At 40.7% G+C, this 72,089-nt stretch overlaps 2 protein-coding genes and 2 pseudogenes across 3 annotated transcripts; all 4 read right to left on the bottom strand.

Annotated features, from left to right (window-relative positions):
* Nucleotides 1-2,811: 2,811 nt before the first annotated feature.
* On the bottom strand, nt 2,812-6,787 carry LOC104590128 (receptor-like kinase TMK4). Its single transcript, XM_010248665.2, has 2 exons — nt 4,265-6,787; nt 2,812-3,655 (listed from the first exon to the last, which is right to left on the bottom strand). The coding sequence occupies exons 1-2, from the start codon at nt 6,435-6,437 to the stop codon at nt 3,249-3,251; spliced, it is 2,580 nt and encodes an 859-aa protein (XP_010246967.1). The 5' UTR covers nt 6,438-6,787; the 3' UTR covers nt 2,812-3,248.
* Nucleotides 6,788-10,882: 4,095 nt separating this feature from the next.
* LOC148803212 (cation/calcium exchanger 4 pseudogene) lies at nt 10,883-12,796 on the bottom strand (annotated as a pseudogene).
* Nucleotides 12,797-16,970: 4,174 nt separating this feature from the next.
* On the bottom strand, nt 16,971-59,180 carry LOC104590132 (phospholipase D delta-like). The gene is made up of 7 exons (XM_088894572.1): nt 59,118-59,180; nt 58,991-59,023; nt 29,731-29,925; nt 18,464-18,475; nt 18,283-18,328; nt 17,984-18,192; nt 16,971-17,027 (listed from the first exon to the last, which is right to left on the bottom strand). The coding sequence occupies exons 1-7, from the start codon at nt 59,178-59,180 to the stop codon at nt 16,971-16,973; spliced, it is 615 nt and encodes a 204-aa protein (XP_088750698.1).
* LOC104590127 (receptor-like kinase TMK4 pseudogene) lies at nt 58,848-61,475 on the bottom strand (annotated as a pseudogene). The gene has a single exon (XR_016081418.1). The product of XR_016081418.1 is annotated as a receptor-like kinase TMK4 pseudogene (transcript).
* Between the last annotated feature and the right edge of the window lie 10,614 nt (nt 61,476-72,089).

The following is a 72,089-nucleotide window of genomic DNA, read 5'->3' as shown; positions in this document are numbered from 1 at the left end:
TCATCCTTCAAATTTCTGCAACTCTCGGTGTTGTGGCCAATGTCACGGTGAAAGTGATAGTATTTGTTAGGGTTACGGTTGGCGAGGTTGCCTCTCATCCTAGGCGGTCATATCACATACTCAACCGTCTTGATTTGCATCAGGATCTCACCCCTTTTTGCATTTAGGGCGGTGTAGTTACGACTTTGGACTGGTGGAGTTCTAGATTGTCGGCCTAACTTGGAACTCCAATGTGGGGACCTGCGCCTTTGTGGCGATATGTTTCACCTGCTATAGGGGGACTGGCTTCTCTTTGGCGACTTACTCTTTCACCGCTACTTACTCCTCCCCGCCTCTTCTTCTACTCGCTTCCTCTTCCTATGCAAATTTAACCGGGATCCCAGTGCCTCCTCCGCCTTACTAAACTTGTTAGCTTAGGTGAGGAACTCCTCCGTAGAGGTTGGAGGGTTTAACTTGACCTCCCAGTGCAAATCAGGGTGGCGGATGCCATTCACCATTGTAGTGAGTTGTAGTGCTGGGTCAAGATTAGGAATTTGGAGATGCTCTAGGTTGAACCTCTTTATGTAATCGTGAAGCGTCTCTTTCAGCCGCTGGACGATGTTTAACAAGCAAGTCACGGCTACTGAGGTTGTTGTTGTTGTGGCTACTGCATCATGATTGCGGACCTCTCCTCCCATGTTTGCATTTGCAAATTCATGTCGCGGATGTACTACACCAGCTTGTGAAACTGGTGAACATCGATCCCCATGGGAACCATAGAGGGCTCTACTAGAGGGAGAGGCACGTTCACTTGTGGCAGTAGGAAGGCCGGGTTCGACAATGTTGGGATGCCAGGTAGAGCTAGGGGCACTATAAACTGCCCAATGGTCATAGACGCGACTTCAGGGTTTACCGTGGGCCTGGTTGTTGCTTGAGTAAGCCATTGATCAGTAAAAGTGAGAAAGCTAGGTGATGAGAACGAACTAGGCTTTTTGTTGCATTCCCACAGACGACACCAATTGATGTAGCGTGATCTGGTCGCTCCCTGCTGGAAGGCAGATCAAACGTCGGTCTGTTACATGGCCAGGTTGAACTGCAAGACAAGTAGATCAGAGGTCCCGGGGTACTTTACCCGGTGTGGGCAATCCAATGCTTAAGTTAGCGTAGGAGGTTTTTGAGAGTGTTGATAGCTTAGAATGCTAGTAAGAGAGCTAAATTGTGCATACCTTGTGAGGCTGGAGGAGATGCCCTTATATAGGCATGTTGCCGTGGGCCTCATGAAATGTGTCCGAGATCACTGGCCCACGTAACCCGGAGTCCGTTCCGCACCCAAAGGTGGGGGCTCCATGTAAGCTGATAAGGATTATCCAAGTCCGTCCAATTCGAGTAGGACATGATCCCGAAGAGATCGGAGACAGCTGGCTCGCTTCTAGAAAAAGGCTACGTGGCACCTCGACAGGTCAGTGTGTGTGACGAGCTTCTTGGGCCTCGGTCTTACCTAAGTGACCCGAGGTGCCTTGGACTGCTAAGGTGTCCGAGGATGCTGAGATGTCACGAGATCAACGGGTCACTCCATGTGTCATTATATTACAGGTCAGGCGAAATTATCCCTCACCAGTTATACAAGATTAGACCCAAAGCAGAACTAATTATTAATAATTGGGATAGTTGGGTCTGATCCAATTAACCCAATTATACTTGACATCTATAGTTATCTATGATAATAATAATTTAAACTTCGTTTTTGGTAATATATCCTTAACAAAAATAAGTAAAATAGTAAACTATCTAAGGGTTTGATTATGATACCGGGAAGACATGATACTATAAAAACTTAAAGTGAATCAATCGGTTCACAAAAGAGGCCATTTAGGTGGTATTCATCCAAAATTCACGGGGGTGCTTTGATTGGTCAAAGCTAAGCTTCCATTAACATGCCTTTCTAGTATCATAGATTTTTTCAAATGTTTATATGTTGAACTAAAATTATCTTATATACCATGAAATCTACCCTTTAAAAAATAAACTATAACAAAAATTACAACAAAAGACCAGAAAACTTCTATATATTGCTAGGGGTGCAATTTGGGTGGGTTTGAGTTGAAGATTTGTTAGAATTTAAATGGGCCGGCCAGAATGCCCGGGCCGGAAGGTTGACATAATTCATGTGTAAAGGTTGCCCCAAACAAATAACTACTGCATGGATGTATACCCTTGCTAGGGCCATATGGTATTGGGGGAAGTTCTTACCCATGTTATTTTATCTGGCAGATAAATAAGAAAATGACTGTATTAGTCATAAAAAGCTATTATTAAAGGGGTAATTTTGTTCGATTCAGTGTTGGTAATTTTTCTCGAGGTGAGAAAGTTATTTATCCACCTAGAAGATGGGTATCACTTACGGTATCAAGAAAAATAAATTTCCCATAAACCCCACATAAGTCTAAAAAAACATGAATATCTTGGTCAATAGTAACTAAAATCCCATTGACCAATTTTTCCCTATCAAAATCCAAAAAAAGGTTGAGCCCTAAGGCTGAATCAAATTCTATCTATTTATAATTGGATCGAGTATCTCCCTATACTTAGAAATTATAATATTATATCTATCGGTGAAATTGATTTGAATATTATGCTTATATTAAATTTTCATAGGATAAAGATTAAAATAATTGATTTTAAATTAATTTTGTTCATAAAATATAATATCAAATTAGTTTGTATAATCTTAGACGGCCTGCAAAACGAATGAGAAGGGATCAAAGCTAATAAATTCTATCCTACCTATATCACCACATAATTTAAGAACAGAAAAGAAAAATGTCTCATAACTTGGGAACAAATAAGTACTTTTCATGATCAACATTCATTTATCAACCATGGACAAGTGTTCACTAAAATCCCTCTTCCATAACATGGAAATCCACCCTCTTAACCATTAAACCATCATTTCCTCCACCACCATGTGCACCACCAAATCAATTTGTTGACTTTACATCAAAGAATCTAAACCAAAGAAACATGAACGTAGTTCTTCTAAGGAATTAACAAAATAAAGATCACCAGAAGAACTAATTAACGAGAGGACATATAAACATCATAAGAGAAAAGCAATAAAAAAATGTCGAGTTTCTCAATGGTCAAAATAGCATGAAAACCTGTATATATATTCCTCATACTTTACAGAATTTTGTCATCAATTCTCTTCGTCGGCGATCTGTTGCATTGAATGAGTCTGCATGTCTTGTAGAGTCGGTCATTGATGTGTCTTAATCGTCGTCCCATTTCTGTATGGTTTCCATGTGAAAATTAATGTCGCCTTCATCATCATCATCATCATCATCAGGGGAAGAAGAGGGCTTCCACTGCTCTACAAGAGGACACAGAACATTAACTGCATGTCCCATATCTGGCCTCTGAAATGGCTCACGAGCTGTGCAATGACCTGCAAGGTCTGCCACCTTGCAGATGCTAGCAAAGGTCTCATCATCAGGATCAAGGGTGGAATCAATAGCACTTCTGATGTCCTTGTTGATCAGGATTCTACGGAACCAGGAGACCAGATGACAGCTCTCTGCTGGCATGGTTTCATCTAACGCTTTTCTCCCAGTGATTATTTCCATTAAGACCACACCAAATGCATAAACATCAACTTTTGTGGTCACCCGTCCGGTAGCTGCAAGAAAACAAAAACAAAGAGAACAAGAGTTCAACACGTATAGAACTAACTCCCTGTATTCATTTGTATATACTGTTGAGGATTTAGAAACTTAATTGGGAGAAGAAGTTTTGACACAATCATAACACCTTAGAAAAATTTCCACCCCCCAGAAAATTTGGAAGCCAGTGTTTTATTTAGAACTAGCTTGCTTCACAAAATTCACTAAGAGCAAAGAGAATGCCGAAAATTAAAAGAATATTTTAGATCATATAAATAAGTCTTTTGATATCACTGGCCTAATTAAGATGATAGCTTTCCAAAGAGCATGTAAATAAGTCTTTCGATCGATAACAAAGCAAAACCAAACCTTAGATACTAATTCAAATCAAAATGACGCAACAAACTTGTACTGTTTTCAGATGACAGCTCTATGAAGACTAAACCGAAAGTGCAAACATGGACAAGGTATTGAAAATTCTCATCTACTGAGGTTGGTTTTTATAGATGGAGAAAAGACTCATCACTGGGTTATACATCATGCCCAAGACTAGATATTTCTTTTCCAAGAAAGAAGGTGATCAACAATCTATGCTATGGACTGATGAATAGAATTTGATGCCTTACCAGCATACTCAGGTGCAAGATATCCAAATGTTCCAGCCAACCTTGTCTCGATAGAAAAATTCCCATCAGGGGCATTCTTTACCAAACCAAAATCAGCAACCTTAGCCCTCATGTCATCCCCAAGAAGAATGTTTGTAGGTTTCAAATCCCTGTGAATGAAACTTTGCTGTGCCAAGGTGTGTAGATACTCCACACCCCTGGCCATATCTAATGCTATTGCGACCCTCTGTTTCCATGTCAGAGGAGGGTATCTTCTCGTTTTCCATTCAAACAAATGTTCCCCCAATGTCCCCTGAGGCATATACTCGTAGACCAAAAGCCTCTCATTGCCATTGATACAGTGACCCAAAAGGGCGACCAAACTCCTGTGCCTAAGCTTTGAAAGAACTGCAATTTCTGATTGAAACTCATTCATCCCCTTTGTACCCATTAATGATGATTCCATCCTCTTAACAGCAACCTGCGTTCCATCCTTCATTTCGCCTTTGTAAACAATCCCAAATCCTCCTCTACCCAATTCTTTTTCCTCACTGAAATTGTTAGTAATCTGTCTAAGGACCTCGATTGGAATAACGACACTCCCACCTTCAAAGAACCGGATATCACTGGAGGCATCTTCATTACTGTAATGTTCGCTTCCACCTCCAAATCCACTCGTAGCAAACATCCCACTTTTCCCTTCCTCGTTCGCATTTGCATGACTGCTTTCGACCGGCTCAATTTTCTGTGATCTTTTATTGACGTAATATTTGTAATAGACAAAAAACGCAATAGCTAAGAAAACCAAACTAACAATAACTATACCAGCAATTAGACCAGGCGAAGTACCCCTATGGGCTCCAAGTAAAGGATTCCCCGACATTTTCAGCAATACACCTGCCGGAAAAACTGGGATCTTTCCGGTGAGATTGTTGTTGGTGACATCAAGAGTCTGAAGCTTAGGCAAAGTTGTCAATGATTCCGGAATTGGGCCCGTGAGATTATTGTCGTTCAGGAACAACATCCTCAATGAAGTAAGGTTGCTAATGGCAGGCGAAATCGTCCCCGATAATTGCTGCTTCCCCAGGCTGATCACAGTAACATTTTTCTGTGAATCGCAAGTAATAAAGGCCCAACCATGACATGCGTTATTACCAACCCAAGCTTCCGCCAAGCTCATGGGGTAGCCGAAGCCGCCGGCCATAGCGAGCAATACCGTTACCTGAGGATCACAAGGACCGGGCGTTTTGCTACAGAAACGATTGCCCGAGCCAAGAATAACCTCCACATTGGACTTGAACTGGGGCAATGGACCCTGAAACATATTGCTCGATAATGACACGTGAAGCAAGCTGGGCAACGACATCAATGTCTCGGGCACGACTCCAGTGAATCGATTGTCACGGAGCTGAAGATCGAAGAGTGCCGTGCACTTGGAAAGATCTGGGATCGGACCCGTGAACTTGTTTGTTTGGAGCCACACCTGGGAGATCTGCGTCATTGTTCCGAGAACCTCAATAGTCCCAGCTAACCCAGATGCCTGATGGTCCAGCCACAGGTTCTGGATCTTAGTACCGCCTAAAGAAGGAGGCAGAGGACCCGTCAGGCTATTGTAAGATAGCCTGAGAGACAGCAAATTCGGAAACGAGCCAAAAATGTCTGGTATCATACCCATTATGTTGGCCCTGCTCGCGTAAAACGTGACCAAGGTCGTGGATTGCGCCAGATCAACAGGTATAGACCATGGTGCGAGATCAGTGTTGTTGCTGATGCTCAGCAACTGCAAACTCGTGAGCCCCGTGAGAAATGTGTCCGGAACGGAGGTGAATTTATTAGAATTAAGATTAATTTCAATGAGATTTGTGAGGTTGGCTAGAGAAGGCAAATCACCGGAGATTGCGTTGTTTTGGAGATAGAGGAGTCTGAGTTGGGTGAGTTGATTAAGATCTGGAGGGAGAGAACCGCCGAGAGATTTCTTGGGAAGGTTGATGCCGGTGACTCGATTGGTGTTGTCGCAGGTAATGCCAGTCCATATGCAGGGGTCGTTGCCTGACCAGTCTGGAGGGTGCCCAGAAAGCGAGGCGGCCAGCTTTCCCATGATCGCAGCATCGTCGGAGATGGCTATAGAGACGAGATTGAAGACGGAGAAGAGAAAAAAGAGAAGATGCGAAATGAATTTCCTCCGTCCTCTCATTTGGGAGAGTTGGGAGAGAGAAAGAATGAGACAGGACGGTGAGAAAGGAGAAAAGAAGGTGGTGGTTGGGTGTCTTGGCTTGATTTGGGTTTGGGGATGTCGTAAAGGGATGCGATGGGGACGGACGAGGTTTCTCGCTCCAGAAACGCGAGGTTCCGGCTGCTACCAAAATGGAGTTTACGTCTTCCTTTCCATATTTTCCATGCAATCAGATGAGACGCTTATAGGTAGGTTATCAGTTATCAGTTATCAAGATTCAAGGGGATGACCGTTTTTTATTTTGCTTTGCTGAAACCCCCTAAGTTTGCTAAATTTTCTGATCACATAGTTGCAAGTAGACGTTTTCTAATCCAAAATACCCATATATTTATTTATTAGAGTATCATTTTTACATAAAAAATAAATATAAATGTCATGAACAACAATAAAAAAAGAATTTAAAATTGTAACAGGACAAATTTAGAAGAATAAATTAATTTTAGAAAAAAGATCGAAAGTATTTAATTGGACTATATAGGAAAATTTTTCAAAAATAAACATTTCGGTCTGAAGCGACTGTATGCATACTTTGGACATTTTCATATCTCTTATTAAAAGATGCCAACGGAGGGCTTTATTTCTAATTGCAATTTGCAATTACCAACTTTTCATCACTAATCAAAATTTGATGGGAGATTTTAGTAATTTGCTCTTTTTGTAAAGGAGCATAACCAATCTTATGTATATAAAATATTTTTCATTGAAAAATAAGGTTCGATTGTCCGGTTCAAATGAACGGATTCTTCTGATAATAAAAATTATAAGCACAAAATTATGGAATCGTTCTGACCACTGGTTTTTGGGTCGATGGTTTGATCATCCGATTCGAACGGGCGGCCCGTTCTAACAACAAAAATTACAGGCAAAAAATTAAGTGTGTGGGGTCCATTAAGCAGTATCATACGTGTTATGTCATTTGGGAGTATGACTCATATGACCCAAAAATGGAACCGTTATGGCCACCAGTTTTTGGGTCGATAGTTCGCCCGTCCATTTCGAACTGATGGCACGTTCTGATAACAAAAAATTATAAGCAAAAAATTATGGAACCACTCTGGCCACCGGTTTTTGGGTCAATGGTTCGACCATCCAGTTTGAACGAACGACCCGTTCTGACAACAAAAATTACATGCGAAAAATTGAATACGTGAGGTCCATTAAGCAGTATCATACGTGTTATGTCATTCGAGCGTGTGGCTCATACGACCCGAAAACGGAACCGTTCTGGCCACTGGTTTTCGGGTTGATGGTTCGATCGTCCGGTTCGAACGGACGACCTATTTTGACAATGAAAAATTAAAAAAATTAAAAAAATGATCAAAAACCATTGAACGGGTCAACAGGTTGATTGTTGGACCACTCAGGTCAATCGGTCATTGACCAATTCAACGATTTTTGGCCAGGGACCGAGATTCGGGTAAAACGGAACTAATTACCTGGACGGTTTCCAATTAAAAAAATAAAAAAACAGACGGTCTGTTCTGACAACAAAAACTACAAGCAAAAAATTGAGTGTGTGAGGTTCATTAAGCAGTATCATATGTGTTATGTCGTTCGAGCATGTGACTCATACAACCTGAAAATAGAACCATTCTGGCCACTGGTTTTTGGGTTGACGGTTTGACCATCCGGTTCGAACGGATGACCCGTTTTGACAACAAAAATTAAAAAATAAAAGAACGACCAAAAACCATTGAACTGGTCAACGGTTTGACCACCTAGGTCAATGGGGCATTGACCGGTTCAACGGTTTTTTACTAGGGACTGGGATTGGGGTAAAACGGTACCGATTGCCTGGAGGGTTCCCAGGCCAAAATGTTCATTCGTCCGAGTCAATGACGGTTCAAAAACCATGGTTTTATGCTTTTTGGATTTTCACTATTCAAATGTTTCTTCTACTGTGGGCTTTATTCGAGTGTGTGCGTTATGTTCATTTTTTCTCATTTTCTGCTTTTATTTTATTTTATTTTTTTTATGTTTGGTCTTCTTCTTCAAGATCCTCCAAAACGGTCTAGGGTTTACCACCATTTTATTTATTCCCCTTTGTTTCTTCTTTGGGTTTTCTTGTGCAATGTTTTTTTTTTTTTAATTTTCTTACAAGACAATATGCTTTGTCTTTTTCTTTGATTGCATGTATGTTTAGCTTCGTCTCAAAGCAGAACTTTGGACTCGATTTTTTGATTTTTTTTCCTTGGTTTTTCCAATTTGGTGGATTTACCACCAATTTTTTTTGTATTAAAGGTAACTTTGGAATTATCTTTCAAGGTTTTGGAATCCCTTGCAATGTCCACCCTTCCTATGACTATGACTACAAAGTCATTTCGTTTAATTATTGACATCTAGAGAAAACGACTCGAAAACAGAACCATTATGGCCACCGGTTTCCAGGTCGATGATTTAACCGTCCGGTTCGAACGGATGGCCCACTCTGACAACAAAAGTTAAAAAATAAAAAAATAACTAAAAATAAAAATGGCTAAAAACCGTTGAATGGGTCGACGGTTCGACCGCCCGGGTCAATAGGTCGTTGACTGATTCAATGATTTTTAGCCAAGGACCGGGTTTGGGGTAAAACGGAACTGGTTGCCTGGACAGTTCCCAAGCCAAACGGTCCTACTGTCTAGATCAACTAGGAGTTCTCGATGTGAAACAAAGGACAGATATGAAGTAGAACTCATAACTATCACTGTATGATCGTGTTTTTTTATATTAGATGTTTTACTGAATCAATATTTAAAAAATAAGTACATGATTATCTCTTTTAAGTCTTTATATGAATTTTAAGATTTGAGTATTTATAATTACAAGTTTCTTATTAAGAAACCATTATCTTTTTTAATATAGCAAATAACAATATTACAATTCCACTCTAGCCCGTATGAAGATGGGGCCCCTCCGCTAGTTAATGATTAATGAAAAAGCTCTTGAATTATCAAGAGAACTAATAAATTGAAAAGGGCATTTCAAGTGTTGAAGATTGTTGGGACGGAGCCATGGAGGTCGGTCCTGTCTGTTTGGGAGTTGTATTAGGCGAGACTGCATTTGGCATTTTTTATTTTAAGGATTAATCTCATTTTTACAGTTAAAAATTCAGTTTTTTATAAAACATTTTAACTGCAAAAAAAAAATAAAAAAATAAGTCTTTAAAATAAAGAATGACAAATGCAGCCTTATACCCGTTGATGTTAATTGGATTTTGGTGTTTACATTTGGATCCCACCTGTTTGAAATGGGAAGATTGTGAGGACTACATGAATGTGGATTTGGCCCCGTTGAGAACTTGGCAATGACTAAAGGACAAAGATGAAGTTGCAACTTGGGCCATGCATCGAATCTAAGGCTCAGTTTGGAAGGAGTATAAATGCAAATATGTATAGTGCAAAACCTTATATTTTGTATGTATTTATACTGTATATATTTATATTTGTACTCTATTCAAACTGAGCCTAAGAAAAAAATTTTGGGCTTATGGGTTGGAGTAAAATTTGAGATCATATCAGCTCCCCACAACATCCCACAACACATCCTTGCCGTGTATTAGGAACATTTTCCAATGATGATATCATCCTTTCTGATATATAATCAGGAGATGTTTTCAATTCACGGCGAGAATGTGCTGTGGGACATTGTGGGGGGCAATCTTGTGGGGGGCTGATTTCAATTCATAAAATTTGGGCCAGAATTCAGTGTAGGATTGAGTTATATAGATTTTGGTTCTGCTCAACTTGAAATCCTGTATATTTGTATCAGGAACCGAGTTGTCCTAATTTGGTGAAGTAGGGATTTCTGGCCTATATTATCTACCTTTCATTTGCCACCTCAAATACAGTTTGAATGATTCAAACCATCATTTTGCACTTTCATCTAATGAAAGATCAATTAAGTAAACAGATTGCAAATTAAAGATGTTTTAGTAAGGTGGTGTTTGATAAATCTGAAAATTCATATATAAAAAGTTAAAAAGATATTAAATGTGTCTGAAATCTGAAAAGAGGCATAGATGCTTTTCTACTTTTTAGAGGATCTGAATCTATAAGTTTGTTCGTCTTGGATCAACCATTTACCATCTGAAATTTACTGATTTTACTATTTTACCTCTAAAACATACTATTTGGAAATGTTGAATTCAATTTACATTATCTCATAAAAAATAATTTTCAACCTCAAAATAATATTGAAACAATATAAATAAAAAATAAAAAATTAATTATTACTAATTAATAAATGAAACAATGAAAATTAAAAAAAATAATTAATGAATATAAAAATATTAAAATAATTAATAATTTACACAAATAAGCATTAAAATAATTTTTAAAAAATAATAAAATAATTAAAAATTACTAGTTAATAGGAATAATTAATAATTAATAAATAACACAACTAAATTTAATAAAAAATAATTATTATTTAATAAGAACCCATGGAAATAAGAACTTGTAAGGTGGCTGATCAGTTCGGGTGAAGAGAAAGGCAATAACACCAAGTGTACCACCCACCAAAACACCTGCAACATATGCAACGTTTCTGCTTTGAGAATCCACATTATCTTGAGTATTCCACAGAAATGCAAGAAGCATGGGAGCCAATGAGGCATTGGAGACTGCATACACTTTGGACCATCGTTGCTCCTCAACTATTGGAATTGTCTAACTCCAATAGTGAAAATATTTTAGAACAGGAAATGAGTGAACGGTCATCAATATCAGTTACCTCATCAGTCCATCCCCACAAACGCCTTGAGCTATCTAACCCATTAATCCTCAATGTCTGATTTGAATAAATTGCCACATTTTGAAGCCCACATCCACAAGGTGTGGTGGATCACTCTCAGATTCTATGTCCAGTGGTGAGCTGTAAATAGATTCATCTTCCTCACTTCCTATGAAAAAGATACTCCCTCTGACTGGAAGCAATGGCGCCACAGTATCCAGCTTTAACCTACGGGCATGTTTCCTCAACATCTCACTTGCAGCAACAGAAAAAGCATAAACAATATAGACCGAGACGAAGGCAGCTGCTCCACCAACACTCACTATACCAATTATCAAAATTAGTAAAAGTGACGCAAGGGTGAGGAGGAAAAAACAAATATCTCTAATAAAGCATCTCCTATCAATTTGAACCCTCTTCTCTGCAACACAAAGCGAGACAGTCCCAACAACAAAAGTAACAAAAACAGCTCCACCAAGAACACTATTGAGACCCACCTCACCTGCATCCGTGTCCACAAAAGCGGCAATGCTAGCAAACACATCAGGAGCTCCATTTCCAAGAGGGATTAGAGAAACACCAGCAACCGTTGGGGGGAAGCTTCAAGAGACTTGAAAGGTTCTCCAAGGAACAACAAAAGTAGTCAGCTGCAGTATTACCCAACATATATGTAAGAAAATGGGGTCATTGTAACTTTGGATGAGAAGTTCTGAGGCGCGTCTGAAAACACTGTATTTAGAATGTTATTTGACCCCACTCAGTTTTATTGAGTTTGCTGTTGAGTTACAGGCAAATCCGTTCCCAGGATACAACAGGGCATTGGGCGAGAATCTGCAACCAGCAAAGTTGAAGAATCTCCGAAGAAACCTTATGTGAGACTGTAGCAGACCAGACTGAGAGAGAGAGAGAGAAAGTGGATTTCGAAAATGTGTGTTTTTGAAGTCTGATTCATGCTCCTTAAATAGTTTATGAAGAGGTATAAAGAAAAGGTAGGTACTGGTTCAGAGAAGGCACCTTGAACAGTCACAATTTCAAACATTGTGACTGTTTAAAAAGTAATTAACAATTAATGATTATTAACTTTGAATTGTGCTTCTTGATCACACCCGATTGAATCGTGACTGTTGATCTCATCAACGGTGATCAACGGTCAGTATCGTACCAAAACCAAAGCCACCTTTCACGAGCCACGCGAAGTGCGAGCAAAGTGCACCTCATTGCACCGCACACACGTGCACACACGCGTTGCGCGACATTAAACCTCCATACTCTCCTCTACTATTTCTAAGGAGTGTAAATCAGCTCCTATTAAAATACTGAAAACAAAGCTTATAATTTTCCAATATGGGACAAGTTCAAAACTGAGTTTTGTAAGAGAAAAGCTAATTTTTCAATCAAGTGTGCAGGTGCAATTTCTCATGTAATTGACCAATCAAACCCATTGGATTTAATCTCTTATGAGATTAAAATCCAACAATATAGAATAAAGAAATAAGCCATGTGCCCAAGACGACATACCCCAAGATCCTAAAGTTTTGACAGTCGTAGTAGAAGAAAACAATGTAATTAAAGAATCCATCTGATGCGCACTGCGGTCGAGACTGCATACACTTTGGACCATCGTTGGACTTCACAAGGGAGAGAGAGAGAGAGCCACCACTGCAACTTACAGTAGCGGTGGCGGTGGTGGGAGGACAGGGGAGGGGAGAGAGAGAGAGCGAGAGCAAGAGCGAGAGAAGACAGGGGAGGGGAGAGAGAGAGCGAGAGCGAGAGCGAGAGAAGACAGGGGAGAGAGAGCCATTGCAACTTGCAGCGACGGTGGTGGGAATACAAGGAGAAGAGAGAGAGAGAGAGAGAGAGAGAGAAAACAGGGGGAGAGAGAGGGAGCCACCGCTGCAAGCAGCGGCGGTGGCCGGAAGACAGGGCGGAGAGAGAGAGAGAGAGAGAGAGAGAGAGAGAGAATACAAGGAGAGAGAAAGAGCCGCCGCTGCAATTTGCATTTTCAACGAGAGAATACCGGAAGACACAAAATGATTATTTTAGTTTAATAATGTCTATTTTATAATTATAATCTCAAAAGAGAATGAATAAAAAAGTATTTTATAGTAGGAAGTAGAAAACTGTTAGGTGATTGGGCGAGGTGAGCCTCAAAGAGCACCTTGTCGCCTAGGCGTCGCCTTGACAACTATGTCGACACCCTAAAAGACATATTTATATTAAAAGGTAAAAGGACAAATCTGCCCTTAATATTCAAAAGAGGGAGAGAGAGTACAAATAATAGTTATACAACAAAGAAAAGTAAAAGTACAAAAATAGCCCTACAACTAGATTTCATAGTCTCCACAAAACCTTTGAGTCATAGTTTTCAAGGCGCCAAGGCGAGGTTAGGTGATGGGAGCTGCCTAGTCGCCTAGGCGGGCGCCTATCCATTGCTTAGGCAATTCATTTTTTTTTTTTAAGTAAAAAGCATATTACTAGGGTAGTTCCCTAGGTTCCATAACCATATTTCCTTAATAGTTATCCATAATTTTCATAAGAAAAGAGAGAGGTCGGATGTTTTGGTTTTCTGGGTTTGGGGTTATTAGGGGTAGCCTACGTCATTTCCAAATATTATAAGGATATTTTAGACTATGCATCGGCTCTGAAACGGGTTTGAACACATTAAGAGCAGGCCCAAGATCTATTATTTTCAGATCTGAAAATAAGATTCAGACTAACTTTAAGAGGTAAAACCAGATAAGGGGTGAGGTCTGAAAAGTAGCATTTTCAAATTCAGACCTCTAAAAAATGCAATCAAATGACACATAAAGCACAATCTATAGGGTAAGTTTTAATAGATTCATAAAATTATAGGGGATGTTTTAGTAAATGATCCTTATGAAAAACATACACAAAAAGCCAAAAAGCAGGGAGTATTTTTATTATGTACTAAATTGTTCGGCCGCTGCCCGCTGGGGTCTTAGTTGAAAGGGAATAGGTAAACCCAATCAACCTTGTTACAATTGTTCGGCCGCTGCCCGCTAGCTCTCGGAAGGGGTAGTCCGCGTATGGTCCAACAACTATTAATTGTTTGGGTTTGTCCATTAGATTTAAACCAATCGAATAGATTATCTCACTTTACTTTTGTATGTAGTTTTGTTTCCATTAATAATTAGGTTGTGACTGGTTCTTGTTTTTCAGAACCATTTATTGATTACAGTTAATAATATATAAGAGTCTCATTTTTTGTATTTTTCATATTTTATGCTTAAAAGCATAAATTTTATGAATAGTATAAAAAATAATATTCATTAGGGTAAATTGCAGATTAATACCCTCTATTTTGGGTCTAGTCTCACTTTAGTACTTGAATTTCAAATCGTGACAATATAGTACCTGAATTCTCAAAATGTTCGAGTTTTGTCCCTAGTCCGTCAGTTATCTCTGTCACCTAATGACATGAATTTTTTAAAATTTATGAAAATTTTAAATGTACCCTTCAAAATAAGACTGTGTTCATCATCTTCCACAAAAATTAAGATTGAACCAAATCAATGGTGAACAAGCAGAGGAACATTTGGATTTGTGCATTTGGATGGTTGATAAAGAAAATTAGATGACACTTGAAGGGCATTTGTATCTTTTCATATACCACTTAACGATGGTTAACGATTTTGGACTAAACTGGGACATGTTGGGAGTTAAGGTATTGGATTGACACATTTTGAAATTCGGGTCCAAAGTGAGACTAGACCCAAGTACAGGCTGGGTACTAATTTGCAATCAATCCTTTTGGTTAAGAATACTTGTTTTATCAACATATAAACAATTTACTATTATATTTTTATTTTTATTAAGATTATATTATCAAAATGAAGTCCTAAATTGTGATTATCATAAATAATTATAGTGACCCATCATAGTGGCCATGATCCAGATTGTTTGGTCCTAATCCAACCACCCAAATAGAGCTCATTATGTGGGTGCTAGGACTTGAACACCTTCCTAGAATAGCTCCATAATTTGGGGGATTAACAAGTTTAAATTTAAAATTTGGAAAGAGCCCATTTATTTGAAAATAATGGAGCTATTAATTGAGAGAAAATCATGGGAATTAAATCTTAACTCTTTAGGTAAGTTCTTTGATAGGGAGAGCTTGCCTAAAAGAATTAATATGAGAGAGGACCCTTCTCCCGTGAGAAGCATTTTCTCTACTACCTAACCTCCAACTCATAAGAATGTTTCCTATCAGCACTATTTTTTAGAGAAGGGATACATGAGAGAATCATTGTAACTCAATGGCATAGACCAAGTCCTTGTAGTCACCAAGTATCTTGGTGGTAGAAGATATTGCATTCAAGCACAAACACCCACTACAAGAAAATTGGTCTAAGCCGGCGGTCACAAGACTGTCGGCTTAGGCCTTAAGACCGCCACCACCGGCTTAGGTCTAAGGCGGCGGTCTACAGACCGCCCCCTAAATCACTGTCGGCTTAGGTCAAGACTGTTGGCTTAGACAAAAAAGACCGCCACCCTTGTTGGCCGGTCCAAAACGGTTCAATTAACTCTAAAGTGGTAGCATTAATAAAGGTGGTGGTTTTGACCGCCGCCTTAGGTTTATCAATTCGTTGTTTCCTTTTTAGGTGGCGGTTTGAACCGCCAACTTAGATTATATTTGACCGCTGTCTTAGGTCAATCATAACTCTACCTACCTTCTTAGGTGGCGGTCTGAACCGCCGGTTTAGGTTCTATTTGATTGCCGCCTTACATCTAGTTTATGGCTAAGCAGGTGGTTTCATGACTTCTGGCTTTGATATTTTTTTTTTATTTTTTATATTAGCTTAATTCCATGACAAATCTCATTTTAATACCTGTTTAATACAAATCTCAAGACAATTGATACATAAAAAACAATTTAAATAAAAATGCAATTAAAACAAAATCTATTAATGCAATTATTTATTATTATAATATCCAAAACAAACTGTTTAAATACAATATCCAATTGATGTATAAAAGTACAAGGAATTAAAAAAAATCCAATTTTCAAGATAATGTAACATGTCTTCCAATGCAAATCCATTTTACATAATGGTTGAACCTGCAAATCATACCATATAAATTGTTAGGGAATGGATTATGTTTATTAGTAAAAAATTGGTCAATGCTCAAAATACAAGATCAAGTAAAATGAAGTGAAAATCGTTATAAGAATATTGTTTTCTCACTTTGTAAGGGTTGACTTTGGCCAACTTGGATGTTTGACACTTGAGCTGCAAAAGAATGTCAGTTTAAATTATTAAAGAACTCCAAGCTAAATAAAATCTTAATATAAATATCTAATAAAAACACAAACGAAAAAAATAATAACTAAATCACATATGACTATATAAATATCTCGAAGCTATAGAATTCAATTAAAATGAGAAACTGAATCTACACCAGTGGCAACATAGGAAAATACCATATAAATAGAATGACCCTATTAGGAATCCATGGACTTCTCTTGTGGTAGGAGAGATGGGTAAACTCAATGGCATTGGGCTGGATCCACATGGACCAGTAAAGACCCAGATGCTTGCCCATTCTGAGATAAAGCCCAAAAAATGTAGGGTTTCTTAATCCATTTTCTTACAGTTCAGCCTGCACCTAGTCTCTTCATGGTCTCCTTAGCTTGTCAATGCATACAGTTCATCCACCATTAGTGGATGGACTAGTTGATTCAGGTATGTCCTTAGGTATTTGTTCCCGATTACCCAGACAAAAGAAATTCAGGTAGTCTTGAGGATGTGAATTCTCAAGCTACATGGATTTTAGTTCCTCACCAATAATTTCATACATCATTTGCATTGTCTGACCCTGCAAAAGCAAAGAAGCAAAAGTCAAAACTACTTTCAAATCAAGTTTTATACTCATGTTTGATTTCTATACAAGTTCCTGATAAATTCTTCATGTAAAAATATATCAAAGACACACACACACCCCAACAATATTTAAGGTTTAAAATGAACCATATCGGTATCATACTATCACCATTCTGAAAAATGCAAATATAACTTTTTTTTCTTTTATTTTTTGATGGGTAGTATGAAGATCTCAGTTAATACATAACCTTTCAACAAAAAAAAAAAAAGTGAAAATCTCAAGCTGACAAGTGAAATGCAGGTTTGGTTCTTGAGCAGCTACTTTGTGCCACAAAAGCCAAATATTAGGCCCATTGGCCAATCTTGATGACATGGCACACAAGGAGGATGATATTCATTGTTATTTATGAGTTATTTAAACTTCAACCGAAAACCAAAAAGAGACCTTTGATCAAGTCCATCGCTCTACTTGTGGCTTAAAGAACTTGGCTTGGTTTTGGTATTGTTATTACATTACCTATGTAGTAAGATCAAGATTAAGCAATTTGAAGGTCAAGTCAGTGAATTAGGGCCAATTTAAGGACAATTCAAGATTCTGTATTGTTTTTTGGTTATGTTGAGTTTTCTCAATTAGAATTTTATTATTTTTATTGTTTTAGTAGGTATTGGTTTTAGAAACAAACTTGTAATGTATCAAAATATAAACGTTAGAAGGTTGTTTAGGAGTTCTAATAGATCCTAAGACATTCCAGCTATAGGTAGTGCTGGAAAGTACTTAAGAGTCATTAGATTAGGGATAAGCCTATATGAGGTCCACAATGTTGCTAAAAGGATTTATTCAAGAACTCCATTGTGAATGATATTTGGTCATCAACATTAAACACATGGTATATATTTGTAAACAAGTAAAGTTATGGATTGAATCATTTAATAGTTGACAAATCACATTACCTGCCAATAGAGAATTTCTTGCACAGATGCATCAGTAGGGCCACCCCCAGGCCACATTGGCATTACATTATACACCGCAAATCTCTCCTCAACTCTTATTTTTCTAGCAATTTTTAGTGCCAACTCCATTGGTATTAGATTATCAGCACTTGATAAGACCAAGAACACTAAACTTGAGAAATTTAAAATGACAACTCCATGGGTGATTTCTGTTGGTCATTCATAAGTTAAGCTTTAATGGGCAGGCATCTTATTTTGAACTCTTGTATTCAGTTCTAGCCCTTGGATTGGAACCTCACCAAACAAATCAAGGGAAACAAAACCCCAGATTGCAACATAAGCAACCTTAAAATGAAAATACAAAATCCAAGAAAACTAGAAATATCTTTGAGGAAGGAATCCTTTTTGATGCCCAAGCCCATGCAAGCATGTCCAACACCATTCTCTCTCAGAGAACCGGGTTTGCTTGAGTGGACTTACTTGTTGCTCATGCTAAAAGAATCATAAGATTATATCTAGAGCATAAACCTTTAGTCCTTTTGATTGGATTGCATTACAATATTTGTTGAACCAATCAAGCTATAGAATTTAACAAGAAAATAAATAAAGATTGTTAGCATGGATTGGGGCATAAGATACACCATTACAATATAAGTTCAGTGGAAGAAAGTATCTCTTGTAAGTGATGATACTTCAAAGTATATGAACTGTGTAATCCATATAGAAGAAATTTCTATGAACCAGCATTTCTGTAAGATGGCCATCCATATGATGATCCAAGAAAATATTGATTTTCAATAGATATAAAGTGTTGGGCAGATCTGATTGCTTGGACATATCTTGTTTGAATGCTCTTATCTATCACCAAGTTTTTCTCAGAGATAAGTTTCTGCAATAGAATGTTACAAATTACACTTCACACAAATTTTCATTTCACAATGAAAATTGGATAAAGAACAGGTTTCAATGTAAAATCTTATTCAATTACTTTGAAAACCCAAGATAACACTATTCAATATATAAAATGTATTCAAAAGGAAAATAATAGTTTAATGGATATACCTGGTCAATGAAGGAACGGAAAGATACATCGTATGGACGCCCGGATAAAGCGGAATAGTATGGGCGAATTTCAAATATTTCTTTCCTTCCTACAATTGGGAATCGCATTCCCTATTTTAGAAAATTAATTTTCAATGATCAATATTGAATCAAGAACCGAACCAGATCTGAACAAAACAGTAGGAGAGGGAAATACTTGATACGGAGAATTAGTATCCCCCAACGAATGTGTTCACGCTCAAAAAAGTCACCAAAGACTACTCCCACTGAATATGGCGCAGTGTAGGATGGAGCAGAGTCAGCAACGTTCTTCACAAGAACTGGATCCTTCGCAAAAACCCACTGGATGGCAGGTGAGCACAACTTCTTTTCAATTCTTTCACAAAGAACTGAAACCAAAAATGCTTCTTGAAGACTCCCACGTGAGTAGATACGTACTGCTAATGGTGGCGGCGGCAGGAAGGAGGTGGCAGAGAGAAATTGGTACAATCTCACTATATGCTGATTTCTCTCTACTGTTTTGTATCTGTATCTTAGATGAGTGTTTAGAGGCTGCCGCCCCCTCCTCCTTTTATAAACCTAAAGGGATTAGCTCCTAATCCTATTAGGAGATGTTGATCCCCTTAAGTGATAAGGTAGAGTCCTTATCTAATCTGCAGATCATGATCAGCCCTCCTAATTTAATTAGGAGTTTCCAGTTTTGAATCATATTCAAATCTAGACTCTTACTGAGTGGATAGGGACTTCCCCTTATCCTTTAAGGCTGGTCCACATCTCAAATTCACCCCATTCAAGCCAATTTAATTAGCCCAGCTCGTATTGGGATTTTGGCCCATTAAATGTATGTGCTCACTTAAGCCTTCCAAATTGCTGCTTAGTTGGGCTTTCTCTGTATGGCATGGGACCCAAATGTTGATCTACACATCAGCCACAAGGGTTCGGCCCAGCCTCTATCACAAGGCCTAGCCGAATTCACTGGAAAGCCCAATGAACCCCCTGAGCCCATCATATGGATTCTATGGGCCCAACACTTACACTAAGTGGTCTTTGGGCCAAGCCACCTTGTAACACCCAAAGACTATGGGCAGATGCAAGATTAGCCCATCAGGTTTAACCCTTAATGGCCTTACACTTAACCTCTCAGCCCATAATGATCAAACATTGCCTGGCAAGGGAGGACCTCTCCCCCGACTACAAGGTACAATGTTGCACTCTCCTCTTACATGGACCCCGGGGATTAAAACCTTTTGCAAACAATTTTGGAAACCTATATATATTATATTATATAAATATATTTTGCAAAACAAAATTTCAACGATTGAAATCAACTGCCAACAGTTTTGGTTTCCATCAGAGAGAGTGCATTTCCCCGATCATTATCTTTATCCGACAAAGGGGCTAATCCTGTCACTATGATCACCCACTCAGATGGGTTCATGAACCATCTCAACATACCCAGGTTTTGACCCCCTCTAAGGATCTCACTGATTGGCATATCAAAGATGGCCCAATCCGCCACCTAGTGCGGTACCATAATCGAGTCTAGGGGTCAGGTGTAACATTCCAGTTTTGCCCACTAATCGCCAGGGTCCAAGGCAATACTGGAATTCTGGTCCGGTTCAAGGTCTCAAGCTGATCCCACGCTGCATGTACCTCGGGTCTCACCCTGGTGGCAGAGACAGGCCACCCTAACCGATTTGGCGGTACATCAGTGTCAGCCTTATCAGAATAGGTCTCCCCAGACCGATCCATTGGCTGTGAATGTTCTAAACCAACACAAGTTTCATAAGTGTCCGGTTTTAAGGGTATTACACAGAAACACACCACATGACATGAATCAAATATGCACTTTATTCATTTACAATAAATGTCATAAGTACATCAAACTGATTGGAGCTAAGGGCATACAAAACTGTCTAACAGCTCCCACTTGCACTTAAGTCCAATCTGGAATCAGCCGGAGTCCCATACTTTCCACGTGTTTCTCAAACACTTTCTGTGTCAGTGGCTTAGTAAATGAGTCTGCAACATTCTCCATTGAAGCTACCTTCTAAATCAGGACGTCCCCTCTACCAACAATCTCCCGCAGTATGTGGTACTTCCTCTCGATGTGGTTGGACTTCGAGTGGGCTCGTGGCTCCTTAACCTGAGCAATGGCCCCATTGTTGTCGCACAACAACGGGATGGGTGATGTGCTGGATGGAACTTCTCCCAACTCTTGGATGAACTTCCTCATCCACACGGCTTCCTTGGCAGCCTCACTTGCGGTAATGTATTCGGCTTCGGTTGTGGAATCCGCCGTGGACCCATGTTTGCTGCTTTTCCAGCAAACAACACATGATCCTATCATGAATATGTAACCAGATATAGACTTTCTATCATCTGGGTCTGATTGGAAATTGCCATCAGTATACCCTTGGATCTGTAGTGATGTACCATCGAATACTAGACAAAACTCTTTTGTCCTTCGAATGTACTTAAGTATGAATTTCACAGCAGTCCAATGCTCCTGCCTTGGATTGACCAGAAATCTGCTTACTACACTCACCACATGAGCAATATCGGGGCGAGTGCACAGCATGGCATACATGATGCTCCCCACGGCTGAGGCATAGGGAACATTCTTCATGTTCTCGATCTCCTCAGATGTCTTGGGAGACATCTTCTTGGAGAGAGTAACTCCGTGCTTGAAAGGAACGTTTCCCTTCTTGGAGTTCTCCATGTTGTACCTTTTGACAATTTTGTCAATGTAAGCAGATTGGGATAATCCTATTATCCGCTTCGATCTATCTTTATAGAGTCGAAGACCTAGTATATAAGACGCTTCTCCAAGATCTTTCATGGAGAATTGCTATAAAAGCCATACTTTGACCAAGGTCAACATTCCCACATCAATCCCAATGAGTAGGATATCATCCACATACAGAACCTTATCCCCACTGGACTTCCTGTATACACAGGGCTCATCCGGGTTATGCTCAAAGTCAATCGTTTTGATGGCAGAGTCAAACCGGATGTTCCAACTCCTAGAAGCTTTCTTAAGTCCCTATATGGATCTATTAAGTTTACATACCATGTGTTCCTGACCAGTAGCAATGAAGCCTTGCGACTGCTGCATGTAGATATCTTCAGTAAGATCTCCATTTAGGAATGCGGTTTTGACATCCATTTGCCAAATCTCGTAGTCATGGTATGCTGCTACAGCTAGTAGGATCCTAATGGATTTAAGCATCGCTACGGGCGAAAAGGTTTCCTCATAATCGTTGCCCTCTTTCTGAGTATACCCTTTCGCCACCAAGCGAGCCTTGTAGGTCTCAACATTGCCATCGGGGCCCTTCTTCCTCTTATAGATCCATTTGCAACCAATTGCTTTTACCCCAGCGGGCGGATCTATTAGAGTCCAGACTCCATTGGCCTCCATTGAGTCTATCTCAGCTCTCATGGCATCTACCCACTTATGGGAATCTATGTCCAACATAGCTTCCACATAAGTCACGGGATCCTCCTCACTAGTCAAGGTTTCCACCAGGTAACTATCATTGTCATAACCATAATGGACTAGTGGCCTGGATACCCGGGTAGATCTTCTAGGTTGGTCACTACCGGGAACATGTGGGACATCTCCCTCTACTCCTAAGCTCTCCTCATCAAGAACAACTTCCTGACGATGATTGTTTAGGATATAATCCTCCTCCAAGAAATGGGCATTCCGACTACAGAACACCTTTTGTTCCTCTGGCTCATAGAATAGATAGCCCATAGAGCTTTTGGGGTAGCCTATAAATAGGCAATGGCTGGTTCGGGATTCCAATTTGTCTGGGCTCGTTCTTTTAACGTGTGCCGGACAACCCCAAATCTTCAAGTGTCTGACACTTGGTTTCTTTCCGCTCCAAAGTTCATATGGAATGCTCGAAACCGATTTGGTTGGGACCCTATTCAGCACATAAATCGTAGTCTCCAATGCGTATCCCCAAAAGGACGTGGGTAACTCCGAGTGTGCGAGAAGTGACCGGACCATATCAAGTAAGGTCCTATTCCTCCTTTCTAAAACACCGTTAAGTTGTGGTGTAGCAGGAGGAGCTAACTGTGATACTATCCCGTTGACCTTCAAGTAGTCCCTGAATTTGTCAGAGAGATACTCGCCACCTCGATCGGATCAAAGGGTCTTAATTTCTCTCTCCAACTGTTTCTCGACCTCTTGTCTAAACTCCTTGAAATTTTCAAAGGATTCAGACTTGTGTCTCATTAGGTACACGTAACCATACCGCAAATAATTATTAGTGAAGGTGATGAAGTATACGTGTTGGTTATGACTCCTAACATTCAGGGGCCCGCATACATCACTATGTATGAGGTCAAGCGTGCCCGTACATCTTTCAGGCTTGCCGCCGAATGGTCGTTTTGTCATCTTACCACGAAGGCAAGACTCACAGGTGGGAAGATCTTCTACAGTTAGAAAATCCAAAGGATCATCCTTTACCAACCTTGTGATTCGGTCAATACCGATATGGCCAAGACGGTAATGCCACAGGCATGTGGGACTAACGGTATCACGAGTTCTCTTGGGAACGTTAATCGACGTAGTTTCGGCTATGTTGGTTTCTAGAGAAGGATGTAGAACATAGAGACCGTTCTCCAGTTCCCCGTATGCGATGAATTTGTTGTTTCTTTTAATAGTAATCGTATTACTAAAGAAAACAGAATATCCATCAGCATATAGTTTTGAGACAGAAATCAAATTTCTTCTTAAATTTTGTACATAAAGACAATCTTTAAGTACAAGTGATCCTTCTCTAAAAAACAATTCTATGGTTCCGATGGCCGCAGCTGCAACGCTTGCAAAAGTTCCCAAGAAGAGCGTCATCTCTCCCTCACTCAGTCTTCTGCTTAATATGAAACCCTGCAATGTGTTACATGCATGAGTTGAAGCCCCGGAGTCAATACAGCAGGAAGTAGAAGTAACTAACAAATTGGTTTCTATGACACAGGATTCGGGATTACCTTTCTTGAATTCCAGGTAGGCAGGACAGTTCCTTCTCCAGTGGCCGGTCTGGTGACAATGGTGACAGGCATCGGATGCCCTGTCCTTCTTCTGTTTCTTGTATTTGTTGCCCTTTTTCTGGGGCTTCTTCTTAGACCTCCTCTTCTTGCCACGCTTGCCTGCTTCCATAAGCATGGCGACGGGCTCATCCTTACGAATCAGTTCCTCAACTCGTTGCAACATATTGCTGAGCTCTTGTAAGTTGACGTTCAACTTATTCATGTTATAATTCATGATAAACTGATTGTAGGACGGAGGTAAAGAATTCAGAATGGCGTCTACCTTGGTGACGTGGTCTAGCTCAGACCCTAGGGCTTCCAGCTCGTTTATGTGTCCCATCATCCGAAGACAATGGTCATGCACTTGCTGACCCTTGGTCATTTGAGCGGTCATGAACTGCTTGAAGACCTTCTGCCGAGTAGAATGATTCTGCTCTTCGTACATAGTTTTCAGACTATCCAATATGTCCTTGGCCAGTTCGATCTGATCGAACTACCTCTGTATTGGGTTGTCCAGAGAAGCTATGATATAGCAGCGGGCCAGGGAGTTCTTTTCCTCCCACTCAAGGTAGTCCCTTCTGTGGGCCTTAGAAGCCCGATCACCCGGACGATCCAGGGCAGGGTTTTTGGCAACTTTATCCAATTTTTCAAAAGTTAGTACCATTATGAGGTTACGGTACCAATCAACATAATTAAGGCCTTTAAGTTTGTTGTCATCAAGAAGCTTGGCGAATTGTGTGTTAGCCATTTTCTAGTAAAATAGCAAGACATCAGTCCACAACCTAATTTGGTTCATGTCATCTACATAGATATGGATTTTAATCTATGTCGCTTTCCATTTGTTCATCACCGGGATTTCCCTCCTATCTCAGTGACAGAGATAGCGACAATTATGTCTCTTGGAAATGTGGGAAATCACATAGGGTGCATGGAGCCAACTGTTTCAGCTGCATAACCCCACCACCTTTCTGTGAAATATCATATCCACTCATCACATGAACTTTCCCTTTGGCCTCTGTCAAACAAGGTTCATAGTTGTTTATGGGTAAACCTTTCTGTCCACTGAGTGCTCACCGATCATATTCGACCATGCCAAGGTACCGTGAGAGAGTTCCCATTTTCTGGTGAAGCCCCTCCCACATCGGTTTATGACTTCCCTATCATCATATGAAACAATCCAACAGATCCAACAGCAAATCGGTTGGCCCATTTTCTGGTGCTTCCCCTCATCACTTGATGGACCTGTCTTCATGCTAATGATGGAAGGCCTTTAGAGAGTCCATCATATGGATCTCCCTATCACATGCGCTCATATTTCAGGAGGGGACAAGTTACGCCCTAGTTTTAGGTCAAACCGGAGTGGCTTCCACTGGCTTTCATAAAACCAGATTTCTAGTGGCCCAATTCGGCTAGGGTTTCCACACGTGTCCTTTTTAGGGGTGTGGGGCCCACCACGAAGGGAAGGTCATCCAATGACCATAAGGGACACCATGGCAATGATGTGCATTCAGCCATGGTGTGCGCAAGAGCCACTATCGTATCTGCATGGGCCAAGTGCTTATGGCCCATGAACACAACACATCACACATCCAAACATCACATGCAGGAAGAATTGATCCAATCAATTAAATATCCATAAGGCCCATTTTAAAGCCCATTTAAAGGTCCATAATATTAACATTTAATATTATCTAGGTATATGGGTTGAATAGCAGTTAGCAGTTCGGCCCATATAGCTTTCATGCGAAAGGTGGGCTTTTGCAGTTTTAACAATTTAAAACTGGGCCTTACAGGTTGGGCCAAATTAATACTTGCAATTAAACATCAATCCCTGACCCAAAAGTGGGAGAAATCAGGACTGAAATCAGCCCCCATCGAACCCTAGATTCGGTCCAACTAATTTGGTCCAAATCTGGTTCGAATTGGTCTGGGTTTGATTTTTAATTCAAGATTAACGATCTGAAATTAAATACTGATAAAGAAAAACACAAATCAGTCAAGTAAGGCTATTCGCACACTCCATCCTGCAAAATAGAGGTTTGTTCATAGTTTGCAGTTTCACAAACAGCAAATCGCAGATAGTGATTTTCATATTTGCGAATTCTCCTTCCAGCGCCGCCAACTTCGATCCAAAATTAATACAGAAATAGAAAAACCTAATTTTCTATTAATTATTACATCAGATCGAATCCTATATATTCAGTCAAAAAAAAAAATATTTACAGACCAAATGTAAAGAATAAACAAGAACCTATAAATCGCAGATATCCACGTGCCAAGAACAAAAGATTTCGATCTCCATTGTACGAACAGCCCATAAAATCAAGAAAATTATAAAGAACCATTCCATATAAAATTCAGCTAAAATTTAATTCCAGATCATTTGCCCAAATTTATGGGAACAATTTCCCAAAAACAAAATCTGCCCATTTGCGCAGGTTCAGATCTGAACAATTTTGATTCAAGATTTGAACCATGGCTCTGATACCACTGAAGGAATGGAAAGATCCATCGTATGGATGCCCGGATAAAGGGGAATAGTATGGGCGAATTTCGAAAATTTCTTTCCTTCCTACAATTGGGAATCGCATTCCCTATTTTTGAAAACTAATTTTCAATGATCAATATTGAATCAAGAACCGAACCAGATCTGAACAAAATAGTAGGAGAGGGAAATACTTGATACGGAGAATTAGTATCCCCCAACGAATGTGTTCACGCTCAAAAAAGTCACCAAAGACTGCTCCCACTGAATATGGCACATTGTAGGATGGAGCAGAGTCAGCAACGTTCTTCACAAGAACTGGATCCTTCGCAAAAACCCACTGGACGGCAGGTGAGCACAACTTCTTTTCAATTCTTTCACAAAGAACTGAAACCAAAAACACTTCTTGAAGACTCCCACGTGAGTAGATACGTACTGCTAATGGCGGCGGCGGCGGCAGGAAGGAGGCGGTAGAGAGAAATTGGTACAATCTCACTGTATGCTGATTTCTCTCTACTGTTTTGTATCTGTATCTCAGATGAGTGTTTAGAGGCTGCCACCCCCTCCTCCTTTTATAAACCTAAGGGATTAGCTCCTAATCCTATTAGGAGATGTTGATCCCCTTAAGTGATAAGGTAGAGTCCTTATCTAATCTGCAGATCATGATCAGCCCTCCTAATTTAATTAGGAGTTTCCAGTTTTGAATCATATTCAAATCTAGACTCTTACTGAGTGGATAGGGACTTCCCCTTATCCTTTAAGGCTGGTCCACATCTCAGATTCACCCCATTCAAGCCAATCTAATTAGCCCAGCTCGTATTGGGATTTTGGCTCATTAAATGTATGTGCTCACTTAAGCCTTCCAAATTGCTGCTTAGTTGAGCTTTCTCTGTATGGCATGGGACCCAAATGTTGATCTACACATCAACCACAAGGGTTCGGCCCAGCCTCTGTCACAAGGCCTAGCCGAATTCACTGGAAAGCCCAATGAACCCCTTGATCCCATCATATGGATTCTAGGGGCCCAACACTTACACTAAGTGGTCCTTGGGCCAAGCTACCTTGTAACACCCAAAGACTATGGGCAGATGCAAGATTAGCCCATCAGGTTTAACCCTTAATGGCCTTACACTTAACCTCTCAGCCCATAATGATCAAATACTGCCCGGCAAGGGAGGACCTCTCCCCCGATTGCAAGGTACAGTGTTGCACTCTCCTCTTACATGGACCCCGGGGATTAAAACCTTTTGCAAACAATTTTGGAAACCTATATATATTATATTATATAAATATATTTTGCAAAACAAAATTTCAACGATTGAAATCAACTGCCAGCAGTTTTGGTTTCCATCAGAGAGAGTGCATTTCCCCGATCATTATCTTTATCCGACAAAGGGGCTAATCCTGTCACTATGATCACCCACTCAAATGGGTTCATGAACCATCTCAACATACCCAGGTTTTGACCCCCTCTAAGGATCTCACTGATTGGCATATCAAAGATGGCCCAATCCGCCACCTAGTGCGGTACCATAATCGAGTCTAGGGGTCAGGTGTAACATTCCAATTTTGCCCACTAATCGCCAGGGTCCAGGGCAATACTGGAATTCTGGTCCGGTTCAAGGTCTCAAGCTGATCCCACGCTACATGTACCTGGGGTCTCACCCTGGTGGCAGAGACAGGCCACCCCAACCGATTTGGTGGTACATCAGTGTCACCCACTCAGATAGGTCTCCCCAGACGAACCCACTGGCTGTGAACGTTCTAAACCAGCACAAGTCTCATAAGTGTCCGGTTTTAAGGGTATTACACAGAAACACACCACATGACATGAATCAAATATGCACTTTATTCATTTACAATAAATGTCATAAGTACATCAAACTGATTGGAGCTAAGGGCATACAAAACTGTCTAACAGTCATGAGCTAATTGAACATCTTTGATAGGAAACCCTTTTACTGATCCAGAGTCAATAGATCAAAAAACCTGCCAAAAAGATAAAGTCAATCGAGGCTCATTAATGCAATCCAATGAAATTAATTAAAGTAGTGTCACTATAGCAAGGAATTTGCACCATATAAATCCAACTGAACATGCCAGTTTTCAGCATCACCTTCCTTAGAAACCCACAAGATAGGATCATCATTTGCAATATATGGGGATGGGATAAGTATCCATGAAATTCTTTCCAATTTTATCAATGCATCATCATGCCAATGAGAAACCCTTTTGAAACATTTTCCAAATTCTGTCCATTCTGTTGCTTTCCTCTAGCGCTGCTCAAAGTTTTTAAGCACACCATATGCAGCAGGGCCTTCAATTTTGCAGTGCAAACCATGCCATGGTTTCCTTGGACCCTTAGTTTCTACCTATTATTGAGACAGCCAAAAGACAAATGATCCAGCTGACAAAAACTATTGGAATGAGATTATCATCAAATATTAAACTGCATAAACCCAGAAGTTCAAGACCAACTGTCTACATACACTATAATTGTAAATATAAAGTTCTTGATGGTGAATTGCACTTTCATTTGCAGGCATGGTGTTATATTATGATAAGATTATACACACAATTCAAATATTTTTTTTTTCCTAGAGACACTATTAACAGGCGACTGGAGGTGTAAAGCATAGTTCAAAACGCAAGAAGTGTAAACCTCCAGAGCACAAGGAGGTTTAAGCCTCCTTAAGAGGAGGAAGAGTTCTTGTTTTTCTTCTTTCCTTTTGATGAAAACTGACTTGAATTAATATAGAGGAAGCATAACCCAAATACCAGCTCGGGCTCAAGCTATAGCCCTTAAGCCCAACTTGTGGTCACCCCTACCACTAAATAGGTTGGATGTCTTATTTTCACTAAGGAATTATAAGTTAAAGTTTTCTGTGTTTACAATGTATAATAATATCAGTCAATTTAATTCATTTTGTTATAATATATAATATTCAATCATTTTAGCTTATTTTATTTATATTATTCAATATCTTATTGCAATCTGAATCCAGTTAAAATCTGATATAAATCTAACAAGTGAGGTTCAACTAAATCTGAATATAAAAGAATCGAATTTGGATCTACGTATCTCCTATTTGATCTGGTCCATTTGCAACACTGGTTAAATGAAAGTCCAAAAATAGGAAAAATGAATTGATCTACTCACAGGAAATGTTGGGTTATGATAATCATCCCGAAACACTGTGTCAAGATCATGAAACAGCCGATGCTCAGGCGTGTCATAGCGACCAACACAAAGATCAAGACCTCCTATAAAAGTAGTTATATTTCGGTTATTTCCAGATGCCTGTGTATCCAGCAGAACACATTTCTGATGATGTGTAAAAAGGGTCCCAACAACCTGGATGAAGACATTACAAAGTAATTTCAGCAAAAACAAACAAATATTATTAAGAAGAAAAGATCATAATGTGGATATAAAATAAACAAAAGTCTCACTAATCATTTAACTTGTATTAGATTAAATTTGACAAAATAAAATGACAAGACATTATATCTATTACATTACAGCTTCACTGCACATGTATATCAGAAGATGATAGGCAACAACGAAGTTTGTGATGACTCAAGAATGTAGAGATAACCCATGGAGACAGAGATGGAGATCAAACCCAAGAAAAGATCTATTAAAAGGTATTTAGTTAAAGAAAATAAATATTCCTCCTCATAATTCACTCTTTATCCATATTCACACTATGCCAATTCATCAAACTTCATGCCACAGAAAAGTTTGTGATGGCTTTGCTTCTTGAATTCAAGTACTACAAAAGGAAAAGACCATTACAGGTTAAAACGCATGACAAAATACGTAAAGAGAGAGAGAGAAAGAGAGAGAGAGAGAGAGAGAGAGAGAGATCTAATACCGGTTAACTATAGATATGTGTTGGTTTGTGCTGCTACAGTCCGTGGAATAACACCACCTGGTGTTGGTTCAAGCTTTTGTATGACAGAGGATTTACAGAGGTGGGCCGAATTAAAACTTGAAGTGGGCCATCAACCCTCTGGCCTAAATCGAATTTGGGTCAGAAAAACCAACCCCTTCGAACCAACAATTCAGTCCACCAAATCTGGTATAAATCCGCCCAAGTTTTGGTGTCCAATTCAAGATTTAATTCAAGAATAATGTGAAAGGATGAGAGATCCATTGTATGGACGCCCGAATCTTGTGGAATAGAATGGGCGAATTTCAAAAATTTCTCTCTTACCTACTGGGAATCGTATTCCCTATTTTAGAAAAATCATATTTTTCAAGGATCAATCTTGAACTAAGAATTGGACCAGATCTAAACAAAAATAGTAGGAGAGCGATATACCTGATACGAAGAAACAATATCTCCCAATGGAGATGTTCACGCCCAAGGAAGGAACCAAAGACTGATCCCACTGAAGATGGTGCAGTGTAGGATGGAGCAAAATCAGCAACGTTCTTCAAAAGAACCAAATCCTTCGCAAGAATCAGCTGGACGACACGTGAGCACGACTTCCAATCAACCTTTTAACAAAGGACTGATATCAAGACCCAATCTTGATCACTCCCACTGAGAATTGGAGATCGAACTGGTAGATATGGCGGCGGTAGGAAGGAGGTGCAAGAAAGAATTTTCGCAAAGGTGCTAAATTCTTTCATCTGTGATTTCAGCTCTGAAGACAATGTGAATTGTTTCTAAGGCTGCCGCCCCTTCCTCCTTTTATAACCTTAAAGGGATCAACTCCTAATCCCATTAGGAGTTGCTGATCCAAATCATATTTGGATTAGAATTCCCTTTAAGTGATAAGGGTAAACCCTTATCTTATCTGCAGATTAGGTCAACATTCTCTTAATCTTATTAGGAAGTTTTCAGATCTAAATCACATTCAGATCTAGACTCTCTGAGTGGATAGGGTTAAGACCTAATCCTATCTGCTAATCTATTCTCAGAATTCACCCTTTATTTAACTGATCAAATCAACCCAGTTCGAAATGGGCTTTAGGCCCAATAAGGATATGTGCTCACTTAGCCTTCCAAACTGTTGACCAATTAGGCTTCCTTGTATGGAATGGGACCAAAACATTGATCTACACATCAGCCACATGGGTTCAGCCCAACCTTTGTTACAAGGCCTGGCCAAATACACTGTTGTGGATAGTGCACCCCCTGAAGCCCATCACATGGGCTCCTAATGGGCCCAACACTTACCCTAAGTGGTTCTTGGGCCAAGCCACCTTGCAACACCCAGGGATTGTGGGAAGATGCAAGATTAGCCCATCAGGTATAACCCTCAAAGGCCTTACACTTAACCTCTTAGCCCATAATGATCAAACACTGCCCGACAAGAGAGGACCTCTCCCTCGGCTACAAGGAATAGTGTTGCACTCTCTACTCACATGGATCCCGGGAATTAAAACCTTTTGCAAACGTTTGGAAATCGTAATATATATACGTATATCAGTATATAAATATATTTTGCAAATCAAAATTTCAATGATTGAAATCGGTTGCCGGCAGTCTTGGTTTCCATCAGAAAGAGTGCATCCCCGATCATTACCTTTGTCCAACAAAGGGGCTGATCCTGTCACTATGATCACCCACTCAGATGAATTCTCAGACTGTCCCAACATACCTAGGTTTTGACCCCCACTAAGGATCTCACTGATTGGTATATCAAAGACAGCCCAATCCGACACCTAGTGCAGTATCATAATCGAGTCTAGGGGTCAGGTGTAACTTTCCAGTTTTGCCCATCAATCTCCAAGGTCCAAGGCAATACTGGAAATCTGGTCCAGTTCAAAGATTCAATTAATGCTACACTACATGTGCCTTGGGTCTCACCCTGGCGGCTGAGACCGGCCACCCAAAAATTTGGCAGCACACTAGTGTCAACCTTGGCAGGATAAATCTCCCCAGACTTATCCAACGGCTGTGAACATTCTAAACTAACACGAGTCTCATAAGTGTCCAGTTTAAGGGTATTAAACAGAAACACACCACAAGAACATGAATCAAATATGTACTTTATTCATTTACAATAAATTCATAATGTACATCATTCTGATTGGAGCTAAGGGCATACAACTATCTAACAGCTCCCGCTTGCACTTAGGTCCAATCTAGTATAAGCCGGAGTCCCACACTTTCCACGTGTTTCTCAAACACTTTCTATGTTAGTGGCTTAGTCAATGGGTCTACTACATTCTCCGTTGACGCTACCTTCTGAATCAGGACGTCCCCTCTACCAACAATCTCCCGTAGTACATGGTACTTCCTCTCAATGTGCTTGGACTTCGAGTGGGCTCGTGGCTCCTTAACCTGAGCAATGGCCCCATTGTTGTCGCACAACAACGGGATGGGTGATGTGCTGGATGGAACTGCTCCCAATTCGTGAACGAACTTCTTCATCCACACGGCTTCCTTGGCAGCTTCACTTGCGGCAATGTATTCGGCTTCGGTTGTGGAGTCTGTCGTGGACCCCTGTTTCCTGCTTTTCCAGCAAACAACACACGATCCTATCGTGAAAACATACCCAGATGTAGACTTTCTATCATCTGGATCCGATTGGAAATCGGCATCAGTATACCCCTGGATCTGTAGTGAGCTACCGTCGAATACCAGACAAAATTCTTTTGTCCTTCGAAGGTACTTAAGTATATTTTTCATAGCAGTCCAGTGCACCTGCCCTGGGTTGGCCTAAAATTTGCTTACCACACTCACTGCCTGAGCAATGTCAGGACGAGTGCACAGCATGGCTTACATGATGCTCCCTACGGCAGAGGCATAGGGAACGTCCTTCATGCCCTCAATCTCCTCAGAGGTCTTGGGATACATCTTCTTAGAGAGAGTGACTCCGTGCCTGAAATGAACATTTCCCTTCTTGGAGCTCTCCATACTGTATCTCTTGACAACTTTGTTAATGTAAGCAGATTGGGATAATCCTATTATCTGCTTCGATCTATCTCTATAGAGTCGAGGACCCAGTATATAGGAGGCTTCTCTAAGATCTTTCATGGAGAATTGCTGCGAAAGCCACACTTTCACAGTAGTCAACATTCCTACATCATTCCCAATCAGTAGAATGTCGTCTACATACAGAACTAGAAACACAACCTTATCCCCACTGGACTTCTTGTAAACACAAGGCTCATTCGGGTTCTGCTCAAAATCAAACTTTTTGACAATAGAGTCAAACCGGATGTTCCAACTCCTAGAAGCTTGCTTAAGTCCATATATGGATCTATTTAGTTTACATACCATGTGTTCCTGACCCGCGACAATAAAACCTTGCGGTTGCTACATAAAGATATCTTCAGTAAGATCTCCATTCAGGAACGCAGTTTTGACATCCATTTGCCAAATCTCGTAGTCATGGTATGCTGCTACAGCTAGCAGGAGCCTTTGATTTAAGCATGGCCACAGGCGAAAAAGTTTCCTCATAATCAATGCCCTCTTTCTAAGTGTACCCTTTTGCCACCAGACGAGCTTTGTAGGTCTCAACCCTGCCATCGGGGCCCTTCTTCCTCTTATAGATCCATTTGCAACCAATTGCTTTTACCCCGGGGGCAGATCTACTAGAGTCCAAACTCCATTAGTCTCCATTGAGTCCATCTCAGCTCTCATGGCATCTACCCACTTAAGGGAGTCTATGTCCAACATAGCTTCCGCATAAGTCACGGGATCCTCCTCACAAGTCAAGGATTCCACCAAGTAACTATCCTAGTCATAACCAAAACGGACTGGTGGCCTGGATACCCGGGTAGATCTTCTAGGTTGGTTACTACCTGGAACTTGTGTGACACCTCCCACTACATCCGAACTCTCCTCATCAAGAACAATTTCCTGACAATGATTGTTCAGGATGTAATCATTTTCCAAGAATTGTGCATTTCGACTACAAAACACCTTCTGCTCACTTGGGTCATAGAATAGGTAACCCATAGAGCCTTTTGGGTAGCTTATAAATAGGGAACGACTGGTCTTGGATTTCAACTTGACCAGACTCGTTCTTTTAATATGCGCCGGACAACCCCAAATCTTCAAGTGTCATACACTTGGTTTCTTTCCAGTCCAAAGCTCATAGTGAGTCTTCGGAACTGATTTGGTTGGAACCCAGTTCAACACGTATATCGCAGTCTCCAATGCGTATCCTCAAAAGGATGTGGGCAACTCTGAATGGACGAGAAGTGATCGAACCATATCCAATAGGGTCCTATTCCTCCTCTCTGAAACACCGTTAAGTTGTGGTGTAGCAGGAGGAGCCAACTGTGATACTATCTCGTTGACCTTCAAGTAGTCCCTGAATTTGTCAGAGGGATACTCGCCACCTCGATCCGACCGAATGTTCTTAATTTCTCTCCCTAACTGTTTCTCGACCTCTTGTCTGAACTCTTTGAACTTTTCAAAGGATTCAGACTTATGTCTCATTAGGTACACGTAACCATACCGAGAATAGTCATCGGTAAATGTAATGAAGTACACGTGCTGGTTACGGGTCCTAACACTCAGGGGACCACATACATCAGTGTGTATAAGGTCAAGCGTGCCTGTACATCTTTCAGGCTTACCGTTAAATGGCCTCTTTGTCATCTTACCCTGAAGGCAAAGCTCACAAGTGGGAAGATCTTCTACAGTTAAAATATCCAAAGGACCATCCTTTACCAGTCTTGTGATTCGATCAATACCGATATGGCCAAGCCGGTAAGGCCATAGGCACGTGGGATTAACTGTATCACGTACTCTTTTCTTGGGGTTATCAGCCGACGTAGTTTCGGCTATGTTAGTTTCTAGAGAAGGATGTAGAACATAGAGACCATTCCCCAGTTCCCCGTATGCGATGAATCTATTATTTCTTTTAATAGTAATCGTATTACTAAAGAAGACAGAATATCCATGTGCACAAAGTTTAGAGACAGAAATCAAATTTTTTCTTAGATTTTGCACAAAAAGACAATCTTTAAGTACAATAGATCCTTCTCTAAAAAATAACTCTACGGTTCCTATTGTCGTAGCTGCAACACTTGCAGAAGTCCCAAAGTAGAGCGTCACTTCACCTTCATTCAGCTTTCTGCTTACCTTGAACCCCTATAGTGAGTTACACGCATGAGTTGAAGCCCCGGAGTCAATACACCAGGATGCAGAAGCCACCAATAAATTGGTTTCTATGACACAAGATTCGAAATTACCTTTCTTGAATTCCAAGTATTGAGGACAGTTCCTCTTCCAGTGGCCGGTCTATTTGCAGAAGTGACACGCATCCGATGCCCTGTCTTTCTTTGAAGGGATGAGAGATCCATCGTATGGACGCCCAAAGAATGCGGAATAAGGGGGTGAATTTCAAAAATTTTTCTCTCCCTACAACTGGGAATCACATTCCCTATTTTAGAAAATCATATTTTCAAGGATCATTCTTGAACCATAAACTGAACCTGATCTGAACCAAAAGGAGTAGGAGAGGATTATACCTGATACGGAGAAATAGTATCTCCCAATGAAGGTGTTCACGCCCAAGGAATGATCCAAAGACTACTCCCACTGAAGATGGCGCAGTGCAGGATGGAGCAGAATCAGCAGTGTTCTTCTCCAAGAACTCTATCCTTTGCAAGAATCAGCAAGATGGCACGTGAGCACAGCTTCATATCAATTCTTTCTCAAAGAACTGATGTCAAGATCGAATCTTGACTTCTCCTACAACTGGAGATCGAACTGGCAAACAGGACAGCAAGAACAGGGAGGCGGCAAGAGAGTATTCGCAGGGTGCAGAATTCTCTCTTCTTGAGATTTCAGCACTGAAGAAAATCTGATTGTGTGTGTCTTCTAAAGGCTGCCGCCCCCTCCTTCTTTTGTTAACCTAAAAGATCAGCTCCTAATCCAATTAGGAGCTGCTTATCCAAATCATATTTGGATAAGACCTCTTTTTAGGTGATAGGGATAAACCCTTATCTTATCTGCAGATTAGATTAGCTTTCTCCTAATCTCATTAGGAGGTTTCTAGATCTGAATCACATTCAGATCTAGACTCTATGAGTGGATAGGGTCAAGACCCTATCCTATCTGCTAATCCATCTCAGAATTTGCCCCATTATTAACTAATAAAATAGCCCAGTTCAAAATGAGCTTTAGGCCCATTAAGCTTATGTGCTCACTTAACCTTCCTAACTGCTGCCCAGTTCGGCTTCCTTGTATGGCATGGGACCCAAGCATTGATCTACACATCAGCCACATGGGTTCGGCCCAGCCTTTATTACAAGGCCTGGCCGAATACACTATTATGGACAGTGCACCCCCTAAAACCCATCAAGTGGGCTCTATGGGCTCAACACTTACCCTAAGTGGTCCCTGGGTCAAGCCACCTTGTAACACCCAGGGACTGTGGGCAGATGGAAGATTAGCCCATCAGGTATTATCCTCAATGGTCTTACACTTAACCTCTCAGCCCATAATGATCATACACTGCCCAACAAGAGAGGACCTCTCCCTCGGCTGCAAGGAACAGTGTTGCACTCTCTACTTATATGGATCCCGGGAATTAAAACCTTCTTGCAAACATTTCAAAAACCATAATATATATACTTTTATATCTTATATAAAATATACTTTGCAAAACAAATCTCAACGATTGAAATCGGCTGCTGGCAGTCTTGGTTTCCATCAGTAAGAGTGCATTCCCGATCATTACCTTTGTCTGACAAAGGGGCTGATCTTGTCACTATGATAACTCACTCAGATGAATTCTCGGACTGTCCCAACATACCCAGGTTTTGACCCCCGCTAAGGATCTCACTAAATGGTACATCAAAGATAGCCCAATCCGACACCTAGTGCAGTATCATAATCGAGTCTAGGGGTCAGGTGTAACTTTCCAGTTTTGCCCATCAATCTCCAAGGTCCAGGGCAATACTGGAAATCTGGTCCTGTTCATAGATTCAATTAATCCTACACTGTGTGTGCTTAGGGTCTCACCCTGGCAGCTGAGACAGGTCACCCCAACTGACTTGGTGGCACCACAGTGTCAGCTTTGTCAGAATAGGTCTCCCCAGACCGACCCATTGGCGGTGAACATTCTAAACTAATACGAGTCTCATTAAGTGTCCAGTTTAAGGGTATTACATAGAAACATACCAAGGGAACATGAATCAAATATGCACTTTTATTCATTTACAATAAACTCATAAAGTACATCATTCTGATTGAAAGTAAGGGCATACAAAACTGTCTAACATTCTTCTGCTTCTTGAGTTTGGCAGCTTTCTTCTAGGGTTTCTTTGCCTTTCTCTTTTTCTTGCCCGATTTGCTAGCTTCAGCAATCATAGCCATAGGCTCATCCTTTTTAATCAAATCCTCGGCCCTCTACAATATATTGTTGAGTTCCTGGATGCTGACATTCAGCTTGTTCATATTGTAGTTCATTATAAACGGATTAAAGGAAGGAGGAAAAGAATTAAGGATGCTGACATTCAGCTGGCAATTGATACATTGTTCATCAAGAAAAATAAATTTCAAACTACAATTTGCAACATAATTAGATTAAATTTGACAAACAAAATGACAAGACATAATTAGGATTGAGTCATGCCTTTAGTATTCTAATGGTTAACTGCTGGCAATTGATACATTGTCCATCAAGAAAAATAACTTTCAAACTACAATTTGCAACATAATTAGATTAAATTTGACAAAAAAATGACAAGACATTATATCAATTACATTACAGCTTCACTGCACATGTATATCAGAAGATGATAGGCAACAACGAAGTTTGTGATGACTCCAGAATGTAGATAACCCATGGAGACAGAGATGGAGATCAAACCCAAGAAAAGATCTATTAAAAGGTATTTAGTTGAAGTAAATAAATATTCCTCCACATAATTCACTCTTTATCCATATTCATACTATGCATTCATCAAACTTCATGCCATAGAGAAGTTTGTGATGCCTTTGCTTCTTGAATTCAAGTACTACAAAAGGAAAAGACCATTACAGCTTAATACGCATGACAAAATACGTAAAGAGAGAGAGAGAGAGAGGGAGATCAAATACCTGTTAGCTATAAATATGTGATGGTTTGCACTGCTACAGTCTGTGGAATAGCACCACCTGAGCTTCTCTAGGACAGAGGAAGGGAGAAGGTGCCGATTCTATTTCTAGGTTTTACAGAGAGAGACAGAGGGAGAAAGGGACGACAGAGAGAGAGAGATCGAGAGAAGGATAGAGATGAATGAGTGAGCGAGCGAGCAAGAGAGAGAGAGAGAGAGAGAGAGATGATTGAGAGACAAAAGCAAAACCATTCCATTTGATGTGAGGCCCATCAAATGGGGAGATCATCCAATGATCTTATGGTCACCATGGCAATGATGTGCATTCAGCCATGGTATGCGAAAGAGCCACTATTGAATTAATCATTAGCCAAGTACTTATGGCCCACATACGTAGCACATAACACATCCATACATCACATGCATGAAACAAAATGATCCAATCAATTAAAATATCTGAAAAACCCTTAATTAATTAGATTAAATCAATATCAGTCCAATAGAGCCCATAATGTTATCATATAACATTATCTAGGTACACGAGCTATACTGCAAAAGGCAGTTCGGCCCATGTAGCTAAATCAAGGCAGATTCAGTTTTATCATATTAAAACTGGGTTTTACTGAGGTGGGTCGAATTGAAACTTGAAGTGGCCAAACAACCCTCTGGCCTAAATCGAATTTGGGTAAGAAAAACCAACACCATTGAACCAACAATTCGTTCCAACCAGTTTGGACCAAATCTAGTGTAAATCGGCACAAGTTTTGGTTTCAGTTCAAGATTTAATTCAAGAATAATGATTTGAAAAATAAATTAATTCAAGAAAATCAAATTATCAAGAAACTAAAATCAGAGGGCTTCATTGTGATTTTCTTGCATATCCAGCAAACCTGCAAAGAACAGTTAATCGCAGATTGCAGAATTGATATCTGCAAAATCACAGATCGTAGAACTTCTTTCGGCGAAATCTTCTTCTCCTCTGTTGCGCACTCCAGCAATCTCTAGATGGAAATAAAATAGAAAAACTTAATTTTTCTATTATTACACCTCATCGAATTCCTATACAATTTGTCTAAAAAATAAAAAAATAAAATTATTTATAGACCAAATTGAATAGAAAAGAAATAGTAGGGTGCGCCAATATTGGCACCAAAAAGATTTGATCTCCATCACATGTGCAGCCCAAGAATTCAAGAAACATTCACATAACAATTCTATAAATATAGCAGAACAATAAAGATTTATTTTCCAGATCATCCGCCCAAAATCTGGAAACCAATATCCAGAAAAAACGCTAACTACGCAAATCGGGTAGAACACCTTCTGCCCATTTGCGCAGATTCAGATCTGACCTAATTTGTTTCAAGACTTGAACCTGGCTCTGATACCAATGAAAGGGATGGAAGATCCACCATATGGATGGCCAAACCCTGCAAGAAGGTTGGGCGAAATTTCAAAAATTTCTTTTCTCCCATCCGGGAATCCTATTCCCAATTTAGAAAATTGCATTTTCAAGGTTTGTTCTTGTAACCAAACCAGACCAAATTGGAAACCAAGAAAAGGGAGGGATATACTTGATACGGAATCCACGCAAGAATGCTCCTCCCAGCATAGGTGTTCACACCCAAAGAGTGTACCAAATCCTCCTTCCACTAAAGATTACACAACTTAGAATGAGGCAGGATCAGCAGGTAGTTCTTCACCAAGAACTTGTGATTCTTAAACAAGAACCGAATGGGGTAGTGAGCACAGTTTCAAAATTGTTTCTTCTAGCAAGAAACAATATCAAGATCAAATCTTGTATCAAATCCAAGAATTGGAAGTTGAACAGGGTAGGGTGGCAAGAGTAGGAAGAAAAAGAACTGAAGGCAAGATTAGTCTAACTGAGTTGTCTTTTCTCTGTGTTGTGTGTCTTTTTCAGGTCTGCCCTGCTCTCTATTTATAACCTTAAAGAGACAACCTTCTAATCTGAGGAGTCTCCTGATCCAAATCTTTATTTGGATCTGGACTCTTTAAATGGATGAGAGTTATCCTTTTATCCTTATCTACTGATCCAAACCTAGATTTGCCCATATTTAATTAACCCAGCTCAAAATGGGCTTCTAAGCTCACTTCCCTTCAATGCTGGCTAGCTTGGCTCTCTTTGTATGGTGTGGGACCCTAACATTGATCTACACATCAACCACTTGGTTTCAGCCTAGCCTTTGTTACAAGGCCTGACCGAATTCACTGCTGAATACAGTGAACCCCTGAGTCCATCACTATGGGCTCTTAATGGGCCCAACATTTACACTAAATGGTCCTTGGGCCCAGCCATCTTATGAAGGCCCAAGGACTGTAGGCAGATGCAAGATTACCCCATCAGGTATAACCTTCAATGGTCTTACACTTAATTTCTCAGCCCTTAATGATCAAACACTGTCCAACAAGAGAGGACCTCTCCCTCGGCTGCAAGGTGCAGAGCTGGACTCTCTGCTCACATGGATACCGGGAATTAAAACCTTTTGCAAAAATTTTGTGACCATAATATATATATATATATATATATATAATATATAAAATCGAGTCTAGGGGTCAAGTGTAACATTCTATTTTTGCCTATCTATCTCCAAGGTCTAGGGCAATACTAGAATTGCCACACTGCATGTACCTCAGGTCTCACCTTGGCAAATGAGTCAAGCCACCCCAACCAACTTGGCGGTACATCAGTGTCAGCCTTGGCAAGATAAATCTCCTCAGATCTAAACTAACACAAGTCTCATATGTGTCATGTTTAAGGGTGTTACACAGAAACACACCATAATAACATGAACCAAATATGTTCTTTATTCATTTACAATAAATTTCATAATGTACATCATGCTGATTGGAGCTAAGGGCATACACTGTCTAACAGCTCCCACTTGCACTTAGGTCCAATCGAGTATAAACCAGAGTCCCATATTTCCACGTGTTTCTCAAACACTTTCTGTATTAGTGGCTTAGTCAATGGGTTTTCTACATTTTTCGTTAATGCTACTTTCTGAATCAGGATGTCCCCTCTTCCAACTATCTCCCGTAGTACATGGTACATTCTCTCGATGTGATTTGACTTCGAATGGGCTCGTGAGACATCTCCCACTACCCCTGGGCTCTCCTCATCAAGAACAAATTCCTGATGATGATTGTTTAGGATGAATTCTTCCTCCAAGAAATGGGTATTTCGACTACAGAACACCTTCTGCCCTCTTGGGTCATAGAATAAATACCCTATAGTGAAGGGATGAGAGATCCATCCTATGGACGCCCAAAGAATGCGGAATAAGGGGCGAATTTCAAAAATTTTTCTCTCCCTTCAACTGGGAATCGTATTCCCTATTTTAGAAAATCATATTTTCAAGGATCAATCTTGAACCATAAACTGAACCAGATCTGAACCAAAAGGAGTGGGAGAGGATTATACCTGATACGGAGAAATACTATCTCCCAATGGAGGTGTTCACGCCCAAGGAAGGATCCAAAATCTGCTCCCACTGAAGATGGCGCAGTGCAGGGTGGAGTAGAATCAGCAACGTTCTTCAAAAGAACTTGATCCTTCGTAAGGATCAACTGGACGACTTGAGTACAGCTCCAACAAATCTTTTCACAAAAGATTGAAATCAAGATCCAATCTTGATTGCTCCGGGGAACTAGAGATCGAACTGAAGGAATGGCAATGGCAGGAAGGTGGCGGTAGGAGAGAATTCGCAGTATGCAGGAAATCTCTCAATCTCTCTTTCTTTAAGAGAAGAATGCTATTGATGATGTAAAAGGCTGCCGCCCCCTTCCCCTTTTATAATCTCAAAGGGATCAGCTCCTAATCAGATTAGGAGTTGCTAATCCAAATCATATTTGGGTTAGAAGTCCCTTAGTGATAAGGGATAATCCTTATCTTATCTGCAAATCAGATCAGTTGTCTCCTACTCTAATTAGGAGGTTTCCAGATCTAAATCTTATTTAAATCTTGGACTCTCTGAGTGGATAGGGTCTAAGCCCAATCCTTTTAGCTGACCCACTTCAGAATTCGCCCCCTTTAAATGACTGATCAAATCAGCCCAGTTCGAAATGGGCTTAAGGCCCATTAAGGTTATGTACTCAAAAAACCTTCCAAATTGCTGCCCAGTTAGGCTTCCTTGTATGGCGTGGGACCCAAGCATTGATCTACACATCAGCCACATGGGTTCAGCCCAGCCTTTGTTACAAGGCCTGGCCGAATGCACTGCTGAACACAGTGTACCCCCTGAAACCCATCAAATGAGCTCTATGGGCCCAACACTTACACTAAGTGGTCCCTGGGCCAAGCCACCTTGTAACACCCAGGGACTGTGGGCATATGCAAGATTAGCCCATCAGGTATTATCCTCAATGGTCTTACACTTAACCTCTCAGCCCATAATGATCATACACTGCCCGACAAGAGAGGACCTCTCCCTCGGCTGCAAGGAACAGTGTTGCACTCTCCACTTATATGGATCCCGGGAATTAAAACCTTTTGCAAACATTTTAGAAACCATAATATATATACTTTTATATCTCATATAAAATATATTTTGCAAAACAAATCTCAACGGTTGAAATCGGTTGCCGGCAGTCTTGGTTTCCATCAGTGAGAGTGCATCCCCAATCATTACCTTTGTCCGACAAAGGGGTTGATCCTGTCACTATGATCACCCACTCAGATGAATTCTCGGACTGTCCCAACATACCCAGGTTTTGACCCCCGCTAAGGATCTCACTGATTGGTACATCAAAGATAGCCCAATCCGACACCTAGTGCAGTATCATAATCGAGTCTAGGGGTCGGGTGTAACTTTCCAGTTTTGCCCATCAATCTCCAAGGTCCAGGGCAATACTGGAAATCTGGTCCAGTTCATAGATTCAATGAATCCTACAGTGTATGTGCCTAGGGTCTCACCCTGGCAGCTGAGACAGGCCACCCCAACCGACTTGGTGGCACCACAGTGTCAGCCTTGTCAGGATAGGTCTCCCCAGACCGACCCACTGGCTGTGAACATTCTAAACTAACACGAGTCTCATTAAGTGTCCAGTTTAAGGGTATTACATAGAAACATACCAAGGGAACATGAATCAAATATGTATCTTTATTCATTTACAATAAACTCATAAAGTACATCATTCTGATTGAAGCTAAGGGCATACAAAACTGTCTAACATATAGAGCCTTTGGGTAACCTACAAATAGGCAATGACTGGTCGTAGATTACAATTTGTCAGCACTTGTTCTTTTAACATGTACTGGACAACCCTAAATCTTCAAGTGTCTTACACTTGGTTTCTTACTGGTCCAAAGCTCCTAAGGAGTCTGCGGAACGAATTTGGTTGAAACCCAGTTCATCATGTATATCACAGTCTCTAATGTGTAACCCCAAAAGGATGTGGGTAATTCCGATTGTACGAGAAGTGATCGGACCATATCAAATAAAGTCTGGTTCCTCCTCTCTGACACACCATTTAACCATGGTGTAAAAGGAGGAGCTAGTTGTGACACTATCCCATTTTCCTTTAAGTAGTCTCTGAATTCGTCAGAGAAATATTCGCTTCCTCGATCTGATCGAAGGGCCTTAATTGTGTCTCCCTAACTGTTTTTCTACCTCTTGCATAAATTGTTTGAACTTTTCAAAGGATTCAAACTTGTGTCGTACTAGGTATGTGTAACCATACCAAGAGTGATCATCGGTAAATGTTATGAAATAAACGTGCCGGTTACGTGTCCTAACATTCATGGGACCACATACATTAGTATGTATAAGGTCAAGCGTGCCTGTTGATCTTTCAGGCTTACCGTTAAATGGTCGTTTCGTCATCTTACCCTGAAGGCAAGGTTCATAGGTTGGAAAATCTTCTACAGTTAGAAATCTAAAGGACCATCCTTTACCAACCTAGTGATACGATCTATGTTAATGTGGCCAAGTCGGTGGTGCCACAGGCACGAGGGATTAACTATGTCACGGGTTCTTTTCTTGGGGTTATTATCTGACGTAGTTTCGATTATATTTGTTTCCAGAGAAGGATGGAGAACATAGAGGCCATTCTTAAGTTCTCCATATACGAGGAATTTGTTATTCTTTTTGATAGAAATCTCATTACTAAAAAAAACAGAATAACCATCCGCACACAGTTTTGAAATAGAAATCAAATTTCTTCTCAAATTGGGTACATAAAGGCAATCTTTTAATGTAATTATTCCTTATCTGAAATACAATTCTACAGTTCATATGGTTGTAGTTACAACACTTGCAGAAGTCCCCAAGTAAAGAATCACTTCCCCATCACTCAGTCTTCTGCATGTCTTGAACCCCTGCAATGTATTACATGCATGAGTAGAAGCCTTGAAATCAATACACCAGGAAGCAGAAGTGACCAACATATCGGTCTCTATGACAAAGGATTCAAAATTACCTTGTTTCTTGGTCCCTAGGTACTGAGGACAGTTCCTCTTCCAGTGGTCGGTCTGCTTACAGAAGTGACAGGCATCTGATGCCTTATCCTTCTTCTGCTTTTTAGGCTTGCTAATTTTCTTCTGAGGTTTCATCTTTACCTTCATCTTCCTCTTGCCCGATTTGCCACTTTCAATAAGCATGGCTATGGGTTCATCATTCTTTATCAATTCTTCGGCCCTCTGCAAGATATTGCTGAGTTACTGAAGCCTAACATTTAGCTTGTTCATATTGTAATTCATTATGAACTGGTTGAAGGAATGTGGCAAAGAGTTCAAGATGACATCAACTTTGGTGACATGATCTAGCCTAGATCCAAGAGTCTCTAGTTCATTGATGTATCCCATCATCTTTAGGCAATGGTCATGAATTTGCTGGTTCTTGGACATTTGTGTAGTCATAAACTGCTTTAGGACTTTCTGATGAGTAGAATGATTCTGCTCTTCATACATTGTCCTTAAACTATCCAAGATATCCTTGGACACTTCGATCTGATCAAACTGTCGATGTATCTAATTGTCTAAGGAGGCTATGATGTAGCATCAGGCAAGAGAGTTTTTCTCTTCCCATTCTTAATATTCCCTCCTGCGGGCCTCAAAAGCCCTATCATCCGGATGATCCAGAGCAGGGTTCTTAGTAACTTTGTCCAATTTCTCGAACATCAAAACCATTATAAAGTTACGAAACTAATCAGCGTAATCTGGTCCCTTAAGCTTATTATCGTCCAATAGTTTGGCAAATTGTCTGTTTGTCATTTCTGATAAAAGTTAAAACAAATATTAGTCCACAACCTGATTTGATTCATGTTATCTACATAGATATGGCTTTTAATCTATGTTCCATTTCCATTTATTCATCTCTGAGATTTCCCCCTATCCCAGTGACAGAGACTATGAATTATGTCTCTGGAAATGTGAGAAACCACATAGAGTGCAAGGAGCCAACTGTTTCAACTGCATAACCCACCACTTTCTGTGAAGGATCACATCCACTCATCTCATGAGCTTTCCCTTTGGCCTTTGTCAGACAAGGTTCATTGCCATTTTAGGTTAAACCTTTCTATCCAGTGAGTGCTTACCCATCATATTTGTCAACACCAAGGTACTGTGAGAGATTCTTCCATTTTAGGATAGGCCCCTCCCATATCAGTCTATGATGCCCCTATCATCTTATGAAACAATCCAACAGATCCAACAACAAATGAATAGCCCAATTTTATGGTGCATCTTCTCATTACTGAAGGAACCATCTTTATGCTAATGATGGAAGGCCTTTAGAGAGTTCATCATATGAATCTCCCTATCACATGCACTCATATTTCAGTGGAGGGAACAAAATATTATGCCTTAATTTCATTTAAGTCAAACCAAAGTGGCTTCCACTAACTTTCTCAAAGCCAAATTTAAATGGGCCCTAAACGACTAGGGTTCCGCACGGTTCCTTTTGGGGAGTAAGCTGATGTGGGGCCCATCAAATGGGGAGATCATCTAATGCTCTTATGGACACCATGGCAATGATGTGCATTCAGCCATGGTGTGCCAAAGAGCCACCATAAAATTAATCATGGGCAAAGTACTTATGTCCCATGTACGTAGCACATCATACATCCATACATCACATGCATGAAACAAAATGATCGAATCAACTAAAATATCTAAAAAATCCTTAACTAATTAGATTAAATCAATATCATCCCAACAGAGCCCATAATGTTATCATATAACATTATCTAGATATGCGGGCTATACTGCAAAAGGCAGTTCAGCCCATGTAGCGAAATCAGGGTTGATTCAGTTTTATCATATTAAAAGTGGGTTTTACAGAGGTGGGCCGAATTAAAACTTGAAGTGGGCCATCAACCCTCTGGCCTAAATCGAATTTGGGTCAGAAAAACCAACCCCATCGAACCAACAATTCAGTCCTACCAATTTGGACCAAATCTGGTATAAATCAACCCAAGTGTTGGTGTTCAGTTCAAGATTTAATTCAAAAATAATGATTTGAAAAATAAATTAATTCAAGATAATCAAATTATCACGAAACTGAAATTAGAGGGCTGCACTGTGATTTTCTTGGATATCCTGGAAACTTGCAAAGAACAATTAATCGCAGATTGCAGAATTGATATTTGCAAAATCGCAGATCGTAGAACTTCTTTCTGCGAAATCTTTTTCTCATCTGTTGCGCACTCCAGCAATCTCTAGATGGAAATAAAATAGAAAAACCTAATTTTTCTATTATTACATCACATCAAATTCCTATACAATTTGTCTAACAAATAAAAAAAAAAAATTATTTACAAACCGAATTGAATAGAAAAGAAATAGCAGGGTGTGCCAATCATGGCACCAAAATGATTCAATCTCCATCACATGTGCAGCCCAAGAATTCAAGAAACATTCACAAAACAATTCTATAAATATAGCAGAATAATAAAGATTTATTTTCCAGATCATCCGCCCAAAAACTAGAAACCAATTTCCGAAAAAAAAATGCAAACTGTGGAAATCGGGTAGAACGCCTTCTAATTTTGTTCAAGACTTGAACCTGGCTCTGATACCATTGAAAGGGATGGGAGATCCATCATATGGATGGCTGAACCTTGCAGGAAGGTTGGGCAAAATTTCAAAAATTTCTTTAACCCCATCCGGGAATCCTATTCCCAATTTAGAAAACTGTAATTTCAAGGTTCGTTCTCATAACCAAACTGGACCAAATCTGAAACCAAGAATAGGGAGGGATATACCTGATACGGAACCCACGCAAGAATGCTCCTCCCAACATACGTGTTCACGCACAAAGAGTGTACCAAATCCTCCCTCCACTAAAGATGACACAGCTTAGGATGAGGCAGGATTAGCAGGTAGTTCTTCACCAAGAACTTGTGATTCTTCAACAAGAATCGAATGGGGTAGTGAGCACAACTTCAAAATTGTTTATTCTGGCAAGAAACAATATCAAGATCAAATCTTGATCAGATCCAAGAATTGGAGATCAAATAGGGTAGGGCGACAAGAGCCGAAAGAAAAAGAATTGAAGGCAAGATCAGTCTAATTGATTTGTCTTCTCTTTGTGTTGTGTGTCTTTTCCAAGTCCGCCCTGCTCTCTATTTATAACCTTAAAGAGACAACCTCCTAATCTGATTAGGAGTCTCCTGATCCAAATCTTTATTTGGATCTGGACTCTTTAGGTGATAAGGATTAATCCCTTATCTTATCTACAGTTCAAGGTCAGATCATTCCTAATCAAATTAGAAGTTCCCTGATCCAAATTTTTATTTGGATCTGGACTCTTTAAGCGGATAAGATTTATCCTCTTATCCTTATCTGCTGATCCAAAACCAGATCCGCCCCTATTTAATTAACCCAGTTTGAAATGGACTTTCAATCTCACTTCCCTTTAATGTTGGTTAGCATGGCTCTCTTTGTATGGTGTGGGACTCTAACATTGATCTACACATCAACCACATGGGTTCAGCCTAGCCTCTGTTACAAGGCCTGGCCGAATTCACTGCTGAATATAGTGAACCCCCGAGTCCATCACTATGGGTTCTTAATGGACTCAACATTTACACTAAATGGTCATTGTGTCCAGCCATCTTATGAAGGACCTCATTGATTGCCACATCAAAGACACCCCAATCCGACACCTAGTGCAGTATCATAATCGATTCCAGGGGTCAGGTGTAACATTTCAGTTTTTCCCATCTATCTCCAAGGTCCAGGGCAATACTGGAATTTTGATCCAATTCAGGGTTTCAAAAAAACCCACACTACATGTACCTAGGTCTCACCCTGGTAGTTGAAACAAGCCACTCCAACCAACTTGGTGGTACATCAATGTCAGGCTTGGCAAGATAAATCTCCCCAGATCTATCCAACGGCTCTGAAGATTCTAAACTAATACAAGTCTCATATATGTCCCATCTAAGGATATTACACAGAAATACACTATAATAACATGAATCAAATATGTACTTTATTCATTTACAATAAGTGCCATAATGTACACCATGCTGATTGGAGCTAAGGGCATACACTGTCTAACAAACGGATTATTTAAAAATCATGTTAGGCCACTATAATTGATAATTTTGGAAGATTAACCGCATCAACAAATTGCTTTTGAATTGGTTGTGCTACAACAAACATACTTGCTGAGTGAGTCTAGCCAAAGTAGTCCATTGATATTTCTCGGATGCCAGAATTAAATGTTAGCGTTAAATCAGATTTGCTTGGTCCTAAAGGCGCGCAATTAAGATTTAATGACATCCTAAATGTGAATCATTTGAAGAAACTTAATTCCCTAATGCCCAAAGGTATGGGATAGACACCTCAAGTATTGCACACTTAGTTGATCTGACAATTGGGTTGAATGCCCGAAGGAAAAACTTAATTGCATTTACGGAAAAATCCTAATGTTCTAATTTTAATTCAAAATTGTAGCAAATCTTGATTCCTTCAACATTACTTCAATTTCCCATGTTGGATAGTGATAATTATGTAGAATGGAGTGAAATGCTCCACGTAATTATAGGATGCAAAGACTTAGATTTAGCTATACGAGAAAAGAAGAAATGCGTATTTAATGATGATGCATCTCAAAAAGAAAAAGAGCACTTAGATGCTTGGGAAAGATCCAACCGAATCTGCAAATCTAATATAAAAGCCCGCATACACAAAAGGATAAGAAGTGTGATTCCTGAGAAGGATATCGTGGCTGAATATCTTGCATGCAATGAAGAACACTTTATCGCCTCAGAAAAGGTGGTCTCATAGACATTATTGAACAAATTAGTTAACATGAGATTAACTAATTCAAAATTTGTTAGACTATATTCTAGAAATGAAGGATATAAGTGACAAGTTCAATAGCCTTGGTGTGACTTTTATAGATCCTTTTCTTAGTCACCTTTATTCTTACCTCCTTGCTAGCTGAGTATGGGCCACTCAAAGTGTCATATAATACTTAGAGAACCCTGGAGCTTTAATAGGCTCTTGACTATGTGCATACAAGAGGAGGAGAGACTTAAACATGAGAATCTGGAAACTGTCAATCTTTTTTAATTGTTACGAAAGGTGAGAAGAAGAGGAAAGGTCATGCATAGAAGAGCAAGGGACACGAAAATGCTAAAGGAAAGCCAAAGAGCGAACCCACTTGCTTCTTCAACAAGAAAAAGGGCCATTTTAGAAGTGACTGTACAAGGTTTAATAGCTGGATGGAAAAAGAAGGGTCCGAAGGTGAAAGAATTAGGTACTAACCTTTCCTTGGTATGTGAAAAGCAGACCGAGGATGCAATAAAGATAATCTAGTCTGATAGTGGAGGAGGGTATTATGGGAACATATTGACTTTGGACAAAGTCCAAGATCCTTTGCATTGTTCTTAAGATAACAAGGTATTTCCGCACAGTACACCATGCTTAGGTTACCAGACCAGAATGGTGTAGCTAAAAGAAGAAACAAAACCCTTATAGACATGGTCAGTAGTATGATGAGTGACTCCGTCTTGCCCATAAGTTTATGGGGAGAAGCCCTGAAAACTGTGGTGTACATATTAAACAGAGTGCTTACCAAGGCAGCACCAAAAACTCGATTTGAGTTATGGGTTGGAATGAAACCCAGTTAAAATCATGTACATATTTGGGGTTGTAGAGCTGAAGTAAGGGTATATAACCTATAGTTAGGGAAACTGGATCCTAGGACCATCAGCAAACATTTGGTATGGTACGTTGAAAGATCCAAAGGGTTCAGGTTCTATTGTCCAAATAATTCCCCAAGAATTATAGAGGCAAGAAATGCGAAGTTCTTAGAGGATTTCTTGGAGAATGGGAGTGAGAATCCCATAAGCTTTGACTTTAGGGAAGTCCAAAATATTGACAAACATCTCAATGTTGTTCTGCCCACAGATTTTGTTGTGGTACAAGAAGAACAAGCATTAGTAGAACAAACTACTGAGGTAGAAGCAATTGTTGCTCATCCAAGAGAACCTATGGAATAAATACCAACTCCCATAGAGAGCACAAAAGCACCCAGACTCCCTAGGAGATCTACTAAAATAAGAAAAACCACCCATCTTCCAACTATGTATACCTTCGGGAGACTGAGTTTGATATGGGTCATTTTATAAACTCACTCACATTCAGAGAAGCCATGGATTGTCACAATTCTGCACTCTGACTTGTGGCCATGAAGAGTAAAATTGACTCTATGGTTACTAATGATGTTTGGGACTTAATGCTACTATCGTAGGTTCTTAGACAATTCCATGCAAATGGATATTCAAGACTAAAAGGGTGCCTACTGTGAAGTTGAGAGGCACAAAACCAGGCCCGTGGCCAAAGAGTATAATACAAAGAAAGGAGTTGACTAGAATGAGACATTTTCTCCTGTGTTTAAGAAAGATTCAATTCAGAATAATCATGGCCTTCATAGCTCATTATGACATTGAGCTACATCAAATGGATATGAAAGTAGCTTTCCTGAATGGTGACTTAGGAGAGGAAATGTACATGGAGCAATCTAAAGGGTTTGTAGCTGAGGGTAAGTAACACATGGTTTGCAAACTGAGAAAGGTCATCTATGTGTTGAAACAGGCCTCCCCCTAGTGGTACTGCAAATTTCACAGCATTATTACATCTTTTGGATACAAAGAAAATGTTGTGCATCAATGTATATACCTCAAGGTCAGTGGGAATAGTTTCATTATGCTAGTGTTATATGTTGATGATATTTTGTTAGCTAGTAGAGATATGGGCCGATTGTACCAAACCAAAGAATTTCTAAAACAAAAATTCGACATGAAGGACATGGGAGAGGCTTCATATGTTCAATGAATTGAAATCCAAAGGTATAGAATGGTTTGGAATGGAAAATTGTGTGTCAAGTGCAGTTCCCATTCACAAAGGAGATAAACTTAGCAGTCAAAGCTATCCACAAACTAAATATGAGAAAGAGGACATGAACAGAGTTTATTATGCATCAATTGTGGGTAGTTTGATATATGCACATGCCTACACAAGACTTGACATTGCATTTATAGTGGGAGTACTTGGTAGATTTCAAAGTAACCTAGGTAGGGAACATAGGAGAGCTACAAATAAAGTGCTCAAATATCTATAGGGAACTAAACAATATATTCTCATATATAAAAGAGGAGACGAATTGAATTTGTGTGGTGTAGTGATTCAGATGTCGGTTGCTCAGTTACTAGAATGTCCACATCGGGATATGTATTCCTACTAGCTGGAGGAGCAGCAAATAGAAACTAAGAGCTTCCTCCACAATGGAAGAAGAGTTTATTGGGTGCCATGATGCTATAATACATGCAGTGTGGTTAAAAAACTTTATTGTCAGTTTGGGTGCTCTTGTATTTGATTATGTAGACAGATCGATACAACTTTACTATGATAATCCAACAACTGTGTTTTTTCTTTAAAAACAACAAGAACAATAGCCAAATTAAGTACATAGATTTAGAATACTTGGTAATGAGGGATAGAATACAAGAATGCAAGGTAGACATCCAACATGTTAAAACTAACAAGATATTGGTAGACCCCATGACTAAGGGGTTGTCCCCTATCATTTATCAAAACCATGTGAAATACATGGGTTGTTACTTCGTTGGATAATGGCAGCTTGGGTATTATTTATCAAAACCATGTTAAAAACATGGGTATTGTTAGCAAAACACAATTATCTTAACTACGGGGCGGCGACGGGGAGGGGTTGCCCTACCTCAAACCCACCCCGTTGCCACTCCTAGCCATCTCTCTCTCTCTCTCTCCTTATAAATTACAAGAATGCCACTCTCTCTCCAATTGAAGGAGACCTCAACTCGACATCTCGGCTGCTAGGGGACGAGTTTGAGCCGAGTCGAGCTCAAACTTCTGAGCTCAAGCTCAAGTCTCTAATTTGAATCAAGCTCGAGCTAGACGACACCTCGACCATTGAGGAGACCTTGGCTTGGCACCTCAGTCACTGAGGGAGATCTCGGCTCAGCACCTCGACAACTGAGGGAGACCTCAGCTCAGCACTTTGTCAACTAAGGGAGACCTTAGCTCGACACCTCGCCTGCTAGGGAAACCCCAGCTTAACACTTCAACAGCTAAGGGAGACCTCGGTTTGGCACCTCGGCAATTGAGTGAGACCTCGGCTCGAAACCTCAGCTCAACACCTCGACTGCTTGAGAGACCTACAATCAAAGGTAGCCGAGATCAAACTTCCTTACTTTTGACTCGAGCCGATCTCAAGTCTCTAATTCGAATTGAGCTCGAGCCTAATAATTTATCAACGAGCTTGATAGTTTTGCCTTTTTTTCATAGAAATTACAAGAATGCTACTATCTACCTATTCTCTCTCTTTTGCTTTTTTTTCTTTCAAATTACAAGAATGCCACTCTCTCCTTCCAACTCTCTCTCTCTCTCTTGCTTTTTTTCTTTCAAATTACAAGAATGCCACTTTCTCTCCTACCAACTCTCTCTCTCTCTTTCTTACAAATTACAAGAATGTCATCTCTCTCTCTCTCTCCTGTCATCTCTCTCTGTCCTTATAAATTACAAGAATACGACTCTCTCTCCAACTGAGGGAGACCTCAGTTCGGCATCTCGGCTACTAGGGGAATTGCAATCATAGGTAGTCGAGTTCGAGCTGAGACAAGCTCAAACTTCTGAGCTCGAGCTCAAGTCTGTAATTCGAATCGAGCTCGAGCTAGATGACACTTCGACCATTGAGGGAGACCTCGGCCAGTGAGGGAGAACTTAGCTCAGTACCTCGACAACTAAGGGAGACCTCAGCTCGACACCTTGTCAACTAAAGGAGACTTTAGCTTGACACCTCGCCTGCTAAGGAAACCTCAGCTCGACACTTCAGCACCTAAGGGAGACCTCGATTTGGCACCTTGGAAATTGAGGGAGTCCTCGGCTCATCACCTTGATTGCTTGAGAGACCTGCAATCAAAGGTAGTCGAGCTCGAACTTCTAAGTTTTTAACACAAGCCGAACTCGAGCTCGAGCTCAAGTCTCTAATTCAAATCGAGCTCAAGCCTAATAGTTTATGAGTGAGCCCCTGCAACACAAGGTCCCCTCCGCTAGTATGTACTTATGAGATAAAAGTATCAAAGATTGTTATTATTTGGGTAAATATTCAATCCACAACCAATTAATAATAAAAAACAAAAAAATATAAATGCAAAAAATAAAAAAAATACATAAAATTTATAGAAAATTTTGTATTACTATCATTATTATCACCTAAAATTTCCATGTGCAAAACACATGCACCCTTACTAGTACCTTAAATGTGGGATTCAATGAAAGAGAATTTATTTTAACCATATCCCTTTGGTTGTCTGTTATTATCATTTGCACTTTGCAATCGTCCTAGCTTAGTGGGTTATTATTGTTGGGTTTGTAGTCTTTTAATGGGCCCTTAAGGGCCCAATTATCAGTCCATATATTGCACTTCCTTCCATTCCCTATCTTCGAGGCTAGACTTTCTTTTTTAGGTTTTCTCTTTGGTTGCATATGTTCCTCCAACACCAAATGGCTTTCTTTGAGGTCTTTTGGTTGCATAAAATCCTTGTCATTTAAGTATTTACTTTGGCTACCTCTACCCAAAAATTTTCCTCATTTTCTATTATTTCCCATCCGAGTTTCATTAGGTTTGTAGCATTAACATGTTCCATGCCCAAACCCCCATTCGGTTTAGCCATTCAGACTTTACTCCATTTTTCCAAACAAAAGGGTTTTTTATCCTTTTTGTTACCCCATAAAATAATTTTTGAAGTTTATCTATTTCTGTTGCTATTTGTTTGGGAAATTGGAACATGCTCATTTGATATTGGGCCATATTAGCTACTACTGCCTTTAACATTGTTATTTTCCCTGCCATGGATAGAGTTTTAGCTCTCCATCCCTCCATTTTGTTTTTGATTTTCTACACCTTCTCCAGGAAAGTAGATCTGTCCACCCTCTTTTCAATAATTTGTGCTCCCAAATATTCTCCTTCCATTTTGTTGTTGTGAGTTTTGATGATTTCCCCAATACTTTTTCGAATTTACTAGGCACATTTCTAGAGAAGACTACAGAGGATTTTTGATAATTTGGTTCTTGACCAGAAGCCCTTACGAACTTCTTTGATGTTTCATTTACCCTTCATGCACGCCTCTAAGGATGCTTTATAGAAGATTAGACTATCATCGTATGGAATGTAAGATTGGTATGTTTGGGCCTAAACTCATTGGGGTTTAGGCCCATTTTCTCTAGGATTTCTTTTTATATATGGTCTCTCTATCCTATCATAGGCTTTTTCCATATCAAATTTATATATAATTAAGCCCGTTTTGCCTTTTTCCCTTCATTGTATGAAATATTTCCTGGGCTATTAACATGTTGTCATTAATTTGCCTACCTAACACCAAAACTTACTCACAGGGGGACACTACTTTATTCAGTAATGGTTTTATTCTATTGTCAATGTTTTCGTTATTATTTTATATATAACATTAGATAGACTAATTGGCTTAAAAGTGTTCAACTTTTTATGGATATTTTTTTTTTGGATTAAGCAAATGAGAGTATTATTAATTTGTTTGGTCATTTTGCTCGAGCGAGAGAATGCTTTGATTACTTGTTGAACACTCTTGCCAATTATGTCCTAGTTGTCTTTGAAGAATTTGACATTAAGCCCATCTGGGCTTGGAGCTCTGGAATCTAGCTTGCATTGAATTTAAAGCCTTCATAATTTCTTCTATTTGGACTTCTCTTCCAAGTTGATCATTTTCCTCAATGGGTATTGAAGGCTGGATTCCCTCTTGGAAGACCTTTATGCTTTTTTTGTTGTCCCTTCCTTAAACCCTTCTATAAACTTTTTAGTTAATTCCCTCTTTATTTGGTCTGGACTTGATATCCATTCATTTTTGGAATTTTTATTTTTAAAATTTTGTTTCTATATTGTAGTTAAGTGAAAGAATTTTACATTTTTGTCCCCATTTTGCAACCAATTCAGTGTGTCACTTTGTGTCCCTATGAGGAGAGAAGTAACCTAGGAAAGGGTACGCATTCCACGTAATTAGGATGTCAACAGGTCGGGTTTGGCATGAGTTTGCCTCAAACTTAATCCGACCCTACAGTGCCTCAACATGAACCCTCCTTAAAAATACATAATTTTTTAACCCGACCCGACCTGATGCATTGCATTTCAATTGTCTTTTTTAATATGTTTTAAAAACCTAAAATCCATTAATTTAAGTTAGGAAATTGTTTTATAGAATCTAAGATTCTCTTTTTTCATTTAAAAAAAGAAAAAAAAAAACCGAAACCAACATTTAAATAAATCTTAAACTTTAATGCTATAGAGTTAGAAGTCAAAAAGTTATAAGAATATTTTGTATATACAGAATATTATGACCCAGTGGGGCAGCTCATCCAAAACCCGAACCCAATTCAAATTAAAGAATCAAACCTTAACCAGATCCTAAAACCAAATATATTAACCCTAACCTGAGCCTAGGGTCAGGTCAAGCCGGGTTTACGATTTAACCCGACCCATTGGCATCCCATTGAGCCTGTCCATGCATGTATGAAAAAGATGAAAATTACTTAAACGTCCTCTATGTTCTATGACAAAAATAACAATTGTATGAAAAATACAATTGAATTTTGACTCTCGGGAACAATAAATAAACAAACATACCCTTTACAATTTTAAATCTTGCCTCGAGTCTCTTGACCGACGAAAATGCTGATGTGATGCTTTAAAGTCTTTAAAATCCTGTTTCGCCTTTTAACTGGGCTTCATTGTTTAGTTGAACAATGAAGGCAAAATTAGAATTGAACTTAAACTTCCCTATTAGCATTAGTACCGATCCGTGCAAGGGAAGGTTTAAAGGTCAGAGTACAAGAAAGGTTTAAGTATTGCTAGAAAACTTTTATTTGAAGTAGGGTTTGGGAAGGCCTAAATGATTTATTTTTCCAAAAAATTAAAATACCTGACAATGGCCCATTGCAGTGACATGCAAGCTACTCCACCCTTAATTCACGAAACAGTATATCATTTGCGTCAGTAGGTAACTAGTTTCTATGATTGGGTGTTGGGTAAAGTGGCATTGTATTAGAGGTGGATTCAGTCCTCACAAAATTGTATTCACACCCATCTCACAACCTTTTTAGTTATGCATTGGGAATACCTCTATATATAAATATTTTTATTTTTGGAGAGATGTTTCCACTACACGGCTGAAAATGACTGTGAGAACGATGTGAGCGTAACTTTGAAAGTATTATGGTTTTAAAAAATGATCCTTAAACAGAATCATTCTGGTCACTGATTTTTAGATCGATGGTTCGACCATCTAGTTTGAACGGATAGCGCCGCTCTTTCTGACAAAAAATTTAAAAAAAAAAAAAAAAAAAAAAAACCTAAACTGTTGAATAAGTTAACGGGTCGATAATTCGACCACCCAAGTTAATAGATCATTAACTGATTCAATAATTTTTTACCAAAAACCGGGTTTAAGATAAACGGAACAAGTTACCTAAACAACTCCCGGGCCGAACAAAAACCATGGTAAGCACCAAATCTGATTTCATTGTGTTATCCTTGTGTTTGGATTGATCAATACAAATGCATTTGTGGGAAATATATATGAATTGCCTTATCATATATGAATGCAATTTCTATTAGAAAAAGACATATTTAGGAACCACCAAATTTGATATTGTAGGCTATAGCTAGATAAAAAATAACAATTCGCATTAATCAATACAAAACGTTTTGACAATATTTGAAATAAAAAATCTCTCTCACCAACAGCCCAACTGTACCTCCATAATTGGTTTCAGCACCGTACGAACCCATGTACTGTTAGATAATATTCCTCATTTGCTGTCATATGCTAATTTTATACTTGCATGATCATCGACTTTCTCTGGTCACTCTTCCTGTAACCGCAAGGAAGGGTATTGCCCAGAATTTGGTAGCAGACAAACAAGAAAAAAAAAAGTTGTGTAATGCCAACTCAACCATATGCAATACGAAAGATCCAAAAACACAAGAATGAAGCCATTATAGAAAATGAATTAAATAATGGTTGCCAACCAATTGCAATAGTTGATCTGGAACTGAAATCATTATATAGAAAATGAAAATGACATTTTTCAAGCAAAACAAAACAGGGCATCCGGACATAAATTAAATGGTCTATAATAATGGTGCAGAAAAATACAAAAATTCTATAAATGCACTCATAACCAAAGAAAGCAAAATAATTATAACAATATGAAAGTTATAGATGAAATGAATATATATAGAGAGAAAGAGACTAAATCGTCGATCCATTTATTATGTAGATGGGGATATTTTTAGGTGTTGAGGTAAATCTATTAAGACCCAATTTGAATTTGAGAGGAAAACCTCTGTTAATCGGCAGATAGTAGAAAAGGGCTAGGGTGATAATTCTAGTGGAAAATATAGTGAAACTTCATATTGGAATCGATTGTGGATGTAGGCCCACATAAATCTTGTTTACTTTCTGTGATATTTTTGCTTTTTTTGCTTTTGTGATTTTCTCTAGTTTTGATTTAACACAACAGATAATAAAAGTTCCAACTTCCAAGTGGGTGTAATTAAGAAATTGTTGATGATTATTCAAAAGCAATATTCAAATTTAAGCAGAACATTGCAAAAGAAATTCCCTACCCAGCTTTCCATTGGGTTGAAATACTCAAATTTAAGCAGATACATTCAATAAAATAAGATTCTAAAATAAGAAAATGAATATGTGATTAAAATCTTATTTAAATTTACTTCAGCGTTACAAATTAATTAAGAATATAATTTTACAAAAAAGAAAAAACCAAAATGCAAAAGAGTTATTAGGTTAAAAAAATAACAAACCTCATATTTCAATTTACAAGAACAACCTGTATGTCAACCTTTACACTCTTGACACAACACTGATACACCAAAAAGCAAAAAGCTCTCCTTTCATGCCATTGATGATGATTATGAAGAACCCAAAAGAGTGACCAAATGCATATGCGAACAAACCACTGTGAGAATTGAAATCACTGCCTGAAACTTCTTCATCACCCCCTTTAACTTGGTACCCATTAATGCAGTAGACTCAGTCCATTATATGGAAAAACATTAACTCCGGATTCACTTTGACCCAACAAGTTCTCGTTGAAGCTTCCCACTACCTGTTGAAGAAGAACCCAATAGGAATAACAACGTTCCCACCTTGAAAGAATTGGATTTGTTTCCTACATATTTTGAGGAAGGATTTCAACTTGTACCAACTTTCTGCTGTACGTCCTCGCGGTGTGGCGATCTTCAACAACTAAAAACGCAATACATGGAAAACCAAAACAACAACTGTACCAGCAAATATTGCAGGTGAGAAGGAAGGAGATTTTGGACTTCCACCAGGTGAATTAGCACTTGAAAGGGTATCTGTGCTTCCTCCTCCCTCTTCACTTGAGATTGAATTATGTCCAAGCAGGGCATTCCCTGAAATGCTCACTGTCACTCTTTCTGGAAAAGCTGGTATTTTTCCAGTGAGATTGTTGTTGGAGAGATCAAGGACCCGCAGCTGAGGCAAAGTTGTCAATGCGTCTGGTATTGGGCCAGTGAGATTATTGTCATTCAGGAACAAATCCCTCAATGAAGTAAGGTTTGCAATGGCAGGTGAGATCTTCCCAGATAAATGCTGTTTTGCAAGGTTGATTACAGTAACATTTTTGTTCTTTGTATCGCAAGTAATAAAGCGCCAACCATGGCATGGATCATTACCATCCCAAGCATCCGCCAAGGTCATGGGGTAACCAAAGCCACCGGCGACGGCGATCAGTGCTGTCACCTGAGAATCACATGAACCGGGCTTCAAATTGCAGAAGTTATTGATCCCTCCAATTATGGCCTGCACATTGGAGTTGAATTCTGGGAATGAACCCATCAGCTTGTTATTCGACAATGACACATTAAGCAAGCTGGGAAGGGACATTAACGTAGTGGGTACTACTCCGGTGAATTGATTGTCACGGAGCTGAAGATCAAAGAGCGAAGTACAGGCTGAAAGATCTGGGATCAGACCCGATAACTTGTTTCCCTGGAGCCAGACCTGGGTAAGCTGAGCCATTGTTCCGAGCACTTCAATAGTTCCTGACAACCCATAATCCTGATTGTTCAGCCAAAGGTTCTGAATATTAGAGCCGTTGAAAGAGGGCGGAAGAGGACCCGTTAATCTGTTGTAAGAAAGCCTGAGAGACTGCAAATTCGGAAACGAACGAAAAATGTCCGGAATCATACCCACTACATTGGCCTTGCTTGCGTAAAAGGTGACCAAACTCGAGGATTGAACGAGATCTAGAGGTATTGACCATGGCGCGAGATTATAGTTCTCACCGAGACTGAGAACTTGCAAGCTTTCGAGTCCGACAAAAAATGAAAGTGGGACGGAGGTGAAGTTGTTCCTATCTAGAAAGGCTTCTTCAAGGTTGGTGAGGTTGGCAAGAGAAGGCAAGGGCCCTGAGATTATGTTGTTTTGGAGGGAGAGGATTTGGAGTTGGCTGAGTTGATTGAGATCTGAAGGAAGAGTTCCGGAGAGAGATCTGGATGCAAGGTTGATGGCTGTGATTCGATGGTTGGAGTCACAATTAACGCCGGTCCATTTACAAGGGTCGGAGCCTGACCAGCCGGATGGAGTCGGCTTGAGAGAGGCGGCAAGCTTGTTCATGACAAAGGCATCATCAGAGATGACGACAGAGACGAGATGGAAGATTGAGAGGAGAAGAAACGGCAGGCGATAGAAGGGTTTGTTGTCTTCGCCCATCTTGGAGAGGATGAGACAAAGAAAATGTGAATGTTTCTGTTTGTCTCAGAGAGAAAGAGATGTTATGTTGTGCTGAATTTATCAGGAGTTGCCTTTGTCTATGTAAAGAGACAGACCAGGAAGAAGTTGCAGGGTTGACATTCGAGAATTGAGACTTGAGAAAAGCCTGGGTTTGGCTGGAGGGAAGATTAAAAAAATTGGTGTTTCATTCTGCCTGTCACACAACTAATGACAGAAGTAATATATGCCTGTATGTTTACAAAGTATTAGCCTCGATTAATGTCGAGGATAAACTTATTTTGGTGCCAACTCAAAAGTTGATACTATAGATGCAAAGATAGCAATATCTAAAGAGACAGACGCGTACAGCGCATAGCTTGCATCTATATGAATTTTATATTGTATAAGGAATGGTTCGCTGTGCATCCTTTAGTTTAATGAGTTTTTCTTAAGACTCGGGAATTTGTTTTCCTGTAAAGGGTGTAAAACCAGCAGCAGGGAATCTTTCTTTATGGTCAAAATATTTTTAAACAATTGAAAGACCTTGCAACATATGTACTTATGAGATAAAAGTATCAAAGTTCGTTATTATTTGGGTAAATATTCAATAATAAGTTGTTGGTATGTGTTGTATGGACTATTGCTAGATTGAAGGCATCAATGATGCTCCAATGTGGCAGAAATGGGTGGTGTGGGGAAACTCTCTACTTGATTTGGGTTGGATGTATACCAAATTTGCCTCAGATTAGGTGATACATAGATTTCTGTGAGCCCCATGATTTGTCTATTTCTGTGAGCCCCATGATTTGTCTGTCTTACCTTTGGAAAGAAGTCCTTCAAGCAAAGGGACTGCGGTGCTTGGATCCGTGCACGCTGCTATATAGCCGTTACGGATAACTAAACTACTTCGGGGCAAGTCCATCCCAGGACGAGTTCATCTTGGTGTAAGTTCGCATTAGGACCATCTCGGTCTCAAGGAACTTCGGCACTCATATTAGGTCGGATCCAAAGGGCACTAGCTCGGGTAATACTGATCAACCATTGCATGGCAATCCTGAAGATCTTGTCACCAGATTCTACACCTCACGGGATCATGCCACGTAATAGCTAGCATTATCTTTCCCGTCCGATTCGGGCGAAAGTGAAGAACCTTATCAGCTGGCAATGTTATCCCCAATTAACGCGGAAACGGACCTCATCGTGACGAGGATCCCGAAACCACTTTGCGAAACCCGTGAGGACACCACTATATAAAGGCTCCACCCCCCGGGGGTGAAAGGTACGTATAATCTCCACTCTCTAGCTCTCTTGCATTTTAAGCTATTATCAGCTAACAACCAAGTACTAACTTAAGCATCGGAGCGACCTCGCTGGGTAAGCAACCCCGGGTTCTCTGATTCTCTTTTTGCAGATCAACCAAGTTCGTCATCTACTGGGAGCCAAATCATCTCCAACAGGGAACAGCCGGATTGTGCAACATCGGTATGCATAGAGAATTGTAAAAGTAGGCATTGATTTATGTGCATGCCTTTAGTAGGATCTAGATGCCACGCGATCGCTCTATTTCCTCCACCACATTAGTGCCACGTAACCTCCGTGGCCCAGTTCGGCTCTGCGGCTACATCAGCACCACATCATCTCTGTGGCTCCACCTTATCCTTTCAGCCACGACGACACCACGTCATGAGGATAAGCATGACCAAGACAGGAGAATGGATGGGGGCAACTCCACTGGGGATTAGGCTTATCTCGAAGACCTCAACGATTAACCTCATCTCGACAACCCCAAAACCCTCACCTGACCAGGACACGAATCTCCGGCCATAAAAGACATCTATCGCTCAAGGTAAAGGTGAAGAGAAGGGAGATCCATCATATGGATGGCCGAACCATGCAGGGTGGCAAAAAAAAATTTCAAAAATTTTTTCTCCCTTCTTGGAATCCTATTCCCTGTTTTAGAAAAACTGTATTTTTCAAGGTTCGTTCTTAAAACAAACTAGACCAAATCTATAACCAAGATTAAGGGAGGGATATACCTGATACGGAATCAACAGAAGTTACCAACATAGGTGTTCACGCCCAAAGAGTTCATCAAATCCTTCCTCCACAGAAAATGACACAGCTTAGGGTGAGGTAAGATCAGCAAAGAGATTATTCAATAAGAACCCAAATTATTCAGCAAGAATCACGCAGGGATGTGAGCACAGCTTCAAGATTGTTTCTTCTAACAAGAAACAATATCAAAATCCAATCTTGATCACTCCAAGAACTGGAGATCAAACAAGGTAGGGCACCAAGAGCAAAGGGAGAAAGCAGATTGCAGAAAAGAATTCTCTTTGTAGAATTCGCCCCCTTAATTCATATCCTTTCAAGATCAGCTTCCTAATCAAATTAGGAAAGGGTTTTTTGATCCAAATCTTTATTTCGATCCGGGCTCCTAAGTGGATAAGACTTATCTTATCCTCTTACTGATCCCTATCCAGATATAAACCCAAATTCGCCCCTTCTAATTAATCTCATTAAACCCAGTTTGAATTGGGCATTAGGCCCATTAAGCTTTTAGGCTCACTTCCTTTTAATTGTTGGCTAGCTTGGCTCTCTTTGTATTGCATGGGACCCTAACATTGATCTCCACAATAGCCATATGGGTTCAGCCTAGCCTCTGTTACAAGGCCTGGCCGAATTCACCGCTTAAGACAGTGAACCCCTAAGCCCATCAGTATGAGCTCTTAACGGGCCCAACATTTACACTAAATGGTCTTTAGGTCCAACCACCTTATGAAGGCCCAAGGACTATGGACTGAAGTGAGATTAGCCCATCAGGTAAAAGCCTTAAAAGGCCTTACACTTAACCTCTCAACCCATAATGATCAAACACTGCCCGACAAGAGAGGACATTTCCCTCGGCTGCAAGGTGCAGTGTTGCACTCTCTACTCACATGAATCCCGGGAATTAAAACCTTTTTACAAACATTTTATGAAACCATAATATATATGTATATCTCTATATAAATATATTTTACAAAACAAATCTCAAAAAGTTTGAAATCAACTGTCGGTAATTTAGGTTTCCATCAAAGTGAGTGCATTCCCCGATCATTCACTTTGTGCGACAAAGGGGCTGATTCTGTTACTATGATCACCCACTCAGGTGAATTCTCAAACTACCTCAGCATACCCAGGTTTTGACCCCCACTAAGGATCTCATTGATTAGAATATCAAAGACATCCCAATCCAACACCTAGTGCATTACCATAATCGAGTCTAGGGGTTAAGTGTAACTTTCTAGTTTTGCCTATCTGTCTCCAAGGTCCAGTTCAGGGTTTCAAGCAAACCCATATTACATGTGTTTCAGGTCTCACTCTAGTAGTTGAGGTAAGCCACCCCAACCAACTTGGCAGCACATTAGTGTCAGCCTTGGCAGGATAAACCTCCCTAGGTCTATCCAACGGCTGTGAAGATTCTAAACTAACAAAAGTTTCTTAAGTGTCCAGTTTAAGGGTCTTACATAGAAACACACCATAGATAACACGAATCAATTATATACTTTATTCATTTACGATAAATGCCAAAATGTACATCAATCTGATTGGAGCTAAGGGCATACACTATCTAACAAAAGGATCCAACTCTTAACTCCCATACCATTACTTTGCTCGGACCAACACCGCTCTAATTACTCGGCTCGACCACCCACCTGTTTTCTGCTAACTTGAACATCGGAGTGCCTACCCGGGGATAACTCCTCGGGCCTTTGACTTCGTTATTTGTTTCAGATCTCATTGTGCGGCCTCATCCTTCCACCTCGGCTCCACCCAGCTAGCAAGAATTATCTAACAATGACCTCGGTTCTTGCACCACATAGGATCATGCAACATCATATTGGTGTCGTATGTGGGAAGCACACAAAAACCCTTCCCAAACCCTTTTCTTTACCGCACAATCAAGAGTCGATCAAGATGTTAAGAAATAATTTTAAGTGTTCAACAGGTCGATCCCCATCTCGGGAATCCCATTTTCATCATAGTCCTCCACGCCATGAAACCCAATGACCTCAGCAGCGAGCCATAGTCGGCCCTGCCCAGTTCCAAGCAAAACAAGAAAAGGTCGACAAGATCTTGGCAATGATGCAGTCGATGGGATCTGTGGCGTTGCCCACTCAAGTTGTCCCCCCTCTTGCCCCGACACGTATGAAGGCTAACCCTTGCCCCGAGGACCCGAAAACACACCAGTCGGACAAGGACAAGACGCAAATTGATCAAGAAAAGTGAGACACCATAAGAAGATCGGTTTCCTCCACCCGGTCCCTCGAGTGTGACAACCACAGCAAAACCCACCAATCTACGTGGCAACGCTTGACTGTGTTGGAGAGCAGCCAAGCCCAGAGGATCATAGCGCCACCTATAATCTAGCCCATGCAACCGAGTGGTCAACCTCCCAAGGAGCCACCCTTCATCCAAGAGATCATGGACAAGCTCTCCCTTGCAGGGTGGCAGGCACCACAATTCGAGAAGTACGATGGGAATACCGACCCTAGTGACCACATCGAAGCATTTAAAGCCCAGATGATGCTACACGGTTCGTCCAAAGGCCAGATGTTCAAGGCTTTCATAGCAACCCTCAAAGGTCTAGCCTTGACATGGTATTCGTTCCTTCCCCTACACTCTATAGCATCATGGGAGCAGCTGGAGAACCAATTTTTGGCACAATTCACAGCCAGCCAAAAGCACTAGAAAACTTTGGCCAGTGTCATGCAGGTGCGGCAAAGGAAGGGAGAATCACTCAGAGATTACTTGGCCAGATTCAACACCGAAGCACTACAAGTCCAGAACCTGAACTAATCAGTAGCCGTCATAGACAATCAACATGGTCTGCTGCCTTCTCCGTTCAACTTCAGCATCTCTAACAACCCTCCTCAAACCATAGCTGCACTGATGAGTCATGCCCAGAACTATATCAACGCGGAGGAATCAAAGGAACATCTAAAAGATGAGGAACAGAGGCCCAACAAGAAGAGAAGGGATACCGAGGACCACAGGACAGAGAGGGCGGGCAAGGATCACAAGAGACAGGATTGCTAGTCCGACCGTAGACCAAGGACTCCTCCACTCATGCCGCTGAATACACTGCGGTCTGAAGTTTTGATGGAGATCAGCAACCGTAGTTACGTCCGGTGGCCCGAGAAGATGAAGACCCAAGGCAACAAAAGGAATTGTGACAAATATTGTGAGTTCCATAGAGACCACAACCATGACATGGACAACTACTATGACCTACGCAACCACATTGAGGACCTGATCAGGTGCAGGTACCTCGGTGGGTTCATCAACAAAGACAAGAAGCCAGCAGAACAAGAACTGTGTCCAGGAAACAGACCGCCACCTCGGGCTCCCCCAGCCGGTGTCATCGCCATAATTTCAGAAGGGATCACCGCCGGAGGAGAAAGTAGCTCGGGTCACAAAAAGTATGCACGACTACTCGAGATCGATGATAGAGGTCTGAAGAAAATACGCGAAGACCCGATCACCTTCATAGAGGACAACCTTCGGGGGGTCCAGACCCCACACGACGCTGCCCTGGTGATCACCATTAAGGTGACCAACTTCGAAGTGCGGCGCATCCTAGTCGACACAAGTAGCTCGGCAGACGTCCTCTTCGAAGACACATTCGACAAGCTCGACATCGATAGAAATCGCCTCATCCCCATCAACACTGCCCTAATGGGCTTCTCCGGGGAGTCACTTATGCCAATTGGGAGGATCACTCTCCCCCTTCTGATCGGAGACGGTGACATCACCGCAACAGCTATGGTCGACTTCATCGTCATCCATTGTCTGTCCTTGTACAATGCCATCCTCGGTCGGCCGACCTTGAATGCTCTACGGGCCTCGATTTCCACATTCCACCTCGCAATGAAATTCCTAACCTAGTATGGTGTAGGAGTAGGGCATGGAGACCAGAGGGTTGCATGGTAATACTACTTGACCTCCTGCCGAGGATCGTGCCCTGCCGTAGAAGCATTGATGATCGAAAGCATAGACCTATGGGACAACATGAGGACACAACATGGCCAACTTGTCGAAGGCCTCATCCAAGTGTTGCTCTCTAAAGAAGACCTCGAAAAGACGGTCCAGATCGGCTCCCTCCTAGGAGATCATCTAAAGAATGAGCTAGTACAACTGCTAAGGGACCACGCCGACATATTCACTTGGTCAGAAGCTGATATGTCGGGGATTAACCCCAAGGTCATCACCCACCGCCAAAATGCCGACCCACGCTACCGATCCATCAGGCAGAAGAAGAGAAGCTTCACCACAGAATGGTGGTAGGTGATCTTTGATGAAGTCTAGACGCCGGCTACATCCGAGAAGTAAAGTACCCAAACTGGCTGGCCAACGTTGTAATGGTGAAGAAGGCCATAGGAAGCAGAGGATTTGCATTGACTTCACCGACCTAAATAAAGCTTGTCCCAAGGACAGCTTTCCCCTTTCGAGGATCGACTAGCTCGTCGACGCGATGATGGGGCATGAACTCATGAGCTTCATGGATGTGTTATCGGTCTACAATCAGATTCAAATGCACCCAAACAACTAGGAGAAAACAGCCTTCATCACTAACCATGGATTGTAATGCTATAAGGTGATGCCTTTCGGCCTCAAGAATGCTGGTGCCACTTATCAGCGGTTGGTGAACAAGGTCTTCAAGGATTAGCTTGATCGGAATGTTAAAGCTTATGTTGATGACATGCTCGTCAAAAGCAAGAAGGCCGAGCACCACTTGGCCGACCTTAAGGAAGCTTTCGACACCCTTAGGAAGTACAAAATGAAGCTGAGCTCGACCGAATGTGCCTTCAGGGTCAGTTCTGGCAAATTCCTGGGATTTATGGTCACGCAAAGAGGAATCGAAGCCAATCCAGAAAAAATCCAGGCCATCCTCAACATGCAATCACCTCGAACCCACAAAGAAGTGTAGTGCCTCATCGAACGAGTAGCCGCCATCAGCAGATTCATGTCCAAATCAGCAGATAGGTGTCTGCCCTTTTTCAAGTCCCTCAAGCATGTAAAGGACTTCCAGTGGACCGAGGAATGTGAATAGTCCTTTCAGAATCTAAAGAGGTACCTAAGCTCGCTGCCTCTCCTCACAAAGTCGACCCAAGGGGATGAGTTGTTGCTCTACCTCTCGGCCGAGGACGAGGTTGTCAGCTCGGTACTAGTCAAGGAAGAAGACTAGGTACAAAATCTGATCTATTACACCAGCAAAGAACTCAATGGCATGGAGACCTGGTACATGAACTTAGAGAAGGTAGTCTTGGCCCTGATCATCGTGGAAAAGAAACTCAGGCTATACTTCCAAGTGCACAGTGTTCGGGTGCTCACCGACCAACCTCTCAAGCAGGTATTGTAGAGGCTAGAAGCATTTGGCTGCCTAGTTAAATGGAGTGTGGAACTAAGTGAATTTGACATCGAGTACGGTCCTTAACCCACCATCAAGGCCCAAGCCTTGGCCGACTTCTTGGCAGAATGCACCTTCACCACATAGGACCCAGCCCCAACACCGTGGATATGGACTCTCCATGTGGATGATTCATCCAACAAGTAACACAGCAGGGTCGGCCTCATCCTCCTCGGTCCAAACAACATAGTATTAGAGCATGCCCTCAAGTTTGAATTCAGAGTCTCCAACATAGAAGCTGAGTACGAAGCTCTAATCATCGAACTTCAACTTGCCCTAGACATCGGTGCTTGGCAAGTCGAAGCCTTCAATGACTCTCAGCTCGTGGTCAACCAGATCCATAGCCAATTCGAGACGCGGATCCCAGCTATGGAAAGTTACCTACAAAAGGTGCAAGAGCTCATCCAACGGTTTGAGTAGTTCAATATTCAACAAATTCTTCGAGCCGAAAACATTCAAACTGACACACTCTGAAAGCTAGCCAGTTCGCCACAGACCGACCTCGACCCAATAGTACGAATGGACACCTTGGCCTATCCAAGCATCACGTTGACAACATTGCTCATCCTTCCTATCCAATACGGCCCATCTTGGATAGATCCCATCATACAGTACCTTTAAGATGGCACACTACCAGAAGACCAAACAAAGGCCAAGAGAATCATGCACAGATCAGCTCGGTATTGCCTCATCCAGAGACTACTCTATCGCCGCTCACACACTCTCCCCTACTTGAGGTGTCTTCCACCCTTTAAGGCCGAATATGTCCTCAGGGAGATAAATGAGGGTACCTATGAAGATTATCCCAGCACCCGAACCCTGGCTCACAAGGCACTCCGGCAAGGATACTTTTGGCCGACCATGAAGCAGGATGCAACCCAACTCGTCAGAAAGTGCGACAGTTGTCAAAGGCATTCAAATCTCCATCATCAACCAGTAGTCCCCTTGAAGCCAATCACTAGCCCGTGGCCCTTTATGCAGTGGGGGATGGATATCCTCAGCCCCTTTCCCACCACAGTTGTGCAAAAAAAGTTCCTTCTGGTGGCAGTGGACTACTTCACCAAATGGGTGCAAGCCGAAGCCCTGGTATGCATTACCGCATATAATGCTCGGAACTTCTTTTGGTAAGGTATAGTCTATCAGTTCGGCATTCCTCGAGTTCTTATCACGGATAATGGAACACAGTCCACTGACCGGAAGTTCGAAGCCCTCTATTCTAACCTAAGAATCAATCACCAAACTAAAGTTGTCCACCGACCATAGAGTAATGGGCAAACTGAAGTGACCAACCGAACCCTACTACATGGCCTGAAAACCAAACTTGACTAGGCCAAGGGAAGGTAGGTAGAGGAGTTGCCCAGTATCCTTTGTGCCTACAAGACTACTTAGTAGACAACTACCAGGGAGACACCCTTTAGCCTAGCCTACGGAGCCAAAGTCATGATACCCATAGAAATAGGCACGCCGACTCTCCAGAATGAGTTCTATGATGAGGAGCAGAACAACAACGGCCTCCGCATGGAATTAGACCTGGTGGAAGAAGCACAAGACCGAGCATACATCAGGATGGCAGCACAATAGCATAAGATGGCCAAATACTATGACTCTAAGGTCCGAAGAAGGGAATTTAAAACTGGCGACCTCATTCTCAGCAAAGTCATTGTGCTCGCACCAGGAGAAGGAAAGCTCGGGACCAACTAGGAAGGGCCATATAGAGTCACTAGAGTCCTCAAAATACCGGGAATCTCTGAATGTATTATTAGTAATTCAATATCAATAAAGAGATTTCTTCCTCTACAAGATGGTTATTCAACATAGGTTGCACGACACACACAGCACATACTACTCTACGCACGTCACTCAGCTGAAAACACGACTAGAGTGTCCATACATTGACTCGACTGGTCACTGAATGGTCAGAGCCCACGACACGTAGTTCAATAGCGTATCATCGACCAAGTAAACTGACTCAGTTGTCAATGGCCAGAGCCTAAAGTAGAGAAGAACGCTCCCGCCTCCAAAGGCCAGAGAATGGTCATCTTACTCCGCACACCCTATTGACAGACTGTCAAACCAGAACTAGCCGAGGAAAAGCCAGCCCTCAAAGAGCCAAAAGCTCCCGAGACCGATAACTGAAAATCCCCAAGAGATGAGAGCTTGGAGAACACATAGGTCACATAAGCCGGAGTTTATGGAATGAGAAACTACTTCCAACTTCAGCCATAGATAGATTGGAACCATGTGTCTCGACAACTGAACAAGATTAATGGGATGTCCCAAAGACTTGATCAAGTCCTTGCATTTCGTCAACAAAGTGGCTCATACCCAACCTTGTCAACCTATCCAACATGTTTCGTCTGTTCAAGCGTGACCCATCATGTTAGCCAGTGCCCTGCAGCAAGCCCATGTCAACCAGTCATTCCAGACCAAGTACATGCGGCCAACAAATTTTTCCAACCCAATGCTAACCCATTCTTTCACCCATATAACCCTGGATGGGAAAATCAGCCCAACTTCACTTATAGGGCCCAAGTCCAAGAAACCCCCTACCAGATGTGCACTTCAATGGTTTGAAGCCCAGACTCACTAGGAGTACAATGATTACCCTGGGACTCAACTGGCTCAACCACGTCAAACCTACACACAGTCCCAACAGCAGTATCATCATCCATCTAACTCCATGGCCTAAAAATTTCAGAGGACACAAGTGCAGAGTCAATTCTAGCAGATAGACCCTAGGAACCAACCGGCCCAATTGTATCAGGCTTACCCATAACCTCCTCAAACCTGTACATTAAATGATCAATTCATGTAGCTTCAGTAGTTAATCCTAAATCAGCAGCAGTCCATTACCAGATTAGAAAGCCAAATAGGATAGCTAGTCGAAGCCAAGGCGAGGAGAGAAGTAGGGCAACTACTGAGTCAATCGGTTGTGAACCCTAGAAATCAACCATCGGGTTTTTCTCCACACCAGATTCAACCAGCTCCTAAGGACCCTCAGCTCGAAAGTACCAAGGCTATTACACCCTTAAGGAGTGAGAGGATTTTAGAGGACCCATATGAGAAAAACAGAGTTAGTGAAGAAGAAAAGGAAGAGGAAGACCATAAGTTAGGGGGGAAGAAAAAGGAAAGGAGAATTTAGAAGAAGAGCCTATAGTGAACCAACTTGTAGTTCCCTTTCCAATTGCACTCACAGTCGGGCCAGTGCGAAAGAAGAAAGAGACTCGCAACAAGGAGAGCAAGGAAGTCCATATTAACTTCCCTCTCCTCGATGTGATCCAACATATCCTGACCTATGTCAAGTTCTTGAAAGAGTTGTGTACTCAAATGATGGAGCCACGATCGGCCCCACAAAAAGTGATGCTCTCGGTAGATCCTAAACCAATTTCCCCGAAAAATGAAAGACCTTGGTGCTCCTCTCATAAGCTATGTCATCTCTGGAATCACCTTCGATCGGGCCCTATTGGATCTTGGGGCCATTATAAATCTGCTTCCGTCCATTTATGACAAGTTCAGGATCGGCGAGTTAAAACCTACCCTGGTAATTTTGCAACTTGCTGATTAGTCAGTGAAGACTCCTCAAAGTGTTATTGAGGATGTCATTGTCAGGTAGAGGGTTGTCACTTCCCAGTGGATTTTATCATCCTAGACATGACCCCAACCAAGGAATTGAACCATATCCCAATAATCTTAAGATGTTCATTTCTAGCATCAGTCAATACAAACATCAATTATA

This window comes from Nelumbo nucifera, chromosome 1 (assembly GCF_055504915.1).
Source record: "Nelumbo nucifera cultivar China Antique chromosome 1, China Antique-T2T, whole genome shotgun sequence".
NCBI classification, from domain to species: domain Eukaryota; kingdom Viridiplantae; phylum Streptophyta; class Magnoliopsida; order Proteales; family Nelumbonaceae; genus Nelumbo; species Nelumbo nucifera.
Note: the sequence above shows the minus strand (reverse complement) of the source record. Positions and strands in the feature narration are given on the sequence as shown.

Coding starts and splice junctions, on each gene's coding strand:
- LOC104590132 (XM_088894572.1), bottom strand. CDS start 59,180: ATGGGTACCAAGTTAAAGGGGGTGATGAAGAAGTTTCAGGCAGTGATT. Junction 59,024..59,117: donor TGATTTCAATTCTCACAGTG/GTTTGTTCGCAT, acceptor TTGGTGTATCAG/TGTTGTGTCAAGAGTGTAAA. Junction 17,028..17,983: donor AAGAAATTCTCTATTGGCAG/GTAATGTGATTT, acceptor TTGCTTTTGCAG/GGTCAGACAATGCAAATGAT.
- LOC104590128 (XM_010248665.2), bottom strand. CDS start 6,437: ATGAGAGGACGGAGGAAATTCATTTCGCATCTTCTCTTTTTTCTCTTC. Junction 3,656..4,264: donor TCTTGCACCTGAGTATGCTG/GTAAGGCATCAA, acceptor GTTTTCTTGCAG/CTACCGGACGGGTGACCACA.